The sequence below is a fragment of the Tursiops truncatus genome, chromosome 14 (genome assembly GCF_011762595.2).
Source record: "Tursiops truncatus isolate mTurTru1 chromosome 14, mTurTru1.mat.Y, whole genome shotgun sequence".
Lineage (NCBI taxonomy): Eukaryota > Metazoa > Chordata > Mammalia > Artiodactyla > Delphinidae > Tursiops > Tursiops truncatus.
The window spans coordinates 24763225-24824172 of record NC_047047.1 but is presented as its reverse complement, the minus strand read 5'-3'; the positions used below and the strand labels follow the sequence as shown (position 1 = coordinate 24824172).

At 39.4% G+C, this 60948-nt stretch overlaps 1 protein-coding gene and 1 non-coding gene across 4 annotated transcripts; one reads left to right on the top strand and one right to left on the bottom strand.

Annotated features, from left to right (window-relative positions):
- The first annotated feature begins 2963 nt into the window (after positions 1–2963).
- Positions 2964–18506, top strand: POLE4 (DNA polymerase epsilon 4, accessory subunit). 3 transcript variants are annotated; one of them, XM_073791208.1, is made up of 4 exons: positions 2964–3215; positions 3823–3907; positions 4583–4624; positions 16249–18178. In XM_073791208.1, the coding sequence occupies exons 1-4, from the start codon at positions 3006–3008 to the stop codon at positions 16287–16289; spliced, it is 378 nt and encodes a 125-aa protein (XP_073647309.1). In that variant the 5' UTR covers positions 2964–3005; the 3' UTR covers positions 16290–18178. The 3 variants fall into 3 exon arrangements, with proteins under 3 accessions (XP_073647309.1, XP_033694166.1, XP_033694165.1); XM_033838274.2 differs by lacking the exon at positions 16249–18178 and adding an exon at positions 18185–18506 and having other exon boundaries at positions 2970–3215; XM_033838275.2 differs by lacking the exons at positions 4583–4624; positions 16249–18178 and adding an exon at positions 18185–18506 and having other exon boundaries at positions 2965–3215.
- LOC117307993 (U6 spliceosomal RNA) lies at positions 5865–5971 on the bottom strand. The gene has a single exon (XR_004521934.1). It is a non-coding gene; the product is annotated as a U6 spliceosomal RNA (small nuclear RNA).
- Positions 18507–60948: the final 42442 nt, after the last annotated feature.

Genomic DNA, 60948 nt, shown 5'->3' with positions numbered 1-60948 from the left:
AAGATGTAAATTAAAAAAAATACTGGACCCACCACTACTCAAAAAGGACAAGTAGATTATAAGGAGTCATGGAAAATTCATTTATGTTATATCAAGCAAGTAGAAGACTAACTAGAACTTCTCCCATTAAGTACAGGCAACATTTTTAAAAATAACAAAAGAGTATGGCTAATGTACAAATATGCTAAAGTAAAATATTAAAAGAATGGAAGGTGGTGTACAAAAGACAGTTGAAGAACCCCATCTGGAAGAAAACATGCTCTGTGAAATAGGAAAATTGCCCACAAGTGCTTCATGTGATTTAAAATTTTAATAAGACTTAAAACAAGAACCTAGATGGCAAATGATGAAAAAACAGAATGAGACTAAATTGCTGTTTATATAGCTATGGAAGCAAATTAAGAGCCGAGATGCCATTATTATAAAACTGATAAGTAAATTAGAAACAAAAGAAAGCAGATAAACACAGGTATAAAATGAATTACTGACATGAAACAAAGGCTTAACGTAACCACAATGAATGAAAAAAGAACAAAATCAAAACAATTACAAGGCAATCAACATGGAGGACAAAGATGATCTAACTTGGGGATAACTAGTATCCCTGAAAAGATATTCAACCATTAAAAACACCATAGGGACTTCCCTGGTGGCGCAGTGGTTAGGACTCCACGCTCCCAATGCAGGGGGCCCGGGTTCTATCCCTGTTCGGGGAACTAGATCCTGCATATATGTTGCAACTAAGGGTTCACATGCTGCAACTAAGACCTGGCACAACCAAATAAATAAAATAAATAAATAAATAAAATTTAAAACCCCCCCAAACCCCACAAAAAACCCTATCATAAAAACAAAAATTATTCCTTAAATGATGAAGTAAATCTGTATACTGAAAAAACACACAATAGTAAAACAAAAATTGATGTATACATATCAAAACCCACGTGTTAATGTATATGTGTATATGCATATATGTACAATAGTATGTAAAATATATATTACATAACATTACATGTAATGTAATACATGTAATGTACTTTCTACATTTTTGCTTCTATAAGGCAAAAAAAAAAAAATCAATCTCCTCTAACAGTTCTCCCCAGCAACATCCATTCCAGAAGCTAATAAAGGGGTATATACAAAGTTCTAAAAAAAAAAAAAAAAAAAAAGATGTATGCTGATAGGAATGGTTCAGCAGAGGGAGAGAAAGACAGCAAGGGAGCAAAAGCAAGAGAGAGAAAAGAGATGCCAGAGTGATTTCCTTGAGAAGGTAAGAAGGGTTAGGAATCTAATGGACAAACGTGGAGGTGATGGCTTTGGAGAGGAGCAATGACATTTCAGTCCAGTGGCAGGTGGGAAGGCAGAGCACCTGGGTGTAGGTACTGTTAGGTGTATAGGCATAGTGATGAGAGCCGGCGGAAGCTCCATTCTCAGTGCTTCTATTTTCTCTGTGAAATAGCAACCGATATCATCAGCAGAGAGAGCCAAGTGGATTGAGGAGAAGGTGTCAAATAATCATCTGGTGAGTAGGCAAGTGAGCAGAATGTGGTGGGGTTGTTGTTTCCCTTCATTTTCACTTGAGACTGAGGACAAGACTGGTAAGACTTGGTTTTTTTTGTTGTTGGTTTGGTTTTTGTTGTTGACGTTTTCTGTTGTTGTCTCTATCCACATACAGCTGCATGGGTGTCACTGTAGTATAGGCATAGGATTCGATTTAACCGGGTGTGGTGTGCTGCTATCAGCCTATTGTGTCTTAGCTCCAGGTCCATCTTCATTGCTTGCTGGTGATGTCAGAACGTTTCTCCTCAGCCCGATGATTATGATGTTAGGATGTTATGCTGTATCAGTAGAGAGCACTAGAGGACAAAAAGGGGCATTTCCTGGTCCCAGTGTGTTTTGGGAGCAGGTTTTTGTAGTGCACAGTGGCCACCAGTGTGTAGCACCTCTCCTTAGGCATCTTTCCAAAGCACCCCAGGAAAGTGAATTGCCCATGAGTCTTGCCAGCGGACACTTCAGTGAGTCGTGGCTGGCCCTCTGCAACAAGATCTTGATCTCAGCTCTGCTGGGAGGGGGTGCTCTCCCATGTTCATTCCATCCTTGGGTTTTCTACCCCAGCCCTGGGAACATACATGCAATTCCTCTATTCTTTAGACTTTTCTTTGCCCCTTAATAGTCAATTCCCTATTAAAGGTAGGAACTTTTATATTAAACTTTCTTGTTCAAATTACTTTCCCTGCTCAAACCCTGTGCGGTTTCTTTCTCTTAATTGGACCCTAACTGATATAGATGAGGTTTTGTCACGAGAAAGAGGGAAGAATTGTTGAAATGATGTCCATAACTTGTTTCTTTTCCCTCCTACATTTAAAAAAAATAATTAATTAATTTATTTTTGGCTGTGTTGGGTCTTCGTTTACTGTGCAAGAGCTTTCTGTAGTTGCGGCGAGTGGGGGCCACTCTTCATCGCGGTGCGCGGGCCTCTCACTGTCGCGGCCTCTTTTGTGGCGGAGCACACGATCCAGACGCGCAGGCTCAGTAGTTGTGGCTCAATGGGCCCAGTTGCTCTGCAGCATGTGGGATCTTCCCAGACCCGGGCTCGAACCCGTATCCCCTGCATTGGCAGGCAGATTCTCAACCACTAGCGCCACCAGGGAAGCCCCCTCCTACATTTTTATTGCTCTACTTTACTGTCTCTTCCAGTAGCACGTAAACTTGTTCAAGTTTCTCCTGTATATATTTCTATTACTGCTGTGTTTACTTTTACAATCAAATTTCTCAAAAGAGGGCTCAACTAGGCAGGATGGCGCGTCAGAGTCATCTGTGACGGCAAGACAGGCCACCAGACCCCCAGAGGCGCTGCGAGCGGCAAAAAGTCTGGCGCCCCGCCGCGTGAGGGGCGGAGTCACGCGCCCGTAGGGGGCGTGGCTTCCAGCGCGCGCGAGGAGGGGGCCGGCACCGCTTGCGTGCACACAGTCGGCGGCTGCGCGCGCAGCAGGCTCGGGGCGTGGATGGCGGCTGTGGCGACTGGAAACGGGGCTTTCCAGGAGGAGGAGGGCACCGGTGGGGACGCAGCGGCTCCGCAGCCCCATGCCCCGACGAGTGCGCCCGGGGCTCGTCTCTCGAGGCTGCCTCTGGCGCGAGTGAAGGCCTTGGTGAAGGCGGACCCCGACGTGACGCTCGCAGGACAGGAAGCCATCTTCATTCTGGCACGAGCCGCGGTGCGGCCGGGGCACAATGGGGTGGCGGGGGTGCCTGGCGAGGGGCGGGGCTCGGGGCCTTTCCGAAGGGCGGGGCTTAGCGAGCCTTTGGTCCAGGTTTGGGGAACGCGGGGAGCCAGAAGAGGATGTGGGGCGGGGTGTGCTGAGCACCGGGAGGTGAGAGAGGTTCTGGGGCCGGATTCTGAGGTGTGAGCATAGGAAGGGAGGACGGAAAAAGCGTCGCGTAAAGTGGTTGTACTGGTTTGCTAACATACCTACCTCTTCTTGAGGGCCTGAACACGACTTTAATTTGCATCTCCAGTCTAACACTGAACTTGTAGGAACCTCAAGTAAATGAGTGTGGTGGATCTACAAGTGAGGGAGGGACGGATGTGTCATGGGCGACTGCAGGAGGGGGAAGGGGACTATTATGAAGTCCAGGAGAACCTTCAGCTTCCCTGAGAACCTCTCTTTCACCCCTGTCCGTTCCCCCACCGCCAACAGAAGCACACACAAGAATTGTACTAGAATTCATCCATACAACTCTGCTTGGTTGTTTTGTTTTTTCAATTTTGGTTTATTATAACTTTTATTGTTTTTTAAATTTTTTTTCTGCTTTTCTTCACAGGAACTGTTTGTGGAAACCATTGCAAAAGATGCCTACTGTTGTGCTCAACAGGGGAAGAGGAAAACCCTTCAGAGGAGAGATTTGGGTAGAGTGTCACTTTGGTATCTTGGATCTGGGGGCAGACAAGAGAGGGCTGGTTGAGGTTTTCCCTTACACTGTTTAAGACGGCATCACTGTAAGATGAGCGGTGCCACAGGTATCTTCCTACGATGTTTTCTCTTGGGCTGCCACAGTGCCAGAAAACCCTACCTTTTGAAAGTCTGCTTTGGGTGGCTGGAGAGGTGCTGGGACAGAGAACCGAAGGAGTCTAGATGTTGCCAAAGCTAACTAGACCCCTTTATACCTTCTGCCATATTGTACCAGGCTTGACTGTTTTTTATTCACCTAGAAAGTAGAGGTTTGATTTCTGACTCTTCTTTTTAGCTGGTAACCCTAGAACATCTGTAAGCTTTCATATACCATAATCTCGCTTTCCCTTCTGTATAGGCAACACTTCTCTGATGACTTTCAGAGCAAAGATGTTCCCCTCAGTGAGCAGTATTTAACCAGGCTTTTCTTATTTTCTTACTCTCAGAGAGACAGCTGATACGTAAGATTTGGTGGTGGAGTAGATATGGATCTCAAGATAGCAAGGGACAAATTTTATAAATGCCCTAATTTGCATAAAGCCTCATGCCCTTCACTGTGGGTTGTGCTTTTGTAAGAGGTTGATGCCCAAATAACCGGAGTTAGTCAGGTGTCCCTTTACCTTGTGTTTCAGATAATGCAATAGAAGCTGTGGATGAATTTGCTTTCCTGGAAGGTGAGTTCTCTATCACGGGGTAATCATTTCCACCTGTCTTTCCCATGCTAACGATCTGACTTCAAAACCTTATAAAACCGATGGCCTGGTTCTTCCTTGTTCATGTAGGAATAATTTTCTCCCCATTTCCTATTAAGATAGGAAAAACAAATTCTAATTCAAATTCCCTTGGGTAGTTAGAACTTCTTCCTGAAAACTGCTTAACCATAAAAAAATGGAAGGGACTATAAAGACCCCAGTGTAGTTAGGTGGATTCAGAAGTTTGATTCTTACTTTGATCTCCATTCTTAGATATAAATCTTACCCCTCATCATAATGCTAGGGATCAGAAATGATTGCCAACATTTAAAGGGTTGCTTCTTGTTCTTTTTTCTTCTTCAGCAGTCTGTGTAAAGTGATTATTTTGCCGCAGTGAGATTCTATTCTGGCCTGTATCTATTTGTTCTTAGGAATTTTAGATTAATTCTTGTATACTAACTAAATCTTGTCATTGAAATAGAAAATATTTGAGATACCTCATTTTAACTAACTTCTCTTAGAGCTCTCTCTCCTACTTAATTCCTAAATCTGATCAGCTTACTATTCCCTACATATATTCTGATTGAAGAGCTTTGCGAAAGCCGTGCACCTTCAGTTCATTCTCACCTTTATCACACCAGGATGTTCTCAACTATCTCCCTGAAGCCTCATTACTTTCAGAAATCTTTTCTTGAATTATTTATTTCACTATTTTTACTCCTTTGTTCTGCATCTGTAATCAACCTAGGCCCCTGGCCCTGTTGATATATTCTTTTAAATGTCTTTTAAGATATATTCCCATGGCTAGCTTTGAGCCTAGATTATTGAGTATTCTCTTAATTTGTAGATCTTTTTTAAGTCTCTTTTCTGATTACTCATTTCTCTTAAAAATAACTTGTTAGCTGCCTACCTAAGGCAGACAATTTCTTGTGACTGACATCCTATCAGTTCCTCAATCAAAAATGTTTGGAGCCTAACTCTACCTGTTTTTTTTTTTTTTTTTTTTTTTTGCGTTACGCGGGACCCTCACTGTTGTGGCCTCTCCTATTGCGGAGCACAGGCTCCGGACGCGCAGGCTCAGCGGCCATGGCTCACGGGCCTAGCCGCTCCGTGGCATGTGGGATCTTCCCGGACCGGGGCACGCACCCGCGTTCCCTGCATCGGCAGGCGGACTCTCAATCACTGTGCCACCAGGGAAGCCCCTACCTGTTTATTTTTATTTTTAAATATGGAATACTTCATGAATTTGTGTGTCATCCTTGCACAGCGACCATGCTAACCTTCCCTGTATCGTTACAATTTTAGTAAGTGTACTGCTGAAGTGAGCACTCCTACCTGTTTATTTTTAATTACCATCTTTTCAAAGAGATGAGCAATGGGATCAAATTTCTGTTTAAAGACATAAAACTGCCAACTTCTGGTGCCAGGATGATAAATTGGAGGGTGCTAGGAATAGAAGTGGAGAGAACTTAACAAAGTTTTCCACTTTAGCCTATACCATGCATAGTGCTTGGCTTGGATTTTTAATAAATGGCCATTTAATGAGTGGTGGATGTGTTCATTTTCATCTTTGGATTCAATAATCTGAGTAGTTGAATCCCTCTGCTCTATTCTACATTAGTAGATCTGAATTTTGGTCATTTTAGCCCCCTTGGATTTAGTCAGTATTATATTATTTTGTACCTGGTAAAATAAATGTTCTTATGTCCTTAGATGTGTATGTTCTAAGTGAAATTTTTTTTCTTTTTAATTGAGTCAGTATATATTCCTGTTTAAAAGTGAAATAGTTACCTAACGACTTATAATGAAATGGCCCTCATCCTTTTATTATTTCTGTTTTTAGCTTTTCAGATGGTTTCTTATATTTCTGAATAATATGCTTTGTTGTTCATTTATCAACTGTAGATCTTATGTTTTGACTTCCTAATATGATAAACGAAGGTTTGGCTAACCTATACTACCCTCTCCGTCCCTTCCCTCCTTTCTCATTTTTTGTAGTTTTATCATTATTTTTAGTTCCTTTGTTACCTTTACAATTTATATAACATACTAAAATATGTTTTTTTTTTGTTGGCTCCTCACTTTGTAAGGTATGACTGTTAGTTCTCTTATTCCTTCCTTTCCCATTTTTAGCTCACTTCTAGCTCTCACTTTGTGTCAAGGCTGAAAACATACCTCCTTATCATAATTAGATCTTCCATGCTATATAGGTTGAACGTAGAAGTTGAAAAATGGTATTGTGAACAGTCTTCCTCTACCCTCTCTGTCCTTTAATCCCTTATATAGGTCCCCTCCCTTCACGTAGCAGTTATTAGTCTCTTGTGTAATCTTCTGGGTATTTTAATGCAAATATGTATGTGTATATATATATTCTTTTTTAAGCCTTTCCTTATGAAATGAGTATGGCATAGAATATGTATATCTTTTTTGGATACTGCCAAACATCTTGTATACCTGATTCACATCTCTATCAGCAGTGTATGACAGTTCCCATTGTTCCTCATTCTCACCAACACTTGGTATTATCAGGGTTTGATTTTTGCCAGTCTGGTAGGAACAACATTGATGAGTGTTTTTATCATAAAAGGGTGTAGGATTTTGTTAAATGTTTTTTCTGCGTCTATTAAGATGGTCATGTGGTTTTTGTCTTTCCTTTTGTTAATGTGGTGTATCACATTGATTGATTTGTGAATATTGAATTATCCTTGCATCCCTGGAATAAATTCTACTTGATCATGTTGTATGATCCTTTTTAAATATATTATTGGATTTGGTTTGCTAGTATTTTGTTGAGGGTGTTTGCATTTATATTCATCAGTGATAATTGGCCTGTAATTTTTTTGTTTGTAGTTTCTTTGGTTTTGGTATCAGGGTAATGGTGGTCTTACTGTAGGATGAATTTGGGAGTGTTTCATCCTCCAGGTTTTTGGAATAGTTTGAGAAGGATAGGTACTAGCTCTTCTTTATATGTTTGGTAGAACTTCTCTGTGAAGCCATCTGGTCCTGGAGTTTTGTTTGCTGGGTGTTTTTTGATTAATAGTTCAGTTTCACTACTGGTGGTCCAGCTGTTCAGATTATCTATTTCTTTCTCATTCAGTCTTGGAATGTTGTCTGTTTCTAGAAATGTATCCCTTTCTTCTGGATCGCCCAATTTGTTGGCATATAACTGTTGGTAGTAGCCTCTTATGATTTTTTTGTATCTCTTATTTTGTTTATTTGGATCCTCATGTTTTCTTGATGAGTTGACTGAAGACTTCAATTTTGTTTATCTTTTCAAAAAACCAGCTCTTGGTTTCATTGATCTTTCTATCATTTTATGTTTCTCTGTTTCATTTTTTTCCTCTCTGATCTTTATTGTTACCTTTGTTCTGCTGACTTTCGGCTTTGTCCTTTTTCTTCTAATTCTTTTAGGTGGTAGGTTACGTTGTTTGAGATTTTTCTCATTTCTCAAGGTAGGCCTCTGTTGCTCCAAACTTTTCTCTTAGAACTGCTTTTGCTGCATCCCATAGATTTTGGAAAATTGTGTTTCCATTTTTATTTGTCTTCAGGTAGTTTCTGATTTTCTCTTGGATTTCTTCAGTGACCCATTGGTTTTTTAGTAGCATATGTTTAGTCTCCGCATGTTTGTATTTTCCCCATTTTTCATCCTGTGATTGATTTCTGGTTTCACACCATTGTGGTGGGAAAAAATGCTTGATATAATTTCTACCCTCTTAAATTTGTTGAGACTTGTTTAGTTAACTGGCATGTGATCTGTCCTGGAGAACATTCTTTGTGCATTTGAAAAGACTGTGTATTCTGTTGTTTTTGGGTGGAATATCCTGTAGGTATCTTTTAAGTTAACTGGTCTAATATGTCATTTATGACCACAGTTTCCTTATTGACTTTGTATCTGGATGATCTGTCCATTGATGTAAGTGGGGTGTCAAAGTCCCCTACTACTATTGTATTACTCTCAATTTCTCCCTTTATGTCTGTTACTGTTTGCTTTATGTACTAGGTACTCCTATATTAGTTGCATATGTTATTGAATGTTACATCCTATCTTTGTATTGATCCCTTTATCATTATATAATGCCCTTCTTTGTCTTTTGTTATAGACTTTGTTTTAAAGGCTATTTTGTCTGAGAGGACTATTGCTACCCCAGCTTGCTTGTTATTTCCGTTTGCATGAAATATCTTTTTCCATCCCCACACTTTCAGTCTGTGTATGTCTGAAGCTTTGAGGTGGGTCTCTTGTAAGCAGCATAATAGATAGGTATTGTTTTTTCATCCAGTCAGCCACCCTATGCTTATGATTGGAGCATTTAGTCCATTGACATTTAAGGTCATTATTTTTTTTTTTTTAACATCTTTATTGGGGTATATTTGCTTTACAATGGTGTGTTAGTTTCTGCTTTATAACAGAGTGAATCAGTCATACATAAACATATGTTCCCATATGTCTTCCCTCTTGCGTCTCCCTCCGTCCCACCCTCCCTATCCCACCCCTCCAGGCTGTCACAAAGCACCGAGCCAATATCCCTGTGCCATGCGGCTGCTTCCCACTAGCTATCTACCTTACTACGTTTGTTAGTGTGTATATGTCCATGACTCTCTCTCGCCCTGTCTCCGCTAACCCTTCCCCCTCCCCATAACCTCAAGTCCGTTCTCTAGGAGGTCTGCGTCTTTATTCCTGCCTTACCGCTAGGTTCTTCATGACATTTTTTTTTTCTTAAATTCCATATATATGTGTTAGCATATGGTATTTGTCTTTTTCTTTCTGACTTACTTCACTCTGTATGACAGACTCTAGGTCTATCCACCTCATTACAAATAGCTCAATTTCGTTTCTTTTCATGGCTGAGTAATATTCCATTGTTTATATGTGCCACATCTTCTTTATCCATTCATCCGATGATGGGCACTTAGGTTGTTTCCATCTCCGGGCTATAGTAAGTAGAGCTGCAATGAACATTTTGGTACGTGACTCTTTTTGAATTATGGTTTTCTCAGGGTATATGCCCAGTAGTGGGATTGCTGGGTCATATGGTAGTTCTATTTTTAGTTTTTTGAGGAACCTCCATACTGTTCTCCACAGTGGCTGTATCAATTTACATTCCCACCAACAGTGCAAGAGGGTTCCCTTTTCTCCACACCCTCTCCAGCATTTATTGTTTCTAGATTTTTTGATGATGACCATTCTGACAGGTGTGAGATGATATCTCATTGTAGTTTTGATTTGCATTTCTCTAATGATTAATGAAGTTGAGCATTCTTTCATGTGTTTGTTGGCAGTCTGTATATCTTCTTTGGAGAAATGTCTGTTTAGGTCTTCTGCCCATTTTTGGATTGAGTTGTTTGTTTTTTTGTTATTGGGCTGCATGAGCTGCTTATAAATTTTGGAGATTAATCCATTGTCAGTTGCTTCATTTGCAAATATTTTCTCCCATTCTGAGGGTTGTCTTTTGGTCTTGTTTACGGTTTCCTTTGCTGTGCAAAAGCTGTGAAGTTTCATTAGGTCCCATTTGTTTATTTTTATTTTTTTATTTCCATTTCTCTAGGAGGTGGCTCAAAAAGGATCTTGCTGTGATTTATGTCATAGAGTATTCTGCCTATGTTTTCCTCTAAGAGTTTGATAGTTTCTGGCCTTACATTTAGGTTTGTAATCCATTTTGAGCTTATTTTTGTATACGGTGTTAGGGAGTGATCTAATCTCATACTTTTACATGTAGCTGTCCAGTTTTCCCAGCACAACTTATTGAAGAGGCTGTCCTTTCTCCACTGTACATTCCTGACTCCTTTATCAAGGATAAGGTGACCATATGTGCTTGGGTTTATCTCTGGGCTTTCTATCCTGTTCCATTGATTTATCTTTAGGTTTTTGTGCCAGTACTATACTATCTTGATTACTGTAGCTTTGTAGTATAGTCTGAGGTCAGGGAGCCTGTTTCCTCCAGCTCCGTTTTTCATTCTCAAGATTGCTTTGGCTATTCGGGGTCTTTTGTGTTTCCATACAAATTGTGAAATTTTTTGTTCTAGTTCTGTGAAAAATACCAGTGATAGTTTGATAGGGATTGCATTGAATCTGTAGATTGCTTTGGGTAGTAGAGTCATTTTCACAATGTTGATTCTTCCAATCCACGAACATGGTATATCTCTCCATCTATTTGTATCATCTTTAATTTCTTTCATCAGTGTCTTATAATTTTCTGCATACAGGTCTTTTGTCTCCTTAACTAGGTTTATCCTAGATATTTTATTTTTTGTTGCAATGGTAAATGGGAGTGTTTTCTTGATTTCACTTTCAGATTATTCATCCTTAGTGTATAGGAATGCCAGAGATTTCGTGCATTAATTTTGTATTCTGCTACTTTACCAAATTAATTGATTAGCTCTAGTAGTTTTCTGGTAGCATCTTAGGATTCTCCATGTATAGTATCATGTCATCTGAAAACAGTGACATCTTTACTTCTTCTTTTCCGATTTGAATTCATTTTATTTCCTTTTCTTCTCTGATTGCTGTGGCTAAAACTTCCAAAACTATGTTGAATAAGAGTGGTGAGAGTGGGCAACCTTGTCTTGTTCCTGAGCTTAGTGGAAATGCTTTCAGTTTTTCACCATTGAGGATGTCGTTGGCTGTGGGTTTGTCATATATGGCCTTTATTATGTTGAGGAAAGTTCCCTCTATGCGTACTTTCTGCAGGGTTTTTATCATAAATGGGTGTTGAATTTTGTCAAAAGCTTTCTCTGCATCTATTGAGATGATCATATGGTGTTTCTCCTTCAGTTTGTTAATATGGTGTATCACGTTGATTGATTTGCGTATATTGAAGAATCCTTGCATTCCTGGAATAAACCCCACTTGATCATGGTGTATTATCCTTTTAATGTGCTGTTGGATTCTGTTTGCTAGTATTTTGTTGAGGATTTTTGCATCTATGTTCATCAGTGATATTGGCCTGTAGTTTTCTTTCTTTGTGACATCCTTGTCTGGTTTTGGTATCAGGGTGATGGTGGCCTCGTAGAATGAGTTTGGGAGTGCCCTCTGCTATATTTTGGAAGAATTTGAGAAGGATAGGTGTTAGCTCTTCTCTAAATTTTTGATAGAATTTGCCTGTGAAGCCATTTGGTCCTGGGCTTTTGTTTGTTGGAAGATTTTTAATCACAGTTTCAATTTCAGTGCTTGTGTTTGGTCTGTTCCTATTATCTATTTCTTCCTGATTCTGACTTGGCAGGTTGTGCATTTCTAAGAATTTGTCCATTTCTTCCAGATTGTCCATTTTAGAGTTGCTTGTAGTAATCTCTCATGATCTTTTGTATTTCTGCAGTGTCAGTTGTTACTTCTTTTTCATTTCTAATTCTATTGATTTGAGTCTTCTCCCTTTTTTTCTTGATGAGTCTGACTAATGGTTTATCAATTTTGTTTATCTTCTCTAAGAACCAGCTTTTAATTTTATTGATATTTGTTCTCATTTCCTTCATTTCTTTTTCATTTATTTCTGATCTGATTTTTATGATTTCTTTCCTTCTGCTAACTTTGGGTTTTTTTTGTTCTTCTTTACCCTAATTGCTTTAGGTGCAAGGTTATGTTGTTTATTCGAGATGTTTCCTGTTTCTTAAGTTAGGATTGTATTGCTATAAACTTCTCTCTTAGAACTGCTTTTGCACATTCCATAGATTTTGGGTTGTTATGTCTCCATTGTCATTTGTTTCTGGGTATTTTTTGATTTCCTGTTCGATGTCTTCAGTGATCACTTCGTTATTAAGTAGTGTATTGTTTAGCCTCCATGTGTTTGTATTTTTTACAGATCTTTTCCTGTAATTGATATCTAGTCTCATAACGTTGTGGTCGGAAAAGATACTTGAAACAATTTCAGTTTTCTTAAATTTACCAAGGCTTGACTTGTGATCCAAGATATGATCTATCCTGGAGAATGTTCCATGAACACTTGAAAAAAATGTGTATTCTGTTGTTTTTGGATGGAATGTCCTATAAATATCAATTAAGTTCATCTTGTTTAATGTATCATTTAAAGCTTGTGTTTCCTTATTTATTTTCATTTTGGATGATCTGTCCATTGGTGAAAGTGAGGTGTTAAAGTCCCCTAGTATGAATGTGTTACTGTCGATTTCCCCTTTTATGGCTGTTAGTATTTGCCTTATGTATTGAGGTGCTCCTATGTTGGGGCATAAATATTTACAATTGTTATATCTTCTTCTTGGGTCGATTCCTTGATCATTATATAGTGTCCTTTTTTGTCTCTTCTAATAGTCTTTATTTTAAAGTCTATTTTGTCTGGTATGAGAATTGCTACTCCAGCTTTCTTTTGGTTTTCATTAGCATGAAATACCTTTTTCCATCCCCTTTCAGTCTGTATGTATCTCTAGGTCTGAAGTGGGTCTCTTGTAGACAGCAAATATATGGGTCTTGTTTTTGTATCCATTCAGCCAATCTGTGTCTTTGGTGGGAGCATTTAATCCATTAACATTTAAGGTAATCATCGATATGTATGTTCCTATTCCCATTTTCTTAATTGTTTTGGGTTCGTCATTGTAGGTCTATTCCTTCTCTTGTGTTTCTTGCCTAGAGAAGTTCCTTTAGCAGTTGTTGTAAAGCTGGTTTGGTGGTGCTGAACGCTCTCAGGTTTTGCTTGTCTGTAAAGATTTTAATTTTTCCATCAAATCTGCATGAGATCTTTGCTGGGTAGAGTAATCTTGGTTGCAGGTTTTTCTCCATCATCACTTTAAATATGTCCTGCCAGTCCCTTCTGGCTTGCAGAGTTTCTGCTGAAAGATCAGCTGTTAACCTTATTGGGATTCCCTTGTGTGTTATTTGTTGTTTTTCCCTTGCTGCTTTTAATTGTTTTCTTTGTATTTCATTTTTGACAGTTTGATTAATATGTGTCTTGGTTATTTCTCTTTGGATTTATCCTATATGGGACTCTCTGTGCTTTCTGGACTTGATTAACTATTTCCTTTCCCATATTAGGGAAGTTGTCAACAGTAATCTCTTGAAATATTTTCTCAGTCCTTTTCTTTTTCTCTTCTTATTCTGGAACCCCTATAATTCAAATGTTGGTGTGTTTAATGTTGTCCCAGAGGTCTCTGAGTCTGTCCTCAGTTCTTTTCATTCTTTTTTCTTTATTCTGCTCTGCAGTAGTTATTTCCACTATTTTATCTTCCAGGTTACTTATCCGTTCTTCTGCCTCAGTATTCTGCTATTGATCCCTTCTAGAGTATTTTTAATTTCATTTATTGTGTTGTTCATCATTGCTTGTTTCATCTTTAGTTCTTCTAGGTCCTTGTTAAATGTTTCTTGCATTTTGTCCATTCTGTTTCCAAGATTTTGGATCATCTTTACTATCATTATTCTGAATTCTTTTTCAGGTAGACTGCCTATTTCCTCTTCATTTTTTAGGCCTTGTGGGTTTTTATCTTGTTCCTTCATCTGCTGTGTGTTTTTCTGTCTTCTCATTTTGCTTATCTTACTGTGTTTGGGGTCTCCTTTTTGCAGGCTGCAGGTTCGTAGTTCCTGTTGTGTTTGGTGTCTGTCCCCAGTGGCTAAGTTTGTTTCAGTGGGTTGTGAAGGCTTCCTGGTGGAGGGGACTAGTGCCTGTGTTCTGGTGATGAGGCTGGATCTTGTCTCTCTGGTGGGCAGGTCCACATCTGGTGGTGTGTTTTGGGGTGTCTGTGGACTTATTATGATTTTAGACAGCCTCTCTGCTAATGGGTGGGGTTGTGTTCCTATCTTGCTAGTTTTTTGCCATAGGGTGTCCAGCACTGTAGCTTGCTGGTCGTTGAGTGAAGCTGGGTGCTGGTGTTGAGATGGAGATCTCTGGGAGATTTTCGCCGTTCGTTATTATGTGGAGCTGGGAGGTCTGTTGTGGACCAGTGTCCTGAGGGTGGCTCTCCCACCTCAGAGGCACAGCACTGACTCCTGGCTGCAGCACCAAGAACCTTTCATCCAAATGACTTAGAATAAAAGGGAGAAGAAGTAGAAAGAAAGAAAGAAAGAAAGAGAGAAAGAAAGAAAGAAGGGAGAGAGGGAGGGAGGGAGGAAGGAAGGAGGGAAGGAAGGAAAAAAAGAAAGAAACATAAAGTAAAATAAAATAAGATAAAATATAATAAAGTTATTAAAATAAAAAAATAATTATTAAGGAAAAAAAAATTAAAAATAAACAAAAACAACAGACGGATAGAACCCTAAGACAAATGGTGGAAGCAAAGCTATACAGACAATATCTCACACAGAAGCATACACATACACATTCACAAAAAGAGGAAAAGGGGAAAAAATCTTAAATCTTGCTCTCAAAGTCCACCTCCTCTATTTGGTTATGATTCGTTGTCTATTCATGTATTCCACAGATACAGGGTACATCAAGTTGATTGTGGAGCTTTAATCCGCTGCTTCTGAGGCTGCTGGGAGAGATTTCTCTTTCTCTTCTTTGTTCTCACAGCTCCCAGGGGCTCAGCTTTGGATTTGGCCCCGCCTCTGCGTGTAGGTCACTGGAGGGCATCTGTTCTTCGCTCAGACAGGACGGGGTTAAAGGAGTCGCTGAATCGGGGGCTCTGGCTCACTCAGGCTGGGGGGAGAGAGGGGAATGGAATGTGGGGCGAGCCTGCAGGGGCAGAGGCCGGCGTGACGTTGCACCAGCCTGAAGTGCGCCATGCGTTCTCCCGGGGGAGTTGTCCCTGCATCCCGGGACCCTGGCAGTGGCGGGCTGCACAGGCTCCCCGGAAGGGGGTTGTGGATAATAACCTGTGTTCACACACAGGCTTCTTGGTGGCGGCAGCAAGTGCTTAGGCTTTTTAAATCTATGGATTGATGTCTTTCATCTGTCCTGGAGAAGTCTCTTTGTCTCTCCTTTCTGTTTTTCTTTCTCCTTTCTCTCTGGGATTCACATTAAATGTATGCTAAAAGTCAACCATCATTTTGCCACTCCATGATGTATTATATGTAATTTTTCTGACCTTCCATTTTATTAATTCTCTGTTCAGTAGTCTTGTCTCCTTTAAACTTTCCTGTTGATTTATTAGTTTCAGTTCTTGTTTTTGTATTTTTCATTTTCTGTGAATTCCATTTAGTTATTTTTCAAATATATTTTGTTAGTTTGTATTTGCTGCAGATGTTTTGAAACTTGTCTTTTATTTCACTAAATGTAGTATGTACAATTGTTTATAGTCTGTGTCCAATCTAATATCCAAAGCCTTTTAAGCCTGGCTTATTTATTTACTTTTCTGTCTATTGTTTTTGTTGGTACTGTCTCATGGTCTTTTTCTATTTGCTTAGTTATCTTAGTGTATATATATATATTGTTGCAGTACGCGGGCCTCTCACTGTTGTGACCTCTCCCGTTGCGGAGCACAGGCTCTAGACGCGTAGGCTCAGTGGCCATGGCTCACGTGCCTAGCCGCTCCGCGGCATATGGGATCTTCCCAGACTGGGGCACGAACCTGTGTCCCCTGCATTGGCAGGCAGACTCTCAACCACTGTGCCACCAGGGAAGCCCTATCTTGGTATATTTGTCATTGTATTAATATTTGAAAAAATAATTTGTTGGATATTATTTGAGGCCAGTATAATGAGACCTTTCTTCAAAGATTTTCATTTGCTTCTGCAGGACACCTAGGGGCATGTATCAGTGCAGAACCTCCTTTTTGAATCTAAGACTTGAGGATTCCTTGATCACTGTGGTGATATCAACTGTGATGGCAGGTCTGTGAGGGGACTGATTTAATTCTAGTTCAGCCTTACTCTGAGGGTGTAGCCTTTTGGGAATCCAGCTTTTAGAAAGGGGGAAATTATCAAACCTTTCCACTTGGGCAGATTCTCAGATTTGACCCTTCATTTGCTTAGCCAAAATCGCAAATGTTTTTCAGCTCTCTTTTGGATTGGCAGATTCCCCTGAGGTAAAAGCAGTTTTGGAGGCTGGGTTTTCTTTGTGTTTTTGCCTTCTCTAGATTTTGGGTTTGCCTTTTCTTGAGGCCTATTTAATGCCTGAAGGATTTTCTTTTTAAAAATAGATTAATCAGTTCTATCAGTTGGTATCAGCAGAAATTTGACATTATCAAAAGCAGAGGCTATTAAAAAAATTTTGAAGTTTTTTTGCTTTGTTTTGTTCTTTTCTTACGTGTTCTTTTCCCTGCATTATTCTTTCAAATCTTTCCTTTTACTGGATAGGCTTTCTTCAAATGCCATGTAATTTTTATTCTATTTTAGAATGAGGGAATAAGAAAGCTCTTTGGAACCTGTGTATGTATGTGTATGGAGGGTGGTTATTGCCTTGCAGTTTTACTTTAGTGTGGGTAGCGGGTGGGACCAGATGTTATGTTGGGGGCCTCCAAAGGCCAGAATTGCAGAAAACTTGACTGTGGGAAGCTGGAATTTTCAGAAGCCGCTTGTTCTCCAGATAATTCATTTAGTTCTTTAGAAGAGAGCCTGCTGATTTTTTTTCAAGTTAGATTTAGTTTAAATGCTTGTTTTCTGGTAGTGCTGCACACTGGGAGGGTTGTGAGGAGATGTGGTCAACTGTTTCTCATATAGACCCTCGAGTCATTACCCATGTTAGCCTTGCATCTCTTTCTGTCATTTTTGGTGTCAGTCTAGATCCTCCCCATGAGTTTTCTAGTTAGATGGGTTCCCACCTCTGCTGCACCCCCCTCTGTTTATTGTAGGCTTATTTTCCTCTGCCCTATTTATAAACACACTTCAGTCAGATTTCTGTCAGTCAATTTTTTGTTTCAACCAAATCTCTTTGTTGTAGATTTATATACCTGTTAAAAGATTTTTTTCCTTTCACGTGGAATCTTGCATGGGAGGGCATACAAACTTGAGGGTCCAGTTTCCCATCTTTTTTTAAAGTTTAAAAAAAATTTTATTTTTGGCTGCATTGGGTCTTCATTGCTTCGTGCAGGCTTTCTCTAGTTGCGGCGAGTGGAGGCTACTCTTTGTTGTGGTGCGCAGGCTTCTCATGGTGGTGGCTTGTCTTGTTGCGGAGCGTGGGATCTGGCATGTGGGCTTCAGTAGTTGCAGCATATGGGCTCAGTAGTTGTGGCTCTCAGGTTCTAGAGTGCAGGCTTAGTAGTAGTGGCACACGGGCTTATTTGCTCCATGGCATGTGGGATCTTCCCAGACCAGGTATCGAACCCATGTCCTCTACAATGGCAGGAGGATTCTTAACCACTGTGCCACCAGGGAAGTCCCCAGTTTCCCATCTTGACCTGGAACTTTTTCAAAGATTATACACTCTGCTTAGAAAACTTATTTATTTTGTATCACTCACCCCTTGTTGTAGTCTCCACAGATGCTCATTAACCAACACAATTTCTTAGCCCTTTTCCCACATCTAAATTGAACTCTCCAGACCCAACTGCCCAGCCTCTGTAATGACATGTTCTTCCCCAAGGATCTTTTGGATGGATATTCCTCAAAATGAGCATTTTGGTCTTAGAAGAACTGCCAGTACCAAAGCAGCTGCCACTTAACTTTGCCCAGTTTGCTACATTCATCCAGCTCTCGAGGCACCTTGCTTTCAACATTGCTCTTTGTGTTTTTAGGTACTTTGGATTGATTGCTGAGCCTGGGCAGTTTTGTGAGCCTGTACCTGCATCCTTCAGCTAGGCCCTCTGCAGGTCTCAGCTTTGAAGAAGAGTCTTTGAAATACTGGACTTACACACTTTTCCTGTTCTGCCTTCACCTAAGCCTGGATAAGCAGAGATCTCACCGGTTAGCTTTTCTTTATAAGGTCTTCCACTACTTGTGTCTTCCATTTCTGGCCTGGATGCAGCTGCTGCTGCTTGTGGTAGAGATATCAAAAATGATTTTGTAGGTTGCTTAATAAATGATAAGGACCAAATAAAAGTTTCTGATCAACCTCAACCTAGTGTGTTTTATCATCTTGCCTTTGTTCTTGCGTCATGACTGGAGAGCCACCATGCCTAGCCACAGATTTTTCTGATCTTCCCTGCTAGCCATTGTAAACCCCAGTCTTTCATTTATTTGTTCATTTTTTTAGCACATCAGCAGAGTGTGGCTCCAGAATTTATAGGATGTCACTTAAGGTCTTCAGAGGTCAAATAAATGTGATCCTAGATTTAAAACCAGTTAAAATATTTCAGTAGCTTTATTGAGATATAATTCACCTACCATACAATTTACCCATTTAAAGTGTACATTTCAGTAGTTTTTAATATATTCACAGATATGTAAAACTGTTGCTATAGTCAATTTTGGAGCATTGTTAAGGGAATTACATAATAGGTGGTATTTTGTGTCTGCCTTCTTTCACTTAAGGTAATGTTTTGTAAGGTTTATCTATGTTATAGCATGTATCAGTACCCATTCCTTTATTTTTAAAATTGTAAAATATACATAACATAAAATGTATCATTTTAACCACTTTTAAGTGTACAGTTCTGTGGCATTTATTCCCATTGTTATCACCATCACCCATCTCCAGAATATTTTTCATCTTCCCACACTGAAACTGAACCCATTAGAAAATAATTCCGCATTCTTCCCTTCCCCAGGCCCTAGTTAAATCTTGTTTTTTGAGAAGGTGTGGGTGACATAGGAGGAAGGAGGCAGAGTACTTAGAAAGTAGTGGTTAAGGAAAGCAGTAGGAAGCCTTGGACAGTGGGACTTAAATATTTTTGGATCATGAATAGGAGGTATAAAGTCTATAAATCTCCCTAGAAGGATGTGCAGATGCTCAATCTTGTAATGTTTTATAAGTAAATTTTCTTTTAGAATAATACTGATTTACAGAAAAGCTGCAAAGACAGTACAGAGTTCTTGTATACTCCTCACCTAGTTCCCCATTGTTAACATCTTACATTGCCAGGTACATTTGTCAAACCTAAGAAACTGACATTTATATCACTATTAACTAAACTCCAGACTTTTTGGATTTCTCATTTTCCCATTAATATCCTTTTTCTGTTCTAAGATCCAATCCAGTACATTATATTTACTTGTCATGTCTCCTAGTCTCCTCTGGTCTGTTTTCTCTTTTCATGACCATGATAGCCTTCAGTAGCACTGGAGAGGTATCCGGCAGACTGTCCCCAACATGGGTTTGTCTGTTTTTCTTAGGATTAGTTAGTACCAGAACTTTGCATATAATTTCAGGGGTTACCCAGGCCCCTGAGGCCCTTCCATGGGCCTTGTATTATTGCAGATTGGAATTTAAAAGGGAATGCAGGCCTTTTTTCACGATAAACTTAGAGGTTGCAGCCCATTAATAGGACATGAAATCAATGTACTATGTTGCCACTGTCATTTTAAAATAATAAAAGCAGTGAAGTGTTGAACTGAGTGAAAGGTAAGTTTGTTTCATTTATATGTGTGTATATTACATCATTGTGGAAAATCTATGTGGTGGGCACAGTTTTGGCCCCCGTGACCTTTGCCCCTGGTGTCATGCTTGTGAATATATTACATGGCAAGAGAGAATGTTGCATATGTAATTAAGGTTACTAATCAGTAGACTTTAAAATAGATGATCCTGGATTGTCTGGCCAGCCCCAAAGTAATCACATGAACTCTTAAAAGCAGAGCTTTCTCCTGGCTGAGGGTAAGAAGTTATAGAGATGTGGCAGAAGAGGACATCAGAAAGATTCAAAGCATGAAAAGGACATGATCTATTGTTGCTGGCTTTGAAGATGGAGAGGGTCATGAGCCACGGAATGTGGCAGCCTTTAGAAGATGATAACTGCTGGCTGACAGCCAGCAAGGAAATGACCTCAGTCCCATAACTGCATTGAACTGAATTCTGCCGGTAACTTGCCTGGTCTTGGAAATGGGTTGTCCCTTAGAGCCTCCAGAAAAAGCCCAGGTCAGCTGACACCTTCACTTTGGCCTGGTGAGACCCAGAGCAGATAATCTGGTCACACTGTGCCAGACTTCTAACTTGCAGAACTGTAAGATAATAAATGAGTGTTGGTTTAAGCTGCCAACTTTGTGGTAATGTTGTGTATTTCTTACTGGGGGTCAAGGTAAAACAGCATTGGAAAATATTGCTGTAGTAGAAAGGATCCTGGACGGGTCAAGAGACTTTGGTTCTCATCTCACTACTCCTACTACCTTAGATAAAACTGTTAATCACTTACCCTTCCTGAGTTTTCCCTCTTATCAGTTGAGTGGGTTATTCTAAAGTTTCTTCCATATGACATGTTTTTCTTTTATGAACTGCCCTTTTTTTTTCAGCAAAATTCACCCCTTTTAGTGTATAGTTTTATGAGTTTTGATAAATGCATTTAATGACCATCTCAATCAAAGATTAGAAAAGTTACACCACCACAAAAATTCCCTCGTTGCTGCCTCTTTATAGTCCTCTCCCACCCAACAAGTGTGCCAGCTCCTGGCAACCACTGATCTATTTATTGTCCACATAGTTTGCCTTCATAAATGGAATCATACAGTTTGTAGACTTTTGAGCCTGGCTTCCTTAATAATGCATTTGAGATTCATTTATGTTGCGTGTATCAGTAGTTTGTTTCTTTTTATTTCTGTGTAGTATTCCATTGTATGGAATGTACGTACCACATTTTGTTTATCCATTCCCCAGTTGAGGGATATTTGCCAGTTTTTGGTGATTATGAATAAAGGTGCTGTAAATATTTGCATGTAGGTTTTTGTGTGAACATTAACTTTTCATGTCTCTTGGGTAAATACGTAGGAGTGGGAATGCTGGATCTTGTAAACATATGTTTACTTTTTAAAGAATCTGCCAAACTGTTTTCCAAAGTACCAGTACCATTTTGCATTTATACCAGCAGTGTTTGAGAATTTCAGTTGTTCTGCATCCTTGCTAGCAAGTATATTGCTATAAACTTCCCTCTTAGAACTGCTTTTGCTGCATCTCATAGGTTTTGGATAGTCGTGTTTTTCTTTTCATTTGTCTCTAGGTATGTTTTTGATTTCCTCTTTGATTTCTTCAGTGATCCATTAGTTGTTTCATAGCATATTGTTTAGCCTCCCTTGTTTGTATTTTTTGCAGTTTTTTTCTTGTAGTTGATTTCAATCTCATACGTTGTGGTGAGAAAAGATGCTTGACGTGATTTCAATTTTCTTAAATTTACTGAGGCTTGACTTATGGCCCAAATTGTGATCTATCCTGAAGAATGTTCCCTGTGCATTTGAAAAGAAAGTGTATTCTGCTGCTTTCGGATGGAATGTTCTATAGATATCAATTAAATTCATCTGGTCTAATGTGTCATTTAAGGCCTTTGTTTCCTTATTGATTTTCTGTCTGGGTGATCTGTCCATTGATAAAAGTAGGTTGTTAGAGTCCCCCACTATTATTGTGTTACTGTCGATTTCCTCTTTTATAGCTGTTAGCATTTGCCTTATGTACTGAGGTGCTCCTATGTTGGGTGCATATATATTTATAATTGTTGTATCTTCTTCTTGGATTGATTCTTTGATCATTATGTAGTGTCCTTCCTTGTCTCTTGTATCACTCTTTATTTTAAAGTCTATTTTTTCTGATACAAGTATTGCTACTCTAGCTTTCTTTTGATTTCCATTTGCATGGAATACCTTTTTCCATCCTATCACTTTCATTCTATATGTGTGCCTAGATTTGAAGTGGGTCTCTGATAGATAGCATATATACGGGTCTTGTTTTTGTATCCATTCAGCCAGTCTGTGTCTTTTGGTTGGAGCATTTAATCCATTTACATTTAAGGTAATTACTGATATGTATATTCTTATTGCCATTTTATTAATTGTTTTGGGTTTGTTTTTTTAGGTGTTTTTTCTTCCCTTCCTCTTTTGTTCTCTTGTGGTTTGATGACCATCTTTAGTGTTGTGTTTGGGCTGCTTTTTCTTTTTTGTGTATGTAGCTATTGTAGTTTTTTGGTTTGCATTTCCCTTGAAGTTTTCATAAAGCAGTCTATATGTGTACAAAGTTGTTTAAGTTGCTAGTCTCTTAATTTCAAATGCAATTCCCATTTCCTACCTTTGTACTCTCCTCTCATCATGGTTGCTGGTTTTGATATCATATTTGTGTGTGGATAATTTCCTGCTTTTATTGTATGTTTGCCTTTACCAGTGGGCTTTCCCATTTGTGATTTTCTTATTTCTAGTTGTGTCCTCTCCCCCCAACCCCTTTACTTAGAGAAGTTCCTTTAGCATTTGTTGTAAAGCTGGTTTGGTGGTGCTAAATTCTCTTAGCTTTTGCTTGTCTCTAAAGCTTTTGATTTCTCCTTCGAATCTGAATGAGAGCCCTGCTGGGTAGAGTATTCTTCGTTGTAGGTTTTTCCCTTTCATCACTTTGAATTTATCGTGTCACTCCCTTCTGGCCTGCAGAGTTTCTGCTGAAAAATCAGCTGATAACCTTCTGGGAATTCCCTTGTATGCCATTTGTTGCTTTTCCCTAGTTGCTTTTAATATTTTCTCTTTGTCTTTAATTTTTGTCAATTTGATTAATATTTATCTTGGTGTGTTCCTCCTTGGGTTTACCCTGTATGAGGCTCTGTGCTTCCTGAACTTTGGTGACTGTTTCCTTTCCCACATTAGGGAAGTTTTCAGCTATTATCTCTTCAAATATTTTCTCAGGCCCTTTCTCTCCCTCTTCTTCTGGGACCCCTATAATGCAAATGTTTGTGCATTTGACCTTGTCAAAATGGCAGCCTCCAGGACAGCTCATGCCAGTGAGTACTCCCCAGTACCTCTGCCACCAGTGTTCTTGTCCCCACAGTGAACCACAGTTGCCCCCCACCTCCCCAGGTGACCCTCCAAGATAAGCAAGTTGGTCTGGCCCAGGCTTCTATGAAGTCACTGTTTTTCCCCTGGGTCCTGGTGGGCCCTAGACCTTGTGTATGCCCTCAAAGAGTGGCGTTTCTGTTTCCCCTAGTCCAGTGGAGTTCCTGTGATCAAGCCCCACTGGCCCTCAAAGCCAAATGCTTTGGGGGCTCCTCCTCCCAGTGCCAGACCCCCAGACTGGGAAGGCTGACATGAGGCTCAGAACTCTCACTCCTATGGGACAAACTGTGATATAATTATTTTCCAGTTTGTGGATCACCCACCTGGTGGGTGTGGGATTTGATTGTATCATGGATGTGTCCCTCATCCTACCCATTTTTCTCTCATGGAAAAATGCCTAGGGTGATTTTCTACCTAATGTTAATGGTTATTTCTTGGTGGTGGAAAATTTTTTTTTAAAGCTTTCATCTCTGTTCTTTTCTGCATTGCATATTATGTGATGCAAGTTGTTATGATGTGAGGAGGGACCAGAACTAGGAGGAGATTGATGTAAGGAGGGACCAGAACTAGGAGCTTTATGATACTGGGTTGGAACTAACCACTAAAATCTCTGGGCTGGGCTTGAAATTGCTTGGCCCAGTATTGCCTAATGGTTTCCTAAGAGTGATAAAATATCCCAATTTTCTGGAAGACAGATTACATTTTGTCTTATCTGTGTTGCACAAAAAAGTAATACTGTATAATGCCATTTATATAAAGCTCTAGAACAGGTCAAATTAACTATGGTGGAAAAAAATAAGAGCATTGTTGTCTCTGAGGGATGGAGGTGAGAATTGCCTGGGAAGAGGCTTGAGGGAATTTTCTATGTTCTATGTCTCTGTAGGTGTGTGGATCATATGGAGGTTTGTGTTTGTCAACATTCAGCAAATGGTACATTTAAGATTATTGCAGTTCACCGTATGTAAATTTTACCTTAAAAAATTCCCATAGACAAATTTTGTATTCTAGTTGATGTGCATACTGAAGTGTTTAAAGGCAGTATGTAATGGTATCTACAACTTACTTTGAAATGCATCAGAAATAAGATGGATTGATAGATGAAGAAATATGTGATAAAACAGATTATATATAACAATTATATAATCTGGGTGGTGAGTCAACTTTTCCTTTTAAAATTTTTCAAAATAAAATGTTGGGAAAATAAAGACCATTGCAATCCCATGAGAGACCAAGTGAAAATGAAAGAGATAGGAGGCATCCAAAAGTCCAGTCCACAAAACATTTTTTTTGTGCAGCACAGGTGCTGAGATGAATAGATCCATTCTGGTCCTGCAGGACATGGGAATGTGGAAGGAGAACCACTCGGGAGTAAATTTCTGTAATCCAAATGAATATTTTAGTGATGCATTAATAGAGACTCAAAAGTGATTAGTGTGAGAAAGGAAAGTTACATCCCAACCAGAAGAAATTAAGATAAACTACCTCCCCACCCAAGGCAAGGACAGTCATCTCCCAGACCTTGAGGATTTCTACCCCCAAAACTCCCATTGCTTCCATTGCTTCCGGAAGAGGTGACTGATGCTGTGTCTTCAAACCCCACTGTGGAACAGCTATGATATAGATGTGTTGCTATCAACACATTCACAAGTGACTTGTTACTAACAATAGTTGACTTTAACATAAATTTATTAGAGTTGATTTAAGGCCTTTCCTAGTTAAAACCATTCTCATGTACACTGTAGTGTATTTCTCAATGGGAGCTTACGGGTACAGTTAGTGCTGGCATGGTAAGACTTGCACATAACTAAGGCTGTATCCTTCAGAGTGTCACAAGAGTGAGCAGCCCCTGCTATGTGTCTCTTGATGGGAATTCAGTTTGGAAATTACTGTTCTGAAGACTAGTTCCAAAACTTGACTATGGATCAGATTCTTCTGCAGCATTTGTTAAAAATGCCAATTTCTGGACCATACCACCCCCTAGATCTAATGAATCAGAACCTCAAGGTTGGAGCTCCAAGAATCTCTCTTGCACTCTCTCTTTATTAAAAACAAATTCCCCAGGTAATTTTTTTCCCTGGCACTGATCCACAGACTTCTGGTCTACAGGAAAATGTAAATCCGAAGGGCAGGGCATGGGTCCTTCATCATGTCTGTTGAACTGATTCATCATTAATAAAGCAGTCACTCTCATAGTAAGAAGTGGTCCTGAAATGCTAGCATAAAGCTGGCAGGTGGCTTAGGAATTTAGGGACTCCCACATTCCTGGGCCATAACCAGCAGAGGGAGACTGGCTCCCCAAGCCTTTGGTGAAGGTGGCCACCCTTAGACCACCCCCTGGTGGACGTGATTTCTTCTGCCAAATCAGGTTAAGGCTGTGACAATTTTAGGAATTTCCTCTGTGTTTTCTGAGAAATGACAATTATATTTTTTCTATGGATTCTGGCCCGGAAGCCTCCCAGACTCTCTCCAAGCAGTATATCGAGTGCACTATCCAGAGTTTTTTTTTTTTTTTTTTTCTGCGGTACGCGGGCCTCTCACTGCTGTGGCCTCTCCCGTTGCGGAGCACAGGCTCCGGACGCGCAGGCTCAGCGGCCATGGCTCACGGGCCCAGCCGGTCCGCGGCATGTGGGATCCTCCCAGACCGGGGCACAAACCCGTGTCCCCCGCATTGGCAGGCAGACTCTGAACCACTGCGCCACCGGGGAAGCCCTATCCAGAGTTTTTACTTCCGTTTCACTGTAGGCTATCTGAACCTCAGAAATGTATTATCCCTGCTGTTAAGATTTCATACAGTCCAGAGGAAACAAGTGTGAGGCTCTGCTCGGAATCCCATGATCAAAGCCCTTTGCTTATGATAATATGCTCTAGTATATGAGCTATGGTGTGTTTTTCCCAAGAATTTGGAAATAAGGGGTAGGAAGATTGCCCTCGGAAAGCGGAACCTCAAAGTCAAGCTGAGTTCAGAGGCTGAGTTGCTCCCAGATTCAGCTAGGCCTGATCAAATATATCTAGAAGAATGTGTCAATCAGTAGGGGGCACTGTTCAGTCGTGAAAGTGAGGAAGGAGTCCCAGAGATATGTTGGTGGGCCCCATCCTCCACTAGGTAGGGTAGCTTGAGCCAGTGCCTCTGAGTATTGTGGTCCCATTGACCAGGCATGACAGCCTGTCCTATTCAGGTGCCTTCAACCAGTGGAATTGTATATTGAGCTCCATTTGTTCTGAACCCACATTCCCTAAGCAACAATTTGGTGCTGACCTGCCTTCACAGGTAGCTCTGCCCCAGGTAGAGAAGGCGCTGATCATGGGAATGTGTTCTCTTTCCATTCACCGTGACAGTGATTTCTCTTTATGAATGAATAGGGCCATTTCCAGCTATGAGTTGTCTGTCCATGTTGCATCATTACAGGGAAACAAGAGGATTGGCGGCCTTATGCATAGGGAATATTTCACTCCTTGTAAGAGTTTTTCCGCATTGTAGATTACTGACTTGCCAAGCAAGGGACGTATTGGAAAATTGCATACAGTCAGAATACACACATATTAGAAGTAAACTTCCTATAGGAAATGATACAGGAGAGAATTGAGGTGTTTTGGTCACATTTGGGAGAATCTGCAGGCTGCATTATGCCCATATTTATAGAGTTCTATAAATATTTCAATGTATCAGATGGTAACAACATCCAACAGGTGGAGGAAGAGAGAGGATATGCTGTAGAATGAGGAGAAGGTGATCTGCACAGGTCAAAATTGTGGGACATCACGGACCAGATCTAAAATAATCAAAACACAAATGTCCAGTCTCTAGGCAGTGGAAACCATGGGGCAGGTGAGAAAGACCCACCACTCACTGGCTGTTGTGCTGGATTACCTGGCAGTGACACCCCTAGTTTTCTGTATTAGGGTAAAAACAAATTTGCTGTAACAAATATCCCCCAAAACACACTGGCTTAAATCAAGTAGAAGTTTATTTCGCCTCCATCTAACAATTCAACTGGTGTAGACTAGCAGAGCAGCTCTGTTCTATGGGGTCATTTGGAATCCAGGATCCTTCCATCTCATTGCTTTGTGGTTACCAACTGTATAGTACTGCCCAGTAGAACTTTCTGTGATGATGGAAATGTTCTACATCTGTGGTGTACAATGATAGTCACCAGCCATATGTGGCTAGCAGTTGAAATGTGGCTGAGGAGCTAAATTTTTAATTTTGCTTAATTTTAGTTAATTTAAATTTAAATGGCCACAGGTGTCTAGTGGTTACTGTATTTGACAGAGTAACGCTAGATCAAAGCTGGGTGATCTCCAAGTCCAGTTCCAGTTCACAGGAAAGGAAAGAGAGTGTTAGCAGGACAAGGGACTCATCTTTTAAGTTGGAGAGGACTAAGAAGTCGTATACATTACTTCAGTTCAAATCTCATTTATCCATACTTAGTCAAGTAGCAACATCTAGTTGCAAGGACAGTGAGGAAATAGTTTCTGCCTAGGGGGCCATGTGCCCAGCCACAACTCTATTGTTATGGTCAAGTGATGGACAGATTTTGGTGGACATCTAGAAGTCTCAGCCACAGCATCTCATTTTTGTAACTCTTACCTGTGGGATTGTGGGTATATTAACATTTCTAAGCCTCGGTGATAATAACAATCACTACTCCATAAGGTTATTGTGAGGGTCACAATGAGATAATGCTAGTAAAGCCCTCAGTACCATGCTGGGAACACAGTGTTGAATCAACACTGGGTACTGCTACTACAGCTTTTGTCCACTTCAGTGTCAGCCTTCAGTAATACTTACTGAGCATTGAAACCCTTTCTATTCTGAATGTGGCTTGTCTATGATAATAAAAGCTCTAAATAAGAAATGAGGGCTCTGCCAAACATACATAAGGGAAACAGCATAAATGGAGACATGTCTGCACATCAGACATTGGACTTGGTTAATGAGAGTTTGCTTCTGAGAAAAGGTTCATTTTGATGTGCTGACAGCCCCAGGTTTCTTAGTCTGAGACATACTGAGATTATTAATGTCACTGTAAAGGACCTCTTTGCGGATGCTGGAGAGCTTTTACCCAAGACAGACAACATGTTCCTTTTGCTCCCCACTGCCAAATAGAGTCTAATACAGTGAACAGAGAAAGACATGCTTTTAAAAAGATGTCTATGCCTGTCAGTTCACAGTGTTTTCTTGATGAGCTGACAATGAGCACATCTCTACCTTATTGAAGAAGGTAAATAGAGACTGACCATTCACCTGTTGAATGAAGCAACTTGGGTTGCTTCCATATCTTGGCAATTGTAAATAGTGCTGCTATGAACGTTGGGGTACATGTATCTTTTCTAATTATTGTTTTTGTTTTTTTTCTGGATATATACCCAGAAGTGAAATTTCTGTGTCATATGGTAGTTCTATTTTTAGGTTTCTGAGGAACCTCCATACCGTTTTCTATAGGGGCTGCACCAATTTACATTCCTGCCAACAGTATACTGAGCCATAGAAAAAGAATGAAATTCTGCCATTTATAGAATATTATGCTTACTGAAATAAGTCAGACAAAGACAAATACTGTATGATATCACTTATATGTGGAATCTAAAAAATAATACAAACTAATGTATATGCAAAACAGAAACAGACTCACAGATATAGAAAACAAACTAGTGGTTACAGGAGGGGACAGGGAAGGGAGAGGGGCAAATTAGGGTATGGGATTAACATATACAAACCACTGTGTATAAAATAGGTAAACAACAAGGGTATATTGTATAGCACAGGGAATCATAGCCACTATTTTGTAATAACTTTTTTTTTGTAATAACTTTTAATGGAGTATATAATCTGTAAAAATACTGAATCACTATGCTGTATACCTGAAACTAATATAATATTTAAATCGACTATACTTCAAAAAAATAGAGACTGACCAGGGAGCAGCAGGGCAGTGAGAGTTGTAGAAGTCATCTGTCCTATCTCAGGAATGTCACATCAGATTGTCATGAAGCAAAGGTCAATGTTTGGCTTCTAAAATTACACAAAGATAGTGAATTTACTAAAGACCCTCAATTTGTTTTAAAGAAATGTGTGATTTCTGAATAAACAACTGTGAAACTATATTTCAAAACAATAGGTGATAGTATTTCTTATTTGCCTTTTGTGCTTTGAGATAGTAAAATACCAGGTGAATGCTGAATGAAAAATCTTAGGGATAATTTCTGGATTATTCTCTTGTCATGCTAAAAGCAAGAAGCTAAATTGGTTTTCTCCTAATTTTCATTCCTAATTACGAGTGACATGAATCACAGTGATTTCACAAAGCAGTTTGTAAAAGTGAAAATGTCTATAAGTCAGAATATGTGTCCTAATAGAGAAAAATATCAGACATTACAGAAGCGGAGAGAAAATTCCCAACAGAGTTCATTGTCATGGGAAACACTCAAGCTCAGAGCTTAAGAGATGGACTGTGGCCTTAAAGCAGATGTTTGGGCACAAGATAAGAGGAAACCTTAAGCAAAGGTGGCAGTGGGAGGCAGGAAGGGGAGAGTGATGGTGCCAGCAGAAGCCAGCAGATTAGTGTCTGTGGCAAGGACGAGTTGAGGTGTTAATTGTGGTACGTGCCAATGTTCAAGAACGCAGCCTGGGCCCCATGGGGCCTAGAATGGCTAAACAGACCTGTCCATGGATTTCACCAGGAGATTCTTCCACACCGAAGTTGTAGAAAGGGCTTTTTTTTTTTTCTTTCTGGGTTTGATTCTCATCGTATTATATAGCTAGTAGTTTAGGAATGGTGGTGTAGTTGGCCCTAGGGAAAAGTGTCTGTTAAAGTTGGCAATAAGAGCCAGGAGTTATAAGCTGGGGACAGATGGATGGATGGTCTTCCTTCAGATGACACTAGGAAAACACTACCCAGTGTTCTAAAAGATGAGAAAACTTCGCAGTTGTAAGACAATGAAGGTAAGAATGAATGCCATGCTTCACAGCTGATATAGTCTGGAAGAGGAGATGCTGATTAACTGATCATGCTAAAGGGTGGGTCCATCAGCCTTTCTGCTTCAGGCCCTCTCTGAATACCTATTTGCTTCTAGGATAAAGTCTAACCTGCTTAATAAGACCTTACAAGGTCTTTCTTTACAAGGTTTCTGATGGGACCTTGCCTACCTCTCTATGCTTGTTTCTCCTCCCCCCTCTCCTTGAACTCTAGCCACTCTGGATTTCCTTAGGGAGCCATGGTCTCTGGCTTTGCAGATGCTGTTCCCTCTGCCTGTTGTACTTTTCTGCTCATTCTCCTTTCCCCCATTTGCCTCCTGACTTCTACTCTTTTTTATGTCTAAGGCTTGAGAAAATTTCCAGGCCACCTGCTAGGTGAGGGTAGGTGCCCTCGCTCTGTGCTCCCACATGCCCTTTCTCTCCTCATCACAGGGCTCACCACACTCTTGAACCAGTGCTTGTTTCCCTGTCCCTGTTTCCCAGGAGACTGCCAGCTTCATGAGGCTGGGGACAGGGTCCGCCTGCTTCATGGTACCCCCAATTGGGCTCTGGTGTAAAACAAGTAAAAGACTTGTTTGAAAAAAATTGTGTTAAAATATTTATATTTTTTAAAAGCAGTCCATGAATCTATGATAACTTAAAATATTTAAATAACACAGAAGATAGATTAAAATGTGGAAGTTCCCTAGAGTCAAGGTCCATCATTAAGCTCTCCGTCCCCATAGTAACCACTGTTAGCAGTTTGCTGTATTAGCCTTCAACATTTTGTATGTGTTTTTCAGATTTATACATGTATAATTTTTTTTAACATCTTTATTGGAGTATAATTGCTTTACAATGGTGTGTTAGTTGCTGCTGTATAACAAAGTGAATCAGCTATACATAAACATTTATCCCTATATCTCCTCCCTCTTGCATCTTCCTCCCATCCTCCCTATCCCACCCCTCTAGGTGGACACAAAGCACCGAGCTGATCTCCCTGTGCTATGTGGCTGCTTCCCGCTACCTATCTATTTTACATTTGGTAGTGTATATATGTCCATGCCACTCTCTCACTTCGCCCCAGTTTAGCCTTCCCCCTCCCCATGTCCTCAAGTCCATTCTCTACGTCAATGTCTTTATACCTGTTCCTGCCCCTAGGTTCTTCAGAATCAATTTTTTCTTTTTCTTTTTTTTTTTAGATTCCATATACATGTGTTAGCAAACAGTATTTTTTTTCTATTTGTCTTTTTTTTTTTTTTTTTAACATCTTTATTGGGGTATAATTGCTTTACAATGGTGTGTTAGTTTCTGCTTTATAACAAAGTGAATCAGTCATACATAAACATATGTTCCCATATGTCTTCCCTGTTGCGTCTCCCTCCCTCCCACCCTCCCCATCCCACCCCTCCAGGCTGTCACAAAGCACCGAGCCAATATCCCTGTGCCATGCGGCTGCTTCCCACTAGCTGTCTACCTTACTGCGTTTGTTACTGTGTATATGCCCATGACTCTCTCTCGCCCTGTCACAGCTCACCCTTCTCCCTCCCCATAACCTCAAGTCCGTTCTCTAAGAGGTCTGCGTCTTTAGTCCTGCTTTACCCCTAGGTTCTTCATGACATTTTTTTCTTAAATTCCATATATATGTGTTAGCATACGGTATTTGTCTTTTTCTTTCTGACTTACTTCACTCTGTATGACAGACTCTAGGTCTATCCACCTCATTACAAATAGCTCAATTTCCTTTCTTTTTATGGCTGAGTAATATTCCATTGTTTATATGTGCCACATCTTCTTTATCCATTCATCTGATGATGGGCACTTAGGTTGTTTCCATCTCCGGGCTATTGTAAATAGAGCTGCAATGAACATTTTGGTACATGACTCTTTTTGAATTTTGGTTTTCTCAGGGTATATGCCCAGTAGTGGGATTGCTGGGTCATATGGTAGTTCTATTTGTAGTTTTTTAAGGAACCTCCATACTGTTCTCCATAGTGGCTGAACCAATTCACATTCCCACCAGCAGTGCAAGAGTGTTCCCTTTTCTCCACACCCTCTCCAGCATTTATTGTTTCTAGATTTTTTGATGATGGCCATTCTGACTGGTGTGAGATGATATCTCATTGTAGTTTTGATTTGCATTTCTCTAATGATTAATGATGTTGAGCATTCTTTCATGTGTTTGTTGGCAGTCTGTATATCTTCTTTGGAGAAATGTCTATTTAGGTCTTCTGCCCATTTTTGGATTGGGTTGTTTGTTTTCTTGTTATTGAGCTGCATGAGCTGCTTGTAAATTATGGAGATTAATCCTTTGTCGGTTGCTTCATTTGCAAATATTTTCTCCCATTCTGAGGGTTGTCTTTTGGTTTTGTTTATGGTTTCCTTTGCTGTGCAAAAGCTTTGAAGTTTCATTAGGTCCCATTTGTTTATTTTTGTTTTTATGGAAACACAAAAGACCCCGAATAGCCAAAGCAATCTTGAGAACGAAAGAAGGAACTGGAAGAATCAGGCTCCCTGACTTCAGACTATACTACAAAGCTACAGTCATCAAGACGGTATGGTACTGGCACAAAAACAGAAAGATAGATCAATGGAACAGGATAGAAAGCCCAGAGATAAACCCATGCACATATGGACACCTTATCTTTGATAAAGGTGGCAGTAATGTACAATGGAGAAAGGACAGCCTCTTCAATAAGTGGTGCTGGGAAAACTGGACAGGTACATGTAAAAGTATGAGATTAGATCACTCCCTAACACCATACACAAAAATAAGCTCAAAATGGATTAAAGACCTAAATGTAAGGCCAGAAACTATCAAACTCTTAGAGGAAAACATAGGCAGAACACTCTATGACATAAATCAAAGCAAGATCCTTTCTGACCCACCTCCTAGAGTAATGGAAATAAAAACAAAAATATTTCTGTCTTACTTCACTCTGTATGACAGTCTCTATGTCGATCCACCTCACTACAAATAGCTCAATTTCATTTCTTTTTATGGCTGAGTAATATTACATTGTGTATATGTGCCACATCTTCTTTATGCATTCATCTGTCGATGGATATTTAGGTTGCTTCCATGTTCTGGCTGTTGTAAATAGTGCTGCAATGAACATTGTGGTACATGACTTTTTAAATTATGGTTTTCTCAGGGTATGTGCCCAGCCCAGTAGTGGGATTGCTGGGTTGTATTTTTAGGTTTTAAAGCAACCTCCATACTGTTCTCCATTGTGGCTGTATCAATTTACATTCCCACCAACAGTGCAAGAGGGTTCCCTGTTCTCCACAACCTCTCCAGCATTTATTGTTTGTAGCTTTTTAAATGATGGCCATTCGGACTGGTGTGAGGTGATACCTCATTGTAGTTTTGATTTGCATTTCTCTAATGATTACTGATGTTGAGCATTCTTTCATGTGTTTGTTAGCAATCTGTATATCTTCTTTGGATAAATGTCTATTTAGATCTTTGGCCCATTTTTTGATTGGATTGCTTGTTTTTTGATAGTGAGCTGTGTGAGCTGCCTGTATATTTTGGAGATTAATCCTTTGTCAGTTTATAAATATTTTCTCCCATTCTGAGGGTAGTCTTTTCATCCTGTTTATGGTTTCCTTTGCTGTGCAAAAACTTTTAAGTTTCATTAGGTCCCATTTATTTGTTTTTATTTCCATTTCTCTATGTGTTGGGTCAAAAATAATCTTGCTGTGATTTGTGTCATAGAGTGATCTGCCTATGTTTTCCTCTAAGTGTTTTATAGTGTCTGGACTTACATTTAGGTGTTTAATCCATTTTGAGTTTATTTTTGTGTACGGTGTTAGGGAGTGTTCTAATTTCATTCTTTTACATGTAGCTGTCCAGTTTTCCCAGCACAACTTATTGAAGAGGCTGTCTTTTCTCCATTGTATATTCTTGCTTTCTTTATCAAAGATAAGGTGACCATAAGTGTGTGGGTTTATCTCTGGGCTTTCTATCCTGTTCCATTGATCTATATTTCTGTTTTTGTGCCAGTACCTTACTGTCTTGATTACTGTAGCTTTGTAGTATAGTCTGAAGTCAGGGAGCCTGATTCCTCCAGCTCTGTTTTTTGTTCTCAAGATTGCTTTGGCTATTCGGGGTCTTTTGTGTTTCCATACAAATTGTGAAATTTTTTGTTCTAGTTCTGTGAAAAATGCCATTGGTAGTTTGATAGGGATTGCATTGAATCTGTAGACTGCTTTGGGTAGTAGAGTCATTTTAACAATGTTGATTCTTCCAATCCAAGAACATGGTATATCTCTCCATCTATTTGTATCATCTTTAATTTCTTTCATCAGTGTCTTATAATTTTCTGCATACAGGTCTTTTGTCTCCTTAGGTAGGTTTATCCCTAGATATTTTATTCTTTTTGTTGCAATGATAAATGGGAGTGTTTTCTTAATTTCACTTTCAGATTTTTCATCATTAGTGTGTAGGAATGCCAGAAATTTCTCTGCATTAATTTTGTATCCTGCTACTTTACCAAATTCATTGATTAGCTCTAGTAGTTTTCTGGTAGCATCTTTAGGATTCTCTATGTATAGTATCATGTCATCTGCAAACAGTGACAGCTTTACTTCTTCTTTTCCTATTTGGATTCCTTTTATTTCCTTTTCTTCTCTGATTGCTGTGGCTAAAACCTCCAAAACTATGTTGAATAAGAGTGGTGAGAGTGGGCAACCTGGTCCACTTCCTGATCTTAGTGGAAATACTTTCAGTTTTTCACCATTGAGAATGATGTTGGCTGCGGGTTTGTCATATATAGCCTTTATTATGTTGAGGTAAGTTCCCTCTATGCCTACTTTCTGGAGGCTTTTTATCATAAATGGGAGTTGAATATTGTCAAAATGTATTTCTGCATCTATTAAGATGATCATATGGCTTTTCTACTTCAATTTGTTAATATGGTTTATCACATTGATTGATTTGCATATATTGAAGAATCCTTGCATTCCTGGGATTAACCCGACTTGATCATGGCGTATGATCCTTTTAATGTGCTGTTGGATTCTGTTTGCTAGTATTTTGTTGAGGATTTTTGCATCTATGTTCATCAGTGGTATTGGTTTGTAGCTTTCTTCTTTTGTGTGACATCTTTGTCTGCTTTTGTATCAGGGTGATCGTAGCCTCATAGAATGAGTTTGGGAGTGTTCCTCCGTCTGCTATATTTTGGAAGAGTTTGAGTAGGATAGGTGTTAGCTCTTCTCTAAATGTTTGATAGAATTCGCCTGTGAATCCATCTGGTCCTGGGCTTTTGTTTGTTGGAAGATTTTTAATCACAGTTTCAATTTCAATGCTTGTGATTGGTTGGTTTATATTTTCTAGTTTTTCCTAGTTCAGTCTTGGGAGGTTGTGCTTTTCAAAGAATATGTCCATTTCTTCCAGGTTGTCCATTTTGTTGGCATATAGTTGCTAGTAGTAATCTCTCATGATCCTTTGTATTTCTGCAGTGTCAGTTGTTACTTCTTCTTTTTCATTTCTAATTCTATTGCTTTGAGTCTTCTCCCTTTTTTTCTTGATGAGTCTGGCTAATGGTTTATCAACTTTGTTTGTCTTCTCAAAGAACCAGCTTTTAGTTTTATCGATCTTTGCTATTGTTTCCTTCATTTCTTTTCATTCCTTTGTGATCTGATCCCTATGATTTCTTTCCTTCTATTAACTTTGGGGTTTTTGTTTGTTCTTCTTTCTCTAAATGCTTGAGGTGTACGGTTAGATTGTTTATTTGAGAAGTTTCTTGTTTCTTGAGGTAGGATTGTATTGCTATAAACTTCTCTCTCAGAACTGCTTTTGCTGCATCCCATAGGTTTTGTGTTGTCGAGTTTTCATTAGCATTTGTTTCTAGGTATCCTTTGATTTCTTCTTTGATTTCTTAGTGATCTCTTGGTTATTTAGTAGTGTATTGTTTAGCCTCCATGTATTTGTGGTTTTTACAGATTTTTTCCTGTAATTGATATCTAGTCTCATATCATTGTGGTCAGAAAAGATACCTGATAAGATTTCAAATTTCTTAAATTTGCCAAGGCTTGATTTGTGACCCAAGATATGATCTATCCTGGAGAATGTTCCATGAGCACTTGAGAAGAAAGTGTATTCTGTTGTTTTTGGATGGAATGTCCTATAAATATCAATTACGTCCATCTTGTTTAATGTATCATTTAAAGCTTGAGTTTCCTTATTTATTTTCATTTTGGATGATCTGTCCATTGGTGAAAGTGTTGTGTTAAAGTCCCCTACACTGATTGTGTTACTGTCAGTTTCCCCTTTTATGGCTGTTAGCATTTGCCTTTTTTATTGAGGTGCTCCTATGTTGGATGCATAAATATTTACAATTGTTATATCTTCTTCTTGGATTGATCCCTTGATCATTATGTAGTGTCCTTTTTTGTCTCTTGAAATAGTCTGTATTTTAAAGTCTATTTTGTCTGATATGAGAATTGCTACTCCAGGTCTCTTTTCATTTCCATGGAAAATCTTTTTCTATTCCCTCACTTTCAGTCTGTATGTGTCCCTAGGTCTGAAGTTGGTCTCTTGTAGACAGCAATATACATGGATCTTGTTTTTGTACCCATTCAGCCAGTCTATGTCTTTTGGTTGGAGCATTTTATCCATTTACATTCAAGGAGGTTATCGATGTGTATGTTCCTATTACCATTTTCTTAATTGTTTTGGGTTTGTTATTTAGGTCATTTACTTCCCTGTGTTTCCTGCCTAGAGACGTTCCTTAAGGATTTGTTGTAAAGCTAGTTTGGTGATGTTGAATTCTCTTTGTTTTGCTTGTCTGTAAAGGTTTTAATTTCTCTGTTGAATCTGAATGAAATCCTTGTTGGATAGAGTAATCATGTTTGTAGCTTTTTCCCTTTCATCACTTTAAATATGTCCTTGCACTCCCTTCTGGCTTGCAGTGTTTCTGCTGAAAGATTAGCTGTTAATCTTATGGTGATTCCCTTGTATGTTATTTGTTGTTTTTCCTTTGTTGCTTTTAATATTTTTTCTTTGTATTTAATTTTTCATAGTTTGATTAATATGTGTCTTGGCGTGTTTCTCCTTGGATTTATCCTGTATGGGACTCTCTGCCCTTCCTGGACTTGATTGACTCTTTCCTTGCCCATATTAGGGAAGTTTTCAACTATAATCTCTTCTAATATTTTCTCAGTGCCTTTCTTTTTCTCTTCTTCTTCTGGGACCCCTACAATTTGAATGTTGGTGCGTTTCCTGTTGTCCCAGATGTCTCTGAGACTGTCCTCAATTCTTTTCATTCTTTTTTCTTTATTCTTCTTTGCAATAGTTTTTTTCCACTATTTTATCTTCCCGGTCACTTATCCCTTCCTCTACCTCAGTTATTCTGCTATTGATTCCTTCTAGAGAGTATTTAATTCCATTTAGTGTGATGTTCATCATTGTTTGTTTGCTCTTTAGTTCTTCTAGGTCCTTGTTAAACATTTCTTATGTTTTCTCCATTTTATTTCCAAGATTTTGGAACATCTTTATTATCATTACTCTGAATTCCTTTTCAGGTAGACTCCCTATTTCCTCTTTGTTTTTTTGGTCTGGTGAGTTTTTACCTTGCTCCTTTATCTGCTGTGTGTTTCTCTGTCTTCTCATTTTGCTTAACTTACTGTGTTTGGGGTCTCCTTTTCGCAGGCTGCAGGTTCATAGTTCTCGTTGTTTTTGGTGCCTGCCCCCAGTGGGTAAGGTTGGTTCAGTGGGTTGTGTAGGCTTCCTGGTGGAGTGAACTGGTGCCTGTGTTCTGGTGGATGAGGTTTGATCTTGTATTTCTTGTGGGCAGGAGCACGTCTGGTGGTGGATTTTGGTGTGTCTGTGACCTTATTATGATTTGAGGCAGTCTGTCTGCTAATGGGTGGAGTTGTTTTCTTGTCTTTCTAGTTCTTTGGCATCGGGTGTCCAGCACTGTAGCTTGTTGGTTGTTGAGTGGAGCTGGGTATTAGTGTTGAGATGGAGATCTCTGGGAGAGCTTTCGTCATTTGATATTATGTGGAGCTAGGATGTCTCTGGTGGACCAATGTCCTGAATTCAGCTCTCTCACCTCAGAGGCACAGGCCTGACACCTGGCTGGAGCATGAATACCCTGTCAGCACACGGCTCAGAAGGAAATGGAGAAAGAAAGAAAGAAAGAAGATAAAGTTATTAAAATAAGAAATAAATTATTAAAATAACAAAAACTAAAAAAAAAACCAAACAAAAACTAAAAAGTAATAAATAAAAGAAAATAAGAAAGAAGAGAGCAACGAAACCAAAAAACAAATCCAACAATGATAAGAAGTGCTAAAAACTATACTAAAAAAAAAAAAAGGACAGACAGAAGTGTAGGACAAATGGTAAAAACAAAGCTATGCAGACAAAATCACAGAAAGAAGCGTATGTATACACATCCACAAAGGGAGAAAAAGGAAAAAAAAATATTTTTTTCAAAAAGGAAGAGAGCAATGAAATCAATAAACAAATCTACCAGTTATAATAAACTCTAAAAACTAAACTGAGATAAACATAAACCCAGAAACAAATTAGATGCAGAAAGAAAACCCCAAGTCTACAGTTGATCCCAAAGTCAACTGCCTCAATTTTGGGATGATCTGTTGTCTGTTCAGGTATTCCACAGATGAAGGGTACATCAATTTGATTGTGGAGATTTAATGTGCTGCTTCTGAGGCTGCATGGAGAGATTTCCCTTTCTCTTCTTTGTTCGCACAGCTCCTGGGGTTCAGCTTTGGATTTGGCCCCGCCTCTGCGTGTAGGTCACCTGAGGGCATCTGTTCCCCACCGAGACAGGATGGGGTAAAGTAGCAGCTGATCGGGGGCTCTGGCTCACTCAGGCCACGGGGAGGGAGGGGTATGGAATGCGGGGTGACCCTGCAGCAGCAGAGGCCAGCATGACATTGTAACAGCCTGAGGCATGATGTGTGTTCTTCTGGGGACATTGTCCCTGGATATCGGGACCCTGGGAGTGGCGGGCTGCACAGGCTCCTGGGAGGAGAGGTGTGGATAGTGACCTGTGCTTGCATACAGGCTTCTTGGTGGCTGCAGCAGCTGCCTTAGCGCCTCATGCCTGTCTCTCGTGTCCTCGTTGATAGCTGCGGCTCACGCCTATCTCTCTAGCTCGTTTAGGCAGTGCTCTGAGTCCCCTGTCCTTGCACACCCTGAAACAATGGTCTCTTGCCTCTTAGGCAGTTCCAGACATTTTCCCAGACTCCCTCCTGGCTAGCTGTGGCACACTAGCCCCCTTTCAGGCTGTGTTCATGCAGCCAACCCCAGTCCTCTCCCTGGGATCTGACCTCTGAAGCTCGAGCCTCACCTCCCATCCCCCACACATCCCGGCAGGTGAGCAGACAAGACTCTCAGGCTGGTGAGAGGTGGGTGCCACTGATCCTTTGTGTGGGAATCTCTCCACTTTGCCCTCTGCACCCCTGTTGCTGCACTCTCCTCTGTGGCTCCAAAGCTTCCCCACCACCACCACCCTATCTCTGCCTTTGAAGGGGCTTCCTTGTGTGTGGAAACTTTTCCTCCTTCACAGCTCCCTCCCTGAGGTGCAGGTCCCATCCCTATTCTCTTATCTCTGTTTTTTCTTTTGCCCTACCCAGGTACATGGGGAAGTGTCTTGCCTTTTGGGAAGTCTGAGATCTTCTGCCAGCGTTCAGTAGGTGTTCTGTAGGAGCTGTTCCACATGTAGATGTATTATTGATGTATTTGTGGGGAAGAGGGTGAACTCCACGTCTTACTCCTCTGCCATCTTGAAGCTATCCCCCTATACATGTATAATTTTAAGGCAGAAAAGGGAAAAAACAAGCCATATAGTGGCATATATGTGACTGATCTATCTATGTACCTATCTATCTGTCTATGCATACGCATACCATCTTTGTAAAAATGAATGTGTGTGAGTATGCATGTGTGTGTATGTATAGTTAACATTCTAAGTGGTAAGCAAGAAAAACGAACAATGGTTGATTTTAAACAGAAAAGGAATTTAATGTCAAGTAGCTCGTAGGATCAGCAGTAGCCTGAAGAAGCAGGCTTGGAAAGTGGGTGGGAAGAACGGGAAGCTGGACAACCAGAAGCACAGCTAGATTCCCCCACAGGATAGGTCTGGTGAGGACACCTCTGCTGTCCTCTGAGCAGGGACTCCTCAGCTGCCCCCTTCCTTCAACCTATGTCAGTGCTGCTTGCTGCTGCCACCACTACCCCTGACCAACAAATGTTGCCATGCTGCCACCACCCACACCCTTCCTGTCTTTGCACCATTAATTCTCTATACAAAGGCCCAGTCAGAGGATTGGCCAAGGCTGGTTAGGAGATGGCAGCCAGATGCAGAGGGTCTGGAGGCACAGTTGTCTGGAGACTTTGACTCCTATAGATGTGGCCCCTCCTAAGTCTCCTCCTCTCATGGTTTTTCTTTTTCTAGTATTTTTTTTGTTTTCTTTTAATGCTTAAGCTTTTGATCCATCTGGAATTTATTTTGGCCTATAGAGCGACATAGGGAGCCAATGCTACTTCTTTTCTGGATGGTATTTAGTTATTCATATACCATTTAAAAAATTCATCCCCACCCCTACCCTCAGCACATGATGTTTTGAAATGCCACTCTTTTTAAAAAAATTGAGGTATAGTTGATTTACAATATTGTGTTAGTTTCTGTGTACAGCAAAGTGATTTATACATGTATATATATATATTCTTTTTCATATTCTTTTCCATTATGGTTATTACAGGATATTGAATATAGTTCCCTGTGCTATACAGGAGGACCTTGTTGTTTATCTATTTTATGTATGAAATGTTACTCCCCCGCTTTTTTTTTTGGCTGTGCCATGCAGCTTCCAGGATCTTAGTTCCCTGATCAGGGATCAAACCCACGCCCCGGCAGTGAAAGCTCTGAGTCCTAACCCCTGGACCACCAGGGGATTCCCAAAACGCCACCCTTTTAATGTATTAAATTCCATACATGCTGGGATATATGTATTTATGGATTCTCTGTTCTGTTCCATTGACCTATTATGTACCAGTACCAGATTACTTAAGTCTTTTGTCAAAAACTCATATAATGTTTTTTAAACTTTACATTTTGAAATAATTTCAAACTTAAGGTGCAAGACTAATAGAAAAGACTCCCATATCACCTTCACCTAGATTAATTTTCTCTATTTATCACCCTTTATTATATATATTATTATTATATAATTTTTATTCTGAACTATTTAAGAGTAAATTGCAGACGTGATGCCCCTTAACTCCTAAATACTTCAGTAACTTTTTTCTAAGAACAAGGGCATTCACTTACTTAACCATGAGACAGTGATAAAAACAAGGAAATCTAACCTTGTTACAATCTAATGTAATGTATGGATTTATTCAAATTCTGTCAATTGTCTGTCTCAATAATTGAATTTTCATAATTTTTTTCTTATTGAGATACAATCTAGGGTCATTCCTTTTATCTAATTTTCATGTCTTTTTTTTTTTGGTCTTCTTTAATCTGTATCAGGTCTTTAGGTTTTGTTATTCATGATTTTGACATTTTTAAAGAAAATGGGCCATTACTTTTTTTTTTAGAATATAAATTGGGCATGTACAAAATTTTAAAAAGTGACACAGTATAGTATTTGTATCAATATCTGTCAGGGTCCTGGCAGAAAACTAAGGCACTCAAGAAGTTCAAGAGACTTTAGTAAAGGGGCAATTTTCAGAGGTGTGGGTGGGATTAAGATTCACAGCAAGGGACATTGAGAAGCTGTTCCCATTCCTGGTCCGGAAGGAGCAAGGGGAGGGGACATTGCACAAGAGCTGGTGAGAGCTGGAGCTTGGATGAGAAATGAATGCCCTGCCCATAAACACCCCGCAGCTCAGGGAGGTTACCACAATGCAGGAAATCCCTCCCTCCTTCCACACTTTTATCTCTGCAGTGCCTCCCAATGGCTGATTCAACCAGAACCCAGGGACAAATCAACATCAAGGTCAGCCTCCTGGGGCTCAGAGTAGGACAGAGAAGGGTAATGAGCGGATGGGAGAGGGACAGTGTGCATGTAGAGCAGAGAGGATGCCTGGCACATTACTAATAGGCTTATAATGAGAATCAGCCACACCTTTCCCACTCCTGTCTCAGTCATAATCCTCAGAGACAACCATGTTCAGCTATTCTAGTTTTTCTCTTTGCTATTTACTTCCATATTTCTTTTCTTCTCTTTTCTTTTTTTTTCAGGGAAAGGCATTTTGTGTTAAATATAGCAGTGTGTACATGTTAATCCGAAACTCCCTATCTATCCCTCACCTCCACCCTTCCCTTCTGGTAACCATAAGTTTGTTCTCTAAGTCTGTGAGTCTTTTTCTGTTTTGTAAATAAGTTCATTTGTATCATTTTTTATTAGAATTTGCAACAAGTGATATCATATGATATGTCTCTGTCTGACTTACTTCAATTAGTATGATAATCTCCAGGTCCATCCATGTTGCCACAAATGGCATTATTTCATTGTTTATTTTTATATTTACAATATAGACACTTTGTATATATGTACCACATGTTCTTTATCCATTCATCTGTCAGTGGACATTTACGTTACTTCCATGTAAACATGGCTGTTGTAAACAGTGCTGCAATGAACAATGGGGTGCATATATCCTTTTGAACCATGTTTCTCTCCAGATATATGCCCAAGAGTGGGATTGCTGGGTCGTAAGGTAGTTCTACTTTTAGTTTTTTAAGGATCCTCACACTGTTCTCCATAGTGGCGGTACCAATTTACATTCCCACGAACAGTGTAGGAGGGTTCTATTTTCTCCACACCCCTGCAGCATTTATTGTTTGCAGATTTTTTGATGAAGGCCATTCTGACTGGTGAGAGGTGATATCTCATTGTAGTTTTGATTTGCATTTCTCTAATGATTAGTGATGTTGAGCATCTTTTCATGTGCCTCTTGGCCATCTGTATGTCTTCTTTGGAGAAATGTCTCTTGAGTTCTTCTGCCCATTTTTTGATTGGGTTTTTGTTTCTTTGATATTAAGCCACCTGAGCTGTTTGTAAATTTTGGAGACTAATCCCTTGTTAGTAACATTGTTTGCAAATATTTTCTCACATTCTGTGGGTTGTCTTTTGGTTTTGTTTATGGTTTCCTTGGCTGTGCAAAAGCTTTTGAGTTTAATTAGGTCCCATTTGTTTATTTTTATTTCCATTACTCTAGGAGGTGGATCAAAAAAGGTACTTCTGCGATTTATGTCAAATTGTGTTCTGCCTATGTCTTACATTTAGGTCTTTAATCCATTTTGAGTTTATTTTTGTGTATGGTGTTGAAGAGTGTTCTAATTTCATTTTTTAACATGTATCTGTCTAGTTTTCCCAGCACTATTTATTGAAGAGACTGTCTTTCCTCCATTGTATAGTCTTGCCTACTTTGTTGTAGATTAATTGGTCATAGGTTCATGGGTTTATCTCTGGGCTTTCTATACTGTTCACTGATCTATATTTATGTTTTTGTGCCAGTACCGTACTATTTTGATGACTGTAGCTTTGTAATATAGTCTGAAATCTGGGAGCCTGATTCCTCCAGCTGTTTTTCTTTCTCAAGATTGCTTTGGCTATTCAGGGTCTTTTGTGTTTCCAATAAAGTTTAAGATATATTTGTTCTAGTTTTGTGAAAAAATGCCATTGGTAATTTGATAGTGATTGCATTGAATCTGTAGACTGCATTGGATAGTATAGTCATTTTGACAATATTGATTCTTCTAATCCAAGATCATGGTATATCTTTCCACCTGTTTGTGTCATCTTTGATTTCTTTCATCAGTGTCTTATAGTTTTTGGAGTACAGGTCTTTTGTCTCCTTAGGTAGGTTTATTCTTAGGTATTTCATTTATTTATATATTGATGCAATGGTAAATGGGATTGTTTCTTGAATATCTCTTTCTGATCTTTTGTTGTTAGTGTATAGAAATGCAACAAATTTCTGTGTATAAATTTTTGCAACTTTACCATATTCATTAATGAGCTCTAGTAGTTTTCTGGTGGCACCTTTAGGATTTTCTATGTATAATATCATGTCATCTGCAAACAGTGACAATTTTACTTCTTTCCCATTTTGAATTCCTTTTATTTTTTCCTTCTCTGTTTGCCGTGGCTAGGACTTTCAAAACTATGTTGAATAACAGTGATGAGAGTGGACATCTTTGTCTTGTTCCTTATCTTAGAAGAAATGCTTTCAGATTTTCACTGTTGAGTATGTTGTTAGCTGGAGGTTTGTCATTTAAGACCTTTATTATGTTGAGGTAGGTTCCCTCTATTCCCACGTTCTGGAAAGTTTTTATCATAAATAGGTGTTGAATTTTGTCAAAAGCTTTTTCTGCATCTATTGAGATGATCATATGGTTTTTATTCTTGTTTGTTATGTGGTGTATCACACTGATTGATTTGTGGATATTGAAAAATCCTTGCATCCCTGGGATAAATCCCACTTAATCATGGTGTATGATCCTTTTAATGTATTGTTGGATTTGGATTGCTAGTATTTTTTTTTTTTTTGAGGATTTTTGCGTCTATGTTCATCAGTGATATTGGCCTGTAATTTTCTTTTTTTGTGGTATCTTTGTCTGGTTTTGGTATCAGGGTGATGGTGCCCTCATAGAATGTGTTTGAAAGTATTCCTCCCTTTGCAAATTTTTGGAATAGATTCAGAAGGATAGGTGTTAACTCTTCTCTAAATGTTTGATAGAATTCACCTGTGAAGCCAACAGGTCCTGGACTTTAGTTTGTTGGGAGTTTTTATATAACAGTTTCAATTTCAGTACTTGTGATTCATCTGTTCATATTTTCTATTTCTTCTTGGTTCAGTCTTGGGAAATTCTGCCTTTCTAAGAATTTGTCCATTTCTTCCAGGTTGTCCATTTTAAAGCCATAGAGTTGCTTGTTGTAGTCTCTCCTGATCCTTTGTATTTCTCTGGTATCAGTTGTATTTTCTCCTTTTTCATTTCTAATTTTACTGATTTGAGCCCTCTCCCTTCTTTTCTTGATGAGTCTGGCTAAAGGTTTGTCAATATTTGTCTTTTCAAATAACCATCTTTAGTTGTATTGATCTTTTCTATTGTTTTATTCATTTCTATTTCATTTATTTCTACTCTGATCTTTATGATTTCTTTCCTTCTGCTAACTCTGGGTTTTGTTTATTCTTCTTTCTCTAGTTGCTTTAGGTGTAAGTTTAGGTTATTTGTGACTTTTCTTGTTTCCTGAGGTATGATTGTATTGCTATAAACTTCCCTCTTAGAACTGCTTTTGCTGAGTCCTACAGGTTTTGGATCATTGTACTTTCATTTTCATTTGCCTCTAGGTATTTTTTGATTTCCTCTTTGATTTCTTCAGTGATCCAGTGGTTGTTTAGTAGCATATTGTTTAGCCTCCATGTGTTTGTGGGTTTTTTTTTTTTACAATTTTTTTTCTTGTAGTTGATTTCTTTCTTTTTTAAAAATATCTTTATTATTTATTTATTTATTGCTGCATTGGGTCTTCGTTGTTGCACGGGCTTTCTCTAGTTGCAGTGAGTGGGAGCTACTCTTTGTTGTGGTGCGTGGGCTTCTCATTGTGGTGGCTTCTTGTTGTGGAGCATGGGCTCCAGGCATGTGGGGTTCAGTAGTTGTGGCATGTGGGCTCAGTAGTTGTGGCTTGCAGGCTCTAGAGCACAGGCTCAGTAGCTGTGGCACATGGGCTTAGTTGCTCCGCAGCATGTGGGATCTTCCCAGACCAGGGCTTGAACCCGTGTTCCCTGCATTGGCAGGCAGATTCTTATCAACTGTGCCACCAGGGAAGCCCTTGTAGTTGATTTCTAATCTTGTAGTGTTGTGGTTGGAAAAGTTGCTTGATATCATTTCAATTTTTTAAAATTTACTGAGGCTCACTTTGTAGCCCAGCATGTGATCAATCCTGGAGAATCTTCCATGTGCACTTGAGAAGAATGTGTATTCTGCTGCTTTGGGATAGAATGCTCTATAAATATCAATTAAGTCCCTCTATCCTAATGTGTCATTTAAAGCCTGTGTTTCCTTGTTGATTTTCCATCTGGTTGATCTGTCCATTGATAAAAGTGGTTGTTAAAGTCCCCGCTATTATTATGTTACTCTCAATTTCTTCCTTTATGGGTGTTATTATTTGCTTTATATATTGAGGTGTTCCTATGTTGTGTGCATATATATTTACGATTGTTATCTTCTTCTTGGATTGATCTCTTGATCATTATGTAGTGTCCTTCTTTCTCTCTTGTAACATGCTTTATTTTAACGTCTATTTTGTCTGAGAGTATTGCTCAGCAATGTGAGTATTGCTACTCCAGCTTTCTTTTGATTTCCATTTGCATGGAATACCTTTTCCCATCCTGTCACTTTCAGTCTGTATGTGTGTCTAGATCTGAAGTTGGTCTCTTGTAGACAGCATATATATGGGTCTTATTTTCATATCCATTCAGCCAGTCTGTGTTTTGATTGGAGCATTTAATCCATTTATATTTAATGTAATTACCGATATTGCTATTTTGTTAATTTTTTGGGGTTTGTTTTTGTAGGTCTTTTTTCTTCCCTTCCTCTTTTATTCTCTTCTCTTTTGATTGATAACTATTTTTAGTGCTGTGCTTGGATTCGTCTTCCTTTTTTGTGTGTATATCTATTGTAGGTTTTTGGTTTGTGGTTACCATGAGGTTTTGATATAGCAGTCTATATATAAACAAGATTGTTTTAAGTTGCTGCTCTTTTAATTTCCAATGCATTTCCAATATCCTGCATTTGTGCTCTCTTCTCACAATTACTGGTTTTGATATAATATTTGTGTGCAGATTATTTCCTACTTTTACTGTATGTTTGCCTTTACTGGTGAACTTTTCCATTAGTAATTTTCCTGTTTCTAGTTGTAACCTTTTCTTCTCCACCTAGAGAAGTTCCTTTAGCATTTGTTGCAAAGCTGGTCTGGTGGTGCTAAATTCTCTTAGCTTTTGCTTGTGTGTAAAGCTTTTGATTTCTCTCTCAAATCTGAATGAGAGCCTTGCTTGGTAGAGTATTCTTGGTTGTAGGTTTTTCCCTTTCATAACTTTAACTATATCATGCCACTCCCTTCAGAGTGCAGAGTTTCTGCTGAGAAATCAGCTTATAACCTTGTGGGAGTTCCCCTGTATGTTATTTGTTACTTTTTTCTTGTTGCTTTTAATATTTTCTCTTTGTCTTTAATTTTTGTCAGTTTGATTGATATTTGTCTTGATGTGTTCCTCCTTGGGTTTATCCTGCCTGGGACTCTCTTTGCTTCCTGGACTTGGGTGATTTTTACCTTTCTCTTGTTAGGGAATTTTTCAGCTATTATCTTGTCAAAATTTTCTCATGTCTTTTCTCTCTCTCTTCTCCTTCTGGGACCTCTATAATGCGAATGTTGGTGCATTTAATGTTGTCCCAGAAGTCTCTTAGGCTGTCTTCATTTCTTTTCATTCTTTTTTCTTTATTCTGTTCCACAACAGTGATTTTCACCATTTTGTCTACCAGCTCACATATCCATTCTTCTGCCTCACTTATTCTGCTATTGATTCCTTCTAGTGTAGTTTTCATTTCAGTTATTGTATTGTTCATCTCTGTTTGTTCTTATTTCTTCTATGTCTTTGTTAAACATTTCTTCCAACTTCTTCATCCTTGCCTCCATTCTTTTTCCAAGATCTTGGATCATCTTCGCTATCATTATTCTGAATTCTTTTTCTGGTAGGTTGCCTATCTTCACTTCACTTAGTTGTTCTTCTGGGGTTTTATCTTGTTCCTTCATCTGGGACATGTTCCTCTGCCCTCTCATTTTGTCTAACTTTCTGTGATTGTGGTTTCTGTTCCACAGGCTGCAGGATTGTAGTTCTTCTTGCTTTTGCTGTCTTCCCTCTGGTGGATGAGGCTGTCTAAGAGGCTTCTGCAGGCTTCCTGATGGGACAGGCTGGTTCCTGCCTACTGGTGGATGGAGCTGGGTCTTGTCCCTCTGGTGGGCAGGGCTGTGCTCAAAAAGACTTTCAGCAGCTTGTCTGCTGATGGGTGGGTCTGTGTTCTTGCCCTGTTTGTTGCTTGGCCTGAGGCATCCCAGCACTGGAGTCTACAAGCTGTAGGGTGGGGCTAATGGTGGCCTCTGGGAGGGTTCACACCAATGAGTACCCCCCGGATCTGCCACTGCCCATGTCTTTGTCCCTGCCATGAGCCACAGACGCCCCCTGCCTCTACAGAAGACTCTCCTATACTAGCAGGTAGGCCTGGCCCAGTCTCTTATGAGGTCACTGCTTTTTTCCCTGGGTCCATGTGCACATGCAAGCTTGTGTTTGCCCTCCAAGAGTGGAGTATCTGCTTCCTCCAGCCCTGTGGAATTCCTGCAGTCAAACACCACTGGCCTTCAAAGCCAGATTCTCAAGGTGCTTCTCCTCCCTTTGCTAGACCCCCAGGCTGGGAAGCCTGATGTGGGGCTCAGGACTTTCACTACTTTGGGAGAACTTCTGTGGTATAATTGTTTTCCAGTTTGTGGGTTGCCCACCCAGTGGGTATGGGATTTTATTTTATCTCAGTTGGAGCCCTCCTACCATCTCACTGTGGCTTCTTTGCCTTTGGATGTAGGGTATAATTTTTGGTAGGATCCAGCTTTTTTTTCCAATGGTTGTTTAGCAGTTGGTTGTGATTTTGATGTTTACATAAGTAGGGGTAAGTTCACATTCTTCTACTCCCCCATCTTGAGCTAATCCTCCCCATATTTCTAAACAATAGACTAATACTACCATTTTAAAATTTATCAGTTGACTTCCTTAACCACCCCCATCTTTCACTCCCATCATAGTTGTATATTTTTCTTATTTGTTAAACCAACAGTTAGTGTTTTCTTAACCACCTCTTCCCCTTCTTTCACTCTCATCATAGTTATATATTTTCCTTGTTGTTAAATCAGTGTTTACATTATTAGGATTATGCAGATTGTTCCACTGGCAAGCTAAGAGGTTCATGATGATTGGGCCTCCTTTCTTTTTAAATTCCTCATTTTGTCCTGTAGTGAGAAGCACATTGATTTTTTATTTGCCTAGCTTCCTACGAGCTTCTTTCTAAGTTTATCTAAACACTCTAACATTTCTGTACTATGCCTTTCAATAAAAATTTTCATATCCTCTAACATATCTGTTTCTTTTCTTTTCTTTTATATTCCTCTGTCTGCCTATACCAATCTGGTGTTGTTGGGGCCTAGACCATTACCTGCTGTCATCTGGAAATTTCCCTTTCCTGTTGTGATAGGCAGCATTCTAAAGACATTTCCCAAGACTTCAATCCACTGTTTATTCGAGCAAACACCAGTCAGGGTACTATTATGGGGGGAACTTTGCAGATGTTATTAAGGTCACTAATCAGCTGACCTTAAAATAGAGAGACCAGCCTTGTGGGCCCAGTGTAGCCACATGAGCCCTTAAAGTAGAAGAGAGAGACAGAAAGTTGGTTAGAGAGATGTGGCAGGAAAGATGAGGCAGAAGGGGAGGTCGGAGAGTGAAGTGTGAGGACTTGACCTGCTAAGGGTGGTCTAGAAGCCCTGGACTTCTAAATAAACTGTGAGGTAATAAACTTGTGTTGTTTTAAGCCACTAAGTTTGTGGTAATTTGTTATAGCACAAGAGAAAATCAGTATAGCTGTCACCATGGGCTTCACTCTCATCTTTCTTGTATTGGAGTCCACATTTTCTAGATCCTTTTTATTCCTCCTGGAGCATATTCTCTAGTATAGCTGTCCTCAAACATTTTAGTCTTAGGAGTCTTTCACACTCTTAAAAGTTATCGAGGACCCCAAAGAATGTTATATTTGTTAATATTTACCATGTTAGAAATTAAAGCTGAGAGATCTTTAAAATATTCATTAATTCATTTCAAAATAACAATAATAATACACATTATATATTAATATAAATAAAATTCTTTATAAAAATATAGTTTTTAAAAAAAAATTACTGAGGAGAGAGGCACTGTTTTACATTTTCACAAATCTCTTTAATGTCTGGCTGAATAGAAGACAGCTGGGTGCTCAGACCTGTTGTGATGAATTACTTTAGTTGGAGTGTATGGAGAAAATCTGTTCTCAACACAGGTATATAGTTGGAAAAACAAAGACCTCAGTGATCCCTGAAATGATCCCAGAGGTCCTTTGGCCACACTTTGAAAACTGCTACTATCGTATATTAACGCATGTATGTGGAATCTAGAGAAATGGTATAGATGATATTATTTGCAAAGCAGAAATAGAGACACCGACGTAGAGAACAAATGTATGGATACCAAGGAGGAAAAGGGAGGGTGGGAGGAATTGGGAGATTGGGATTGACACATACACACTATTGATACTATGTATAAAATAGACAACTGATGGGAACATAATGTATAACAGGGAACTCTACTTAATGCACTGTGGTATCCTAAATGGGAGGGGAATCCAAAAGGGAGGGGATATATGTATATATATGGCTGATTCATTTTGCTGTGCAGTAGAAGCTAACACAACATTGTAAAGCAACTATACACAAATAAAAAAAAAGAAACAAAAAGAAAGAAAACTACTACTGTGGTATCTTGCTGCTCAAAGTATGGTGCAGCAGCACCAATATCACCAGGATCTGAATCAGAATGTACAGTTTAATAAGATCCTCAAGTGGTTCCATTGCTCAGGAAAGTTTGAGAGGCACTGTTTAAGGAAAAACCTCAGTCCTTCCTCCTTTTTACCACTCTCACAACACTTCTGACACCAGATGTGTGGGGGTTTTCCCCCACCAAGCAATTCTCTGTGACACCAGCTGGGTGTCCTACAACTTAACTCCATTCTGACACCATCTACCTGAACATAGTGTCAGATCCCACAGGTTAAGGACCCAGTCCCACATGATGCCATCCCACTTCACATTCCAATCATAAGTCCAGGTTGTTACCAGTGCTTCTGACCTATCAGCTATAAATCTGAGGTTTCCATGACCCCCTCGTCAGATTCGATTAATTTGCTTGAGTGGCTCACAGAGTCCAGGGAAACAAGTTTACCAGTTTATTAATGGGTATGATAAAGGATATAGATGGACATCCAGATGAAGAGATACATAGGGTGAGGTGTGGGAAGATCCTTAGCACAGGAGTTTTGTCCCTGTGGAGCTGGGGATGTGCTCACCAATGTGGAAGCTCTCCAAACCCCATACTATTGGGATTTTTTGGAGGCTTCCTCATACAGGAATGATCAATTATTAATTCCATTTCCAGCCCCTTCCCCCTCTCTGGAAAATGGAGGGGTGGGACTGAAAATTCCAAGCATCTAATCATGGCTTGGTCTTTCTGGTGACCAGCCCCCATCCAGGAGCACACCAAGAGGCACCTTATTAGAACAAATTTCCTATCACCCAGGAAATTCCAAGGGATTTAGGAACTCTGTTGCAGGAACTGTGGTGAAAGACCAATATTAGGACAAAAGATGCTCTTAATACTCTTTTTTTAATTTTTAAATTTTATTTTATTTATTTTTTATACAGCAGGTTCTTATTAGTCATCAATTTTCTACACATCAGTGTATACATGTCAATCGCAATCGCCCAATTCATCACACCAACACCCCCACACCCCCACAGCTTTCCACCCTTGGTTTCCATACATTTGTTCTCTACATCTGTGTCTCAATTTCTGCCCTACAAACTGGTTCACCTGTACCATTTTTCTAGGTTCCACATATATGCGTTAATATACAATATTTGTTTTTCTCTTTCTGACTTACTTCACTCTCTATGACAGTCTCTAGATCCATCCACGTCTCAACAAATGACCCAATTTCATTCCTTTTTATGGCTGAGTAATATTCCATTATATATATATATACCACATCTTCTTTATCCATTCATCTGTCAATGGGATTTAGGTTGCTTCCATGACCTGGCTATTGTAAATAGTGCTGCAGTGAACATTGAGGTGCATGTGTCTTTTTGAATTATGGTTTTCTCTGGGTATATGCCCAGTAGTGGGATTGCTGGATCATATGGTAATTCTGTTTTTAGTTTTTTAAGGAACCACCATACTGTTCTCCAGAGTGGCTGTATCAATTTACATGCCCACCAACAGTGCAAGACGGTTCCTTTTTCTCCACACCCTCTCCAGCATTTGTTGTTTGTAGATTTTCTGATGAAGCCCATTCTAACTGGTGTGAGGTGATACCTCATTGTAGTTTTGATTTGCATTTCTCTAATAATTAGTGATGTTGAGCAGCTTTTCATGTGGTTCTTGGCCATCTGTATGTCTTCTTTGGAGAAATGTCTATTTAGATCTTCTGCCCATTTTTGGATTGGGTTGTTTGTTTCTTTAATATTGAGCTGTATGCGCTGTTTATATATTTAGGAGATTAATCCTTTGTCCATTGATTCGTTTGCAAATATTTTCACCCATTCTGAGGGGTGTCTTTTGGTCTTGTTTATGGTTTCCTTTACTGTGCTAAAGCTTTGAAGTTTCATTAGGTCCCATTTGTTTATTTTTGTTTTTTATTTCCATTTCTCTAGGAGGTGGATCAAAAAGATGTTGCTGTGATTTATGTCAAAGAGTGTTCTTCCTATGTTTTCCTCTAAGAGTTTTATAGTGTCCGGTCTTATATTTAGGTTTCTAATCCATTTTATTTTTGTGTATGGTGTTATGGAGGGTTCTAATTTCATTCTTTAACATGTAGCTGTCCAGTTTTCCCAGCACCACTTATTGAAGAGACTGTCTTTTCTGCATTGTATACCTTTGCCTCCTTTGTCATAGATTAGTTGACTATAGGTGCGTGGGTTTATCTCTGGGATTTCTATCTTGTTCCATTGATCTATGTTGAATTCAGGTCTGAATTCAGGGAGTCTTATACCTATGTTGAATTCATGGTCTGAATTCAGGGAGTCTTATACCTCCAGCTCTGTTTTTGTCCCTCAAGACTGCTGTGGCTATTCGAGGTCTTTTGTGTCTCCGTACAAATTTTAAGATTTTTTGTTCTAGTTCCCTAAAAAATGCCATTGGTAATTTGATAGAGATTGCATTGAATCTGTAGATTGCTTTGGGTAGCATAATCATTTTCACGATAGTGATTCTTCCAATCTAAGAACATGGTATATCTCTCCATCTGTTGGTATCACCTTTAATTTCTTTCATCAGTGTCTTACAGTTTTCTGCACACAAGTCTTTTGTCTCCCTAGGTAGGTTTATTCCTAGGTATTTTATTCTTTTTGTTGCAATGGTAAATGGGAGTGTTTCCTTAATTTCTCTTTCAGATTTTTCATCATTGGTGTATAGGAATGCAGGAGATTTCTGTGCATTAACTTTGTATCCGGCAACTTTACCAAATTCATTGATTAGCTCTAGTAGTTTTCTGGTAGCATCTTTAGGATTCTTTATGTATAGTATCATGTCATCTGCAAACAGTGACAGTTTTACTTCTTCTTTTAAATTTGTATTGCTTTTATTTCTTTTTCTTCTGTGATTGCCGTGGCTAGGACTTCCAAAACTATGTTGAATAATAGTCATGAGAGTGGACATCTTTGTCTTGTTCCTGATCTTAGAGGAATTGATTTCAAGTTTTCACCATTGAGAATGATGTTTGCTTTGGGTTAGTCATATATGACCTTTATTATGTTGAGGTAGGTTCCCTCTATGCCCACTTTCTGAAGAGTTTTGATCATAAATGGGTGTGGAATTTTGTCAAAAGCTTTTTCTGCATCTATTGAGATGATCATGTCGTTTTTATTCTTCAATTTGTTAATATGGTGTATCACATTGATTGATTTGTGTATATTGAAGAATTCTTGCATCTGTGGGATAAATCCCACTTGATCATGGTATGATCCTTTTAATGTGTTGTTGGATTCTATTTGCCAGTATTTTGTTGAGGATTTTTGCATCTATATTCATCAGTGATATTAGTCTGTAATTTTCTTTTTTTTTTAGTTTCCTTGTCTGGTTTTGGTATCAGGGTGATGGTGGCCTCATAGAATGAGTTTGGGAGTGTTTCTTCCTCTGCAATTTTTTGGAAGAGTTTGAGAAGGATGGGTGTTAGCTCTTCTCTAAATGTTTCATAGAATTCACCTGTGAAGCCATCTGGTCCTGGACTTTTGTTTGCTGGAAGATTTTAAATCACAGTTTCAATTTCATTATTTGTGATTGGTCTGTTCATATTTTCTAATTCTTCCTCGTTCAGTCTTGGAAGGTTATACCTTTCTAAGAATTTGTCCATTTCTTCCAGGTTGTCCATTTTATTGGCATAGTGTTGCTTGTAGTAGTATCTTAGGATGCTTTGTATTTCTTCAGTGTCGTAACTTCTCTTTTTTCATTTCTAATTTTATTGATTTGAGTCCTTTCCCTCTTTTTCTTGATGAGTCTGGCTAATGGTTTATCAATTTTGTTTATCTTCTCAAAGAACTAGCTTTTAGTTTTATTGATCTTTGCTATTGTTTTCTTTGTTTCTATTTCATTTATTTTTGCTCTGATCTTTATGATTTCTTTCCTTCTGCTAACTTTGTGTTTTTTTTGTTCTTCTTTCGTTAGTTCCTTTAGGTGTAAGGTTAGATTGTTTACTTGAGATGTTTCTTGTTTCTTGAGGTAGGCTTGTATAGCTATAAATTTCCCTCTTAGAACTCCTTTTGCTGCATCCCATAGGTTTTGGATCATTGTGTTTTCATTGTCTTTTGTCTCTAGGTGTTTTTTTATTTCTTCTTTGGTTTCTTCAGTGATCTCTTGCTAATTTGTTAACGTTGTTTAGCCTCGATGTGTTTGTGTTTTTTACCTTTTTTCCCTGTAATTGATTTTTAATCTCATAGCGTTGTGGTCAGCAAAGATGCTGGATATGATTTCAATTTTCTTAAATTTACTGAGGCTTGATTTGTGACCCAAGATGTGATCTATCCTGGAGAATATTCCATGTGCACTTGAGAAGATAGTGTAATCTGCTGTTTTTGGATGGAATGTCCTATAAATATCAATTAAATCTATCTGGTCTATTGTGTCATTTAAAGCTTCTGTTTCCTTATTTATTTTCATTTTGGATGGCTGTCCATTGGTGTAAGTGAGGTGTTAAAGTCCCCCACTATTATTGTGTTACTGTCAATTTCCTCTTTTATAGCTGTTAGCAGTTGCCTTATGTATTGAGGTGCTCCTATGTTGGGTACATATATATTTATAATTGTTATATCTTCTTCTTGGATTGATCCCTTGATCATTATGTAGTGTCCTTCCTTGTCTCTTGTGACATTCTTTATTTTAAAGTCTATTTTATCTGATATGAGTATAGCTACTCCAGCTTTCTTTTGATTTCCATTTGCATGGAATATCTTTTTCCATCCCCTCACTTTCAGTCTGTATGTGTCCCTGGGTCTCACGTGGGTCTCTTGTAGACAGCATATACATGGGTCTTGTTTTTGTATCCATTCAGAAAGCCTGTGTTTTGGTTGGAGCATTTAATCCATTCACATTTAAGGTAATTATCAATATGTATGTTCCTATGACCATTTTCTTAATTGTTTTGAGTTTGTTTTTTTAGGTCCTTTTCTTCTCTTGTGTTTCACACTTAGAGAAGTTCCTTAAGAATTTGTTGTAGAGCTGGTTTGGTGGTGCTGAATTCTCTTAGCCTTTTTTGTCTGTAAAGCTTTTGATTTCTCCATCGAACATGAATGAGATGCTTGCTGGGTAGAGTAATCTTTGTTGTACGTTCTTCCCTTTCATCACTTTAACTATATCATGCCACTCCCTTCTGGCTTGTAGAGTTTCTGATGAGAAATCAGCTGTTAGCCTTATGGGAGTTCCCTTGTATGTTATTTGTCATTTTTCCCTTGCCTCTTTCAATAATTCTTCTTTGTCTTTAATTTTTGCCAATTTGATTACTACGTGTCTCGTCATGTTTCTCCTTGGGTTTATCCTGTATGGGACTCGCTGTGCTTCCTGGACTTTGGTGGCTATTTCCTTTCCCATGTTAGGGAAGTTTTCGACTATAATCTCTTCAAATATTTTCTCTGGTCCTTCCTCTCTCTCTTCTCCTTCTGGGACCCCTGTAATGTGAATGTTGTGTTTAATGTTGTCTCAGAGGTCTCTTAGGCTGCCTTCATTTCTTTTCATTCTTTTTTCTTTATTCTGTTCCGTAGTAGTGAATTCCACCATTCTGTCTTCCAGGTCACTTATCTGTTCTTCTGCACCGGTTATTCTGCTATTGATTCCTTCTAGTGTAGTTTTCATTTCAGTTATTGTATTGTTCATCTCTGTTTGTTTCTTCTTTAATTCTTCTAGTTCTTTGTTAAACATTTCTTGCATCTTCTCGAGCTTTGCCTCCATTCTTTCTCCAAGGTCCTGAATGATCTTCGCTATCATTATTCTGAATTCTTTTTCTGGAAGGTTGCCTATCTCCATTTCATTTAGTTGTTTTTCTGGGGTTTTATCTTGTTCCTTCTTCTGGTTCATAGCCCTCTGCCTTTTCATCTTGTCTATCTTTCTGTGAATGTGGTTTTTGTTCCACAGGCTGCAGGATTGTAGTTCTTCTTGCTTCTGCTGTCTGCCCTCCGGTGGATGAGGCTATGTAAGAGACTTGTGCAAGTTTCCTGATGGGTGGGACTGGTGGTGGGTAGAGCTGGCTGTTGCTCTGGTGGGCAGAGCTCAGTAAAACTTTAATCTTCTTGACTGCTGATGGGTTGGGCTGGGTTCCCTCCCTGTTGGTAGTTTGGCGTGAGGCAACCCAACACTGGAGCCTACCTGGGCTCTTTGGTTGGGCTAATGGCAGACTCTGGGAGGGCTCACGCCAAGGCGTACTTCCCAGAACTTCTGCTGCCAGTGTCCTTGTCCCCACAGTGAGCCACAGCCACCCCCTTCCTCTGCAGGAGACCCTCCAACACTAGCAGATAAGTCTGGTTCAGTCTCCCCTGGGTCACTGCTCCTTCCCCTGGGTCCCGATGCGCACACTACTTTGTGTGTGCCCTCCAAGAGTGGAGTCTCTGTTTCCCCCAGTCCTGTCAAAGTCCTGCAGTCAAATCCCACTAGCCCTCAAAGTCTGATTCTCAAGGAATTCCTCCTTCCTTTGCCGGACCCCCAGGTTTGGAAGCCTGACGTGGGGCTCAGAACCTTCACTGCAGTGGGTGGACTTCTGTGGTATAAGTGTTCTGCAGTCTATGAGTCATCCACCCAGCAGTGATGGGATTTGATTTTACTGTGATTGTGCCCCTCCTACCAACCCATTGTGGCTTCTCCTTTGTCTTTGGATGTGGGGTATCTTTTTTGGTGAGTTCCAGTGTCTTCCTGTTGATGATTGTCCAGCAGCTAGTTGTGATTCTGGTGTTCTCGCAAGAGGGAGTGAGAGCACGTCCTTCTACTCCACCAGCTTGGTTCAGGCTCTGCTCCTAGTGCTCTTAACACTTAGGAAATTCTAAGGGTTTTAAGAGCTCTGTGCCAGGAATGGGGACAAAGACCAAATATACAAATTATTATAAATTGCAATATCACATGCACTTACTTCTTCAGAACTGCATGTTCTCTGAGTCATTACATGTCTGAAAATGTCTTTATTCCAGCCACATATTGACTTGATAGTTTGGCTTGGTACAGGCTAGATGCTAGGTTGAAAGTCATTTTACTTTTCAATTCCTGTTTTCCCAGAAAAGAAATCAATTGTATCTGCTGGGATAGTGGGGGATATTAGTTATCTTGGCAGGCTTGGGGAAGGGATGTAGGGGATTTGGATCTCCCTGTAAATCAAATTTCAACTAATGTCTATGTTTTTAGCCCCTTGCCTCATCTTTACCTTCCTTAGAACTTTGTTCCTCTGTGTCCTGAGGTTTGCCAGGGTCTATAAGGGAAAACCCCTCCTCATTCTTATCCCCCTCTACTCCATAAAGCACCCATTTTATAGCTTCCTCTCTTCCTCCCATTCTCTTTGGATTTTTGGTTTATAATTTTATTACTTCACTGTTCTTTTGGTGGTATTTCAATGGTTGTGTTTGCTCAGCAGTTTGTCAAATGGTTTTAATTACCAGAACAATACAAAATTTTCTGCTCTCTGGTTGGCCTAAAAGAGTTTTCCTAGTCCATCTTTAATTTTTATTTTGTATATGAATTTTATAATCAACTTGCCTAGTCTCCCCCCTTACATCCCTCCAAAACCCATTGGGATTTTATTGAGATTGTATACTTTTATTGTTTAATTTAGGGAGAATTGACATCTTTAAACTATTAAGTCTTTCAAGAACAGAATATGTTTTTCCATTTATTCAATTATTCTATTATGTTCTTCAGTAGAATTTTAAAGTTTACTTTTGACAGATTTTGCCCCTGTCTTTTATTTTATCTCTTTGGTTGCTATTATAAATGAGATCATATTTTCTAATATATTTTGTAACTGTTTGGTGTTTTACTTACCATTGTATCAATGAAGTCTTCTTTGATCTTGAGGTATAAAAATCTCTCTAGGGCTTCCCTGGTGGCGCAGTGGTTGAGAGTCCGCCTGCCAATGCAGGGGACACGGGTTCGTGCCCCGGTCCGGGAAGATCCCACATGCCGCGGAGCGGCTGGGCCTGTGAGCCATGGCCGCTGAGCCTGCACGTCCGGAGCCTGTGCTCCACACGGGAGAGGCCACAACAGTGAGGGGCCCGCGTACCACAAAAAAAAAAAAAAAAAAAAAATCTCTCTAGTATTTTAAAATGTACTAACTAGATTTTTGTTTAGTTTTAAAAGTAATACATGCCATTATAAAAATGATTAAAAATATAGAAGGGTATACAATGAAAAGTAAATTTTCCTCTCATCCTGGTCCCCCAATTAACCCTCAGAGTTTATCACTGTGGATGATTTCTTGTATAATCCTTCCAGAACTTTTTTTCTTTTTTGCTTATACATGGATATATGGATATGCAATAAGATGTTGAAGTAGTACTCTTTCCTCCTTTTGAGTGAGGCCTAAAGGCCTGCAAAAGTACTGTAGATGCTTTATACTTACACTGGGTCAACTGCCTTTGTAGGTTGTGCTGAGAGACGGTGAGAGAGGGTGGGCTGTATTAGCAACCTTCTCCTGGCCAATAAGAGTAGTGGGCGTAGAGGCTGAGAGGTTTCTTCAGAGGGTGTTGTCAGTGTGCTTGGTCAAGTGAGAGGGCTTTAAGTCTGTCTCCCAGAGGGCTGGACCTTGTTACCTGGTATCTGTTAGAAATAAAGATGCATCTGTTTCTGTCTGCAGAAGGTGAGAAGGCTGTTTTGAACTCTCTACCTGGGGGTTGAATGAAGAGAGGTGGCTACCTTAGAACTGGGCTGCCTTTTCAGTAGCTGTGTAGGAAAAATGCATGTTTTGAGGGGACCAGACGTGGATTCTCTTGGGTTTGGGAGTAGCTTAGGGTTGCTTTGGGTTTCACCAAGGAAGATTTCCTGGTAGGACCATGAGATCCCAACAGAGTGAATGTGTGGGCCTGAGGAAGACGTCTACAGCTAGATAAGAGACAGCTCCTGGAGTAAGGGAGCCATAACTATCAGTCCTCAGTGCGAGGAGCTTCAAAAAGGGAGGGAAAAAAAGAAAAATCAAATCTTATAATAGCTCTCTGTGAAACATCTGGAAACTCTGCATCTGTCACACTCAGAGAACCAGGCTCCATTACCTCTGCATCAGCCACAGAAGACTACCCTCTCCCTATAGGCCCTCTTCCCCTGCACTGTAACGTGGGGTGGGTGGGCAAGAAACTGCAGCCAGCAAGCGACTGGGGAAGGTGAGTGGGGAAGAGAGAGCAGCCAGATTCGCCCCACCATAGCCCCACCCCCAACAGCACCGACCGGCAGACAGCAGGCCTAGACTGCCAGAGAAGGGAAGTTTGACATTGGATGAGACTGGAGTTTTAGCTATTATACTCGATGGATTGTTAAATGACTAAAATGAGGTTTTTCTTACAACTGAATGTGACTGGGGGCTTTTAAATTATCTAGGAGTGGCTGGAAACTATAGGACCTGCCAGCAATTTCATCTGGAGTGCAGAAAAAGAACAAGTACACAAGGTGAGTTTAAGCAGAAGTGGTGGGAAAAAATGAACTTACTTTTTTCATGGCCCATATTCTACTTGATTATGGCTCCATCCCCAAAAAACCAACCTCCACTCCCCCACCCCAAAGCCCAAAAACCTCCACAAATAGGGCCGTACTATACCTATTGTTCTGTACATTGCTTTTTATGTAATAACATATCTTAGAGATGTTTTCTTACAAGCACAATATGTATCTATTTTTTGAGACTGTTATGTAGTATTACATTGTATGTACAAACCATATTTATTTAAACATTCCTCTATTTTTAAACAATTAGGATTTTTCCAATCCTAATCCCAAATCCTTATTTCTACATACAATTTGGAAACGAATATCCTTCTTGAGTTTTTTGCTTGCAGGTGGGAGAGTATTTATAGAAAACCTTTCTGGAAGTAAGATTGCTAAATTAATGAATATGTAAATCTTAAATTTATGATCCTCCAAAGAAATTTCATCAATTTATATTGCTACCAATAGTTTCTTCATAACCATGCAGGCATTGTGTATCATTGAATCTTTTAATCTTTTCCAGTATGAGAGGTTTAAAAAAATAGTACCTTAGCAATTCATAAATTATGAGATTGAGCATGTTTTCATATGTTGGTAAGTCATTT

Bases quoted from the DNA above. Each gene is read 5' to 3' on its own strand.
- POLE4 (XM_073791208.1), top strand. From the start codon at position 3,006: ATGGCGGCTGTGGCGACTGGAAACGGGGCTTTCCAGGAGGAGGAGGGC. The intron at 3,908-4,582 runs GTAGAGTGTCAC...CTTGTGTTTCAG, and splicing joins CCTTCAGAGGAGAGATTTGG to ATAATGCAATAGAAGCTGTG. The intron at 4,625-16,248 runs GTGAGTTCTCTA...TTGCTTCTGCAG, and splicing joins TGAATTTGCTTTCCTGGAAG to GACACCTAGGGGCATGTATC.